General features: G+C 41.4%; 1 protein-coding gene across 3 annotated transcripts; it reads left to right on the top strand.

The window, feature by feature from the left end:
- Positions 1–4,117: 4,117 nt before the first annotated feature.
- Positions 4,118–58,070, top strand: EMCN (endomucin). 3 transcript variants are annotated; one of them, XM_021531439.2, is made up of 12 exons: positions 4,118–4,291; positions 20,266–20,325; positions 22,597–22,707; positions 23,102–23,209; positions 31,009–31,131; positions 37,020–37,052; positions 39,718–39,789; positions 41,281–41,376; positions 43,032–43,056; positions 44,037–44,098; positions 54,990–55,052; positions 56,301–58,070. In XM_021531439.2, exons 1-11 carry the CDS (start codon positions 4,231–4,233, stop codon positions 55,046–55,048), a joined length of 810 nt encoding a protein of 269 aa, XP_021387114.1. In that variant the 5' UTR covers positions 4,118–4,230; the 3' UTR covers positions 55,049–55,052; positions 56,301–58,070. The 3 variants fall into 3 exon arrangements, with proteins under 3 accessions (XP_021387114.1, XP_031360562.1, XP_021387111.1); XM_031504702.2 differs by lacking the exon at positions 4,118–4,291 and adding an exon at positions 19,825–20,175; XM_021531436.3 differs by lacking the exon at positions 4,118–4,291 and having other exon boundaries at positions 19,825–20,325.
- Positions 58,071–72,089: the final 14,019 nt, after the last annotated feature.

Consider the following 72,089-nt stretch of genomic DNA (forward strand, 5'->3'; position numbering starts at 1 on the left):
CCTGGTCTTTAATATTTTTAACATTATTTTGTGCAGCAGGATTTGGATAATGACATTTCTAGTCCATGAAATATTCCAATGTTTCCATTAAAAAATTCAGAACAAAATATCTGCATTTTAATATGTCCCACAGCATGAATTTTTAGAGAAACTTATACACATAGCCATTAAAAGATCTTGGTTTTCTTCTGCTAAATTCAAGTTCTTTGAAGTTCTACTTTTATATAAAAAATTTAATATATGTAATAGGCTAAAACCCAAGTACTTTTAAAAACAATTTTTAAAAGGACAGAAAGCATAACTAAACAAAATATTCCTGCTCTGTTACAACTGCATTTTTCAACTCTGTTTATGGCAGTAAGTATAATGAAATGTACAGGTAAGTCATAGGTAATTTCTGGTGCAATATGGCAATATTAGGTGTGTTTGCTAAAATATAGATGGAGCAAAACAATAGAGCTTGAGGTTGGTTTGCTCTTGTTTTTATCATTCTGCTATAAGAGTTAAAATAACCATCAATGGAAAGGATAGCAAGCATCAGTGGGAAAGGCTGAAAAACTTAGTGTGATTGTTTCTTCACTTCAGTAAATCACTGAAGACTGTGTATTTCTTGTAACTTTTTATTTTTGCTTTTGTAAAGACTTTGACAAATTGACTCTTCACACCCACACTGGAAATTGTCAGCAGCCCACAGCAAGGTAGCACTCTGCTGTCCACATTATTACCTGTTTTATGCAGTGGTGCTTCATGGATATTGAACAATATGTGAAATTTTTACATTCTCTAAATCTGAAGGGGATTATTTGAACCTCATAGGAAAACTGTGCATGAAAAGGCAATGTTATGCTCCAAGCAATGTGAACTAAGAAAGAATATATAAATACAGCCAGAGACCAATAAAGCTGTAACTGCAAATCCACTGTGGCTGTAAATGGTTTTCCTTTAATAATGAAATACCACACTGGCAAAAATGAATATATAACTCATGCTAACCCAACCCTTATTGGACTACAAAATAATGGTATTTTAAAACAGAGAGTCCTTTCATTCTCTAGAGTGCTCTTTGGTCATGCTTCAAGTTTTCTTCTGCAACTAGGAGGGCTAAAATCTTACATGAAAAGATGTAGAAACTGAGTCATACAGCCACTTGTTCTGAGGCTTGAAGTGAAACTGCAGCTATCCCAACACTGGCAGTAACACCACAGTTGTCAGGAATACTGATGACCAAATTTCTCTGTGAAACAAAGCACACGTTGGCACTGAAGCTAAGTTTCACAGTTTGAAGAAAGAAAAAAAACATTTATTTAATAAAGGAAAACTTATTTGCTGATAGGAAGGGGGGAAAAAAGAATTATTTTCAGTGAACACATAGAAGAATAATCTTTTGCTGCAAAGATCTCTAGAAGCTTTCGAAACCTTAAATTATTTCTTTTTGACAAAAAAAACCTGTTTCCATTTACAAGAGTTGTGAGAATCTCTTCTGCAGCTCAGCTAGTCCAAGTCAGAATCTGCAACTCATATTTAACCAGAATTTTTCTTTCAGTGAGTTATTTGAGCTGTCCCTCTTCTGTTCCTATTTTTTGTTACGTGCATGCTCCTGCTGCTGCCCAAGTTTGATCTAGCAGAAGTTAGCTGCCTTTGAAATGAGCATGAGTATCTGAGAGGGACATTGTTCTCTTGGTGTTCCAGGAAGCAGAAAGTTGTGTGACGGCTCTCTGATGTAGAATCTGAGTTGCATGACACAGTGTAAGGCAAAGACACTTGGCTCTTTCTTTTTCTCCCAACCCCTTGTGTGAGGCTGGGGAGGTTTTTCAACACTTCTACCTTTTAATATGGGTGCCTACTGCAGGGCTGCAACACTCTGTGCCCTTTCTACCTTCAGTGAGTGACAAAGAACCATCAGTCACCATCTTAAGCTGCAACAACTCCTTGGGGTGCTGCTGTTCAGATGAACAGCAAACCATTACTCATTTGGGTATTCTGACAGTTTCTCTGGGCCTCAAAACCCAAGGAAGGGATTCTGTCCTCATACCTTCATGCCTCTTACATCTTGCAGAGATTTCATTTCAGTCAATAAAATAATATCCTTTTCTGTATCCTTCTTCAGCATTAACATTTCAGGTGGTAGCAATAAAAGGTTAGAGTCCCTCTTATTACATTAGGAACAGTACTAACCTGGGATGAATTCACTCTCTGTGTTCAGATTTGTCATCTTTATTGAAGGCTCTGTGCTGCAGCAGTTATTGCTTTCCTAGCCCATTCTAACTTCCAGTCCTGCATCAGCAAAAAATGAGCATAAAAACAGAAAAGCTCTGATGAACTTGGCACAAATGTCATTTTGTGGCCCACCACTTTGTGAGTCAAGGTTTTATTTCTGTGAGAACACAGTCCAGCTATGGAGAACTTACATGTTTGCATCTCTCATGGGTGCAAATACCCAAGTTTGTCCAAATGAAGTGCCAGAAATTCATTGTCTAGCATCAGATTTCTGTTGAGCGCCAGCTTCTGTCACCTGCAGAGGATGTGTCAGAGTTCTAAGATGTAGCAATGTAATTCCTTTAAACAAAAGTTCTGTCAATCTTCTCCCAGTTAACAAGCAATAGGACAAGAGGAAGTGGCCTGAAGTTGTATTGGGGAGGTTCAGGTTGGATATAAGAAAGCTTTCTTCACAGAAAGGGTTGTCAAGCATTGGAAAAGGCTGTCCAGGGAAGCAGTTGATTCATCATCCCTGCAGATATTTAAAAGATATGCAGATGTGGCACTTTGGGACAGGGTTTAGTTGTGGACTTGGCAGTGTTGGGTTAGTAATCAGTCATAATGATCTTAAAGGTCTATTCCAATTCTATGATTCCACACATAATGCCAAGCTGCTACCATTTTCCTCATCCCATGGATAAAACAGCACTGGGGCTGGAAGCAGTGTGGGTTAGGTCTTGGAAGTTCCTGCATGTGAAGCCATTCCAAAATTTCCCCTTACAACTAGAACCTGTCATGAAGAAAAAACATGTTAATTACTGAAATAAGTAAAGTTGACTATTTAATTAGTCAGGTTGTTTATGAGGTCAATTTTTCCACAGTTTTTCCTGTGAGCTGACAAAGAGGGAGAAGAGCAAACATACTGCACTTCATTCTCATTGTGGTTGAAGGTTTGTGATTAATTGCCATCAGCTGGATTGAATCTCTAAGGGGCAGAGCACAGGACTATTACAAGATTGTGTTTTGATAGCCTTTAACTCTAGTGCTCTGCTGAGATTTCTTCCACAGAAGTTGGTGAAATTGCTGTAAGAAGGAGGGATAACAAAATTTTGCAGCGTGTCCTGAGGAGGAGAAGAGAGTCTGTGCTGGTTGATTACACAGCTCAGATAAGAGGCTTGCTTTGGGGGTCTGTGCTCCCATCCCACAGCACAGTAAGTACCTAAAGAAAAGAATAAAACAGCCTTTCCATTACTAATGGAGCAGATACAGTCAAGGCTAGTTGCAACTTATCAAATTAAAAAAAAAAAAAAAAAAAAAAAAAAAAAAAAAAAAAAGAGGACACATTTTTATGTAAAGGAAAACCACCTACCCCAGCTCTAACTCTGCACAGCCCAGAGCCTCTCACTGCTGGGGCACCATGTTGGAGCCACTTCCTCTCCCTGTTCTGGTGGGCCTTGCATCCTCTTGGTTGCAGGATGGCAGCTCTCTCAGGGACATTCTCTCACATGAAGCAGCTGTGATTTTCAGCAGGGCCACTTTACACAGCCCAGAAAAGAGCCAGATGAGAGCTCTTGTTGCTTGTTTTGCTCCTCTGTTCCTGGCTGTGTTGTTCCCCTCTACCTGGGCTCACTCACTGCTCACAAATATGTGCTTTAAAAGTAGCCTAAGCTCCAGTATGAAAGCTGGTGATGTACAGCATATCCTAAGGAAAGATTTAACTCTGCTCAGAAACCTTCCTGACCTCACGACTGAAGAAGAACAAAATAATGTATTAACAAAAACATGGTTCACTGCCAAAGAAAAGGAGTTCCTGTAAGGACTGAAACAATAAATCTCCTCTGTACTGAACTCCCAGAGGGAGTATGTTGTGTTTCCTCCTGTTCTTTATCAAAGTCCCCAAAATAAGCAGGAATGGGCAGTGACCAGGCACAGTCACCACACACCTTTTTCCATGGAGTAATTAAGGCCTGCCTCGGAGTGAGAGAGCACTCCCTGCCCAGCTGCACAAGGGAGAGCTGACTGCTACCACCAGGCATGAAGCTCCTGGGGACTGCCTTCTTTTTCCTTGCTGTACTCTCTGTTTGCACTGTAGGAGGTAAGTTCTTTGGCTTTTTTGGATAGACTTGTCACATCTCTCAAGTGGTTTGTGAACAAAAGCTGAGCTGTCAGTCGCTGGGTGCTTTTTCTTCATTTCTACTGCAGTGATTGAAAGACTGTGTGGTGGAGGAGAAGGCACTAACTGGCAGTTGAGTTATAGGTGTTCCGTGAAAAACTTTCCTGCCATTGTATTTTTGTGACAGCTTTCTTTCTAGGTGTCATGAAGCTCCTAAATATGAGAGGATTCAAAAGCAGTGATGTATTTACAAAAGTTTTCAGTTCTGTTTTTCTTCTACGTGTTAAAGCATTTTTTGCAAAGATGGCTTTAAGGGACAATTGAAATGCCTGAAAAATTTTGCAATTTTTGCTCTTGCAAATTAGATACATCCTGATAGATTTCCCTGAGACTATGCCAGCAATAGGTTTGGCCAAGAGTGTCTCTAAGAAATTATTTTAGTTTCGGTCTCAAAGACAGAGGGACTTACAACATTTCTCAAGTGTCAGATAATGAGGGGTGCAAGCCTAGGGGTCATATTGGTTACTGGGTGCAGTATCTTTTAGATATGGTTCTTAAATGCACAGATTTAATACAACTTTTGGTATTCAGGTGGTCACTGAACTGATGTTTTTGTTACTCTTCAGCTTGAAAGATCATGCTTTTAAAATGGAATTAACTAGTAAAACCAGAAAGGGTGAAAGAAACTGCAACAAGGGCCAGTGTCTATCATCACCTTTGCCAAAAGATGCATTTGAAGTAAAATATGGTTTTTATCTGTGCTTTCATTTCCTGTCTCTGGGCTACAACTTCTACAAATGCCTATAGATTGCCTGAAGAGGATCTATTAACCAGAACTTAAAAATTTAATAATACTAGATTACCTGATCTAAATGAAATTAATCAACTTTTGCTCAGGTTATGTGTTGAAATCGAGTCTTTTGTGGTGTATCTTATGCTATTGCTTGGGCTTGTTGCTGTTAGGAAAACAGATCAATAAAAGAGATGGAAAATAAGCCTGTGCCACAGAAAGAAGTGCTTTTAATGTTATGTTAAGTAAGTACAAGCCCCAAATGTCTGTGTTGAAGTACTATTTATTCCCTGTCTGCTACTCCTAGCAAAAATAGTCTTCCTGTCATTGTCAAAGCTTTAATTTCACAATTTCTGAAAAGCAAAGTGGAGTTGCATCAAAAAGAGCATATTTAACACAACAGTCCATAAAGCTTACCAGAAAGCTATATGCAAAGGTGGGAGGAATCCTGCTAATTTTGTACAGTCCTTTCTTAAAAAAGCATGATATGAACATGGCAGAACTGATGACAGTGAATAAGCAGATTTTAGATATGATACATTTGTTCTGAACAACTTTGATTATGTAAAAACAGAAAAAAAATATTTTTAACACTTAATTGCAAGGTAGACGCGGTAGTGAAATTCTGTTGGTAAATTCACATTAGAAAATTAAGAAAATTTATGGGGTAATTTGGAGTACATCTTTTTCTACTTTGTGAAACCTAAAGTTATATATTCTGGTCAAGCTTGCTTCAGGTAGCCCCATGCACCAACCTGTTAAGAGAGAAGTAATTTTATTGTCTGTTGTGCAAAGCTGGACCAAAGTATTTGGATTTCCACTTTTTGTGGTCTCTAAAGTGCTCTAGTCATCTGGGTTGTAACAGCAGAATCTTGTAGTCTGAAGCTGGGAAGTGATGGTGAGGACACTCACACTAGTCTCATTTTTTTTTTATCATTGGAGACAGCAACAAGTTTTTTCTCCAGCTGTTTGTAATATTTTAAAATTATAAATAGTAATAAAATTATTATATAGAATATAATTTTTAGCAAAGACCACCAAATCCCACCCTGGTGTTTTAATACTCCCCCCTGGGTTTTGGAGTAGTTTGCCTTCAAAGCTCACCAAGACCAATGTGTGGGCTTCCAACTTTTTCATGCCACACACAGGGTACTTGCCTGTGTATCTTTTGTATATCATACAGAACTGAACTAGGACATTTCCACTGTGGTTAGTAAAGAACATACCATGTCTCCTGTGAGGCTTCCAAATTTCATCCTTTGTCTTCAGCTGTATGCTCATAGTGCTTTTCTATGTGATTTTCTTACTTGTCTTGGGATCTTTCACCCTCAAAAGCCTGTAATGTTTCACTGGAGTCTGCCCTCTGTCAGCACATTACTAGAGGCTCAGTTATGTACAGATGTGGGGGCTGATAGCCCCCTGACAACTTGTTCCTCCTACCTAGACTTTTCTCAATCTTCTGGGAGTTAAATTACATGCTAAAACAGGAGTTCCTTCATGCTCATCTCAAGGTGTTCAGTTCTCCTAGCATATTGCCCTTTATTCTTACCTGTTCCAAAATGTAGCTCAAATAAAAATGCTTTCTAGGTTGGTTCATAGCATTTTCAGCTTTAAACAGGCAGCACTGGAATGTGTCAAAAAATACAATGTCAAATTATAGTAATCAAATATGAATGCTCTTGAGTCTGCCTTAAGATGTAATTACACTAAAAATGTGTAAATGTGAACTTTTTTCCTTCTAAAAGATGAGAGGAGAAGCCTTGGCATGTGCTTATAATGTAAGTGCTTAGATGTTGCGTGTTCTTGTGCCTTGGTCTTGGAATACTGCGCGGCTGCACAGCACAGCAAAGATCCTCCCCACAGTGCTGGTAGCACAGCGCTGCATCCTTCCCACTGAGACACCCAGGCAGGCTTCTTGCAGAAGTGGTGGCAGGGGACAGTGAGCTGTGCTCCTCTGCCATCGGGCTGGATGTGCCCAGGCTGTGCACCTGAGCAGAGGGGCTGGAATGAATCCCCTTGTGTTGGACACGGCCAGGGCTGGGGTGTTAACACCCGACTGCTCGCCCCTGGTGACAGCCAGAAGTAGCTTTATCTGTCAAAGTTAATGGCACTACAAAAAACAAGGCTGTTTTTCTTTTTTTGAAAGGTAGGAGCAAATCTTGGCATTGAGAGTTTGGACCAAATGCCCCTGAAGTAATTTGGAGCTGCTCCATTTCACTGTGGATCAGCCCTAAAATACGAGTTTCCCAGTGCCTTTCCTCATTACGGGGATGCTGTGTAGCATCCCAAACCTACAGCACAGCTGATTAATCCCAACTCCCAGGGCTCTTATAGTTACTACACACATTTGCTGCTGTCTGAATGCTGCTGTTGTTGATGTAAATTAGAGGAGATGGATAGCCTTTTCTTTTCCAGCTTCTGTGCTCTCTGCTCACAAGCCCTCAAGTATTTTAAAAATTAATTTTTAAAATTAAATACTAACAAAACTGTTTTGAGCAGTGAAATATTTTGAAAATGCTCTTACCTCACTCTGGGTGATTATTCATGTTTATTCTCTGGACAACCAGCAAGGCACAGTCAAAGTGGATCATTGTCTCCTTTCTGAAAATTTGAGAAATGTGAATAAGCTTTAAACATGACTTTCATGCACATTTAACTTGCTTGAGCCAAAACTTTGGATGTCTTGAGAATTTTCCTGTTGTGGAAAAAAAAATTATTTGGTGCTTTCATTGTTTCTGGCAGTTTGCCAAGATTGGCTTTGTGAAAAATAAAATTATAGTGCTGGAGATTATGATAGCCTTTAATGGAATATTGAATTTTTATTCCTGTGCAGATTTTTTTGGTTTATTTTTTTTCCCCCACATTCCTTTCATTCATTAAATCCCTTGAATATTGGGGCAGCTTTTGACTAATGAAGTTTAAAGGTGTATTTATTACTGGACAGGAGAAAACTGCATGTTGTATCCCCAAAACTGAAAGCAAGTTTACTGCATTTACTGAGGATAGAAGCAGATGGCTTGATACCTGCTTGGTTATGATTTACAGCCAAAATAAATGGAAACTGAGTATGAAGGGCAAGTTGCCTACAGCATCCAGCTCCAAACCTGGGACTACATAACACTGTATAACATGCCCAAAAATTCGTTGTCTTCTCTGAAAATTTACCAGAATGTTTTCTCTTTTCTTTAGCTGACTCTTTTCATCTGTGTTCAAACCTAGAATTTTTACTAATCTTCACTAGTTTATAAATTAGGAAAGAAGATTTGCTGAGTTTTGGTATGGTTTGGTTTTGTGGGGTTTTTTTCCTAATTAGGAAAGTACCTCGAATTTGGACTCAGATTGTTTATGCATCTGAGTCCTGTGTGGAAAAACCTGCTAAAGTACTTGAACTTCTGTTTTTTTGTATTGTTATTTGTACTGCCAAAGTAAAAATTGAAAATAATCTTTAAGAAACTCTTAACCTTGGGATGGGAGTACTTTTAACTGCTACTATTTTATAGCCAGACCAAGTTCAACATGTAAAATTAGTAAAATCTCATGGAAAACCATAATTTTTATTTATGGCCCTTATGAAGCGAGGGGGAAGAGGGTGGTGTTATTTGTCATTTTTGCTGCAGTGGCTCAAGGAAGACTCATTAATGGGTTTATTTTGTAATTCTGTAAACAGAGAGACAAAGCTGGATTTGTGTGTATCAGGTGTTATTTTCAAATACAAATCAAGAATTAAATACCTGGCTCCTTTGGAAGACAACCAACCACTTTTGGTTTCAACTAGCACTCTAAAAATGGGTTCCTCTATTAAAATAGGTCTCCCTTTAAAACAGAAGGGTCAAACCCCTGATTTGCACCACATCCTGCCCTGCAAGTCACTGTCATTGTTCCAGCAGCTGACATATCAGGTAGCAATACCTTGGCACTCCTCTTGTGAAAATGGATCCTTGGATGCCCTAACAGTGGCATGTGGTATCAGCCAGACCTACCTGCCACAGGAAATGGGGTTTGACACAATTGAATATGATGTTATCTCCACACTGTGCCTTCTGGCCCTACCTCCCCATGGAAGAAGTCTGAGCTGATGACCACTTGCTAATATGATGACTTGGAATAAAATTCAGCAAGGTGATCTGCTGGGGTGTTGTAGGAAGGAGTAGAAAGCCCTCTGCTGCCACCCACACGTGTACTAGAGGCTGGTCTGGAAGGGTCCAAATTAATTTCAAAATATTTTTTTTCTCAGCAGTCAGAGTAGCCAACAACCCCTTTCAGGCCAGAGTAACTAGTTGGTGCTCCAAAGGTTATGTTTCCAACTAAGAACAGGACAAGGAATTTCTGACTGCTTTTATGTGGAAAGTGGATACTTGCCTTTGGTACAAGTGCAGATTCTATCCCGTTTATCAGATCAGTAGAGTAGTTTTACAACAGTTTTGAGTACTTCCTTTTTTTTTTTTTTTCTTTCAATGGCAGTAGTGTGCTTCTAGGTGTTAGCTGCATGTTGTAGGTAGCAATGCATCTCAGGTTTCTGAAACCACACAGCAAGTGGCACATAATTTTGTATCACAATTATCTGCTGTAACCTTTCTACCTTGTCTTATCACTCTGACAAAATTGTGTTTTGCTGGGATGGGAACACTACACCAGCCTTGCTGTCTGAAGATTTCTACAAGATAAGTAACCATTCTAAAAATTATTAAAAGTTCAGTTTTTCTTAATGGTCTGATTTCTTAGTGTGGTACTTGGTTTGAGGTGTGTCAGTGTAACTTTAGGGTTAAATCAATTAACATGATGATATTAATGAGATGTTTAGTCTTCCTGCAGATTTCTTCTTTCGTACTCTTTAACAGGAGATTAATGTTGGGTTTGGGCTTGAGAAATTTGGCTATTGAAGCAATTTATAAGAATGGCAAAAGCTTTGGCTTTTAGTTGGTCTGAGGAAAACAATGCCAGGAGATTTTCTAACCTTCCTGGCCGATTTGCATTATTTTCCTTTATAAAATACTTATTTATTGAGGTGTCTTTCCACAGCATATTAATTACTTGAGGTGATCAGGACCCCATATATTCCTTTTCCTACTTTTTCCCATGTTCAACATTGAGTCTAAGGTTTCAGTTGAAATACAGTGTTGATAACCTTCTAAACATTATTATGTGGATTCTATCTATCCCATTGTGAGGATAGCCTTAAATCATCTTTCCTAGACAGATGAATAACTCCTCATCTCAGCATGGGTTATCTATCACAACAATATAGATGATGTAAATATAGGTGTTTGCAAAATCATTCAGAGGTTATAGAAGCAAAAATATCACCAAATATTTCTAGACAAAATGGCAAAAAATAGGTGATGGTTACTCTGCAAAGAAATATGTAATTCAAATGCTTTCCACCCAAATTCCTGGTCACGTGTCCAGTAGAGAGGGGCAGCTTTTGGCACGATACATGGCTAATGCTTCCATGGCCATTCAATGTCCACAAAAGCAATAATTTGGGGTTTTTTTTACCCAGGAATTCTAGACACTCTGAAATTCTGCCAAGCTGTCAAACCTCATCTACCCCTAACTCCTACAGATGCTCATGAAGTCAGAAATTTGTAGTGTATTGAAGAAAGTGGGATCAGTGTGCAATTCCACTGTTGTTACTCATTCAGCATAGGACTGCTAAAACCTCTTTCTGCAAACTACTGAATTATTTGAATTATGGAGCTTTCTGGACATCCTATAGAGTCCAGATGGAGTCTGGACATCCTGTTTTGATTCAGATCACATAACCCTTGGAAGCTGTAGTTACATCAAAGGCTATCTGCCCAGAAAGGCTCTTCCAGCAGCACAATTTTAGGTTCTCTTTAGAAAGGTTTTTTTTCTTATAAGAGTAGTTTATAAATATATTTCCTGTTATTCAGAAGATAGCAAATGTATAAGTATTTAAGAAACTATTGGGCTTGCAACAACTCACTAATTTCCAACAGGCCAACAACAAAAAAAGGGACTTACTAATAACCCAGTCTCTGAGATGTGCAAGGGAAGGACACAGCACACATACTAGAGGCAAAAAAATCTTCCCAGTGCACAGCAGTTTTTTGGTTCTCTGCACATTTTATCCTGTCTAGTCCAAATGGCTCCAGAGGACTCCACTACTTTTGCAAGCCATTCCTAGTGCTAATGGAGTTATGTGGCTGACATGTCTTAATGCTCTTGAATTTAGGTGAACTAGTGCACAATTTATCTTACTGACTTAGAGATGCTTTCTTGTAGTGCACTGTCTGCTTCTTCCCTAATTGCTTTCCCCTTGCATTTCCAAGAGCTGGCAGAAACCGTTTCCAGATGCAAAATGGAAAGTGGGGATTGATCATTCATGGGAGGAAAGGTTGAAAAAGAGCAGAAAGGTTTGTGTAGGAATGGAACAACTTATTCACAATGTTATAGTTGTAATTGTCATGGGAATACAATTGCTCTAATTGCCAATAAAAATACAAGGGGTGTCTATAGCTGTTCACCAGCATGATGGGATAAGCTCCCAGCTCACCATGGCTTCCCAATGAACTGACTGGGAGCTGGAATTTTAACAGGCCTGAGCATCCTGAATGTGGGCCACTCTGTTCCCTTAGGAAGCTGTTTTTCAGAGCGGGAGCAGTGGGAGCCAGCGTGGCTAATGCAGCAGTTCCCACTGCTCTTTGATAGGATAAGTCCTCAGTGCTGACACTTTGTTTCAAGTGCTCTTTGTAGTAACTTTTTTTTTAAATGGGAATACTTCATTACATAAAGCTTGTAAGAAGAGTTTTATTTTGCATCTGACCTTAGCAATTGTATCAGATTGGTAGAAGTTCAGAATAACTTGAGTATTCCATCAGCTTGGCAAAATAGAGACCTCCTCCTTGGCAAGAGGAGGTCTTCATCAGCTGTATGTGCCAGTTAGAGAAATGAGATATTTTTGAAGTGTACCCTTCATCCTTGCATATAAAGTAACTCCAGGGAGACTGTACTGCACTCAGGGCTTGCAAAGCCCATTTGGGGCCTTCCCTTTGGGATATTCTGTACCATTTAACCTTCATTCTAGGCAGTGTGGAAAAGATGAAGAGAGTCTCAATGGACCATTGAGTACAGAATTACATTAATTATAGAAGCAATTTACAGTGTTTCCACAGAGTTTTCTGACAGGAACTGCTTTTTGATGTTCCAGAGGCTTTCAGAGCTTTGTCAGGAACAGAGTGGCATGGGCGGGTGTGGCTAAAATGGGTGTCTAGGCTGATCCCGGATGTTCTAAAAATAAATACATCATAGCAGACATTGCAGTGACCCTTTCCTGAATTATACAATTAGTCATGCTGGTGGAGATGCACTTGGGTCACAAACATAGCACAGAGCTATATGACTTTCCTAACTTCTGCAGCACATTGAAAAGGAGAGCTGCTGATTGACCTGGGCTCAGCTTCCGCTCTGGCTGTTTTGTATCTCCCTAACCAAACGTGCTCTTTCATGGGAAACAAAAATAGGCTTGCCAATAGCATGTTAAGGAAAAAGCATTGTAAGCATTACAATTTTCCCTCTGCCTTCTGGATGGGGGTGACTTGCACCAACACTTATTTTTTCCTGTTGCAAGGAAAGGGGCTCTCCTTTATTTCTTTTTCTTCTGCTGCTCAGCAATGCACAATATGTATAAAGCTTTCTATATGAAATTGCACCCTCTATGGATATTTTTCATTTGACTAACACAAGACGGGAGGGTGGTGGAAGCTCATTTTCTGTACTATAATGTAGTCCTTAGAAACTCCTACCTTTTATCTTATACATGGATAAACAAATATATCACAATCAAAGGGTGGCAATCTGGTGGTTTAAATAGCTTTAAAGGGTTTAATTAAAACCTATTAAATACTTTTAACAGGTTTAAATAAAGAGAAGTGCAGAGCTTGGAGCTTTCGTTCAAGGAAGGCTGGAGTGCTGATGAGCATGCTGAGCACATTTATTGTTCTGTGGAGTGCAAACAATGTACTCATCCCTCTGTAGTGCACAGTAATAGAGATATTCACCAACCTTCACGTGAGCAGAAGGCACACTGAGAAAACTTGTGATTAAAAGCCTTTCATAGGGAGTTTGCATTTCTTCTAAGGCAATAAAAAAAACCTAAAAACTGGCTATTTAAGTGCCCAGATTGCTGTGTCCACACATGCAGAGAGGCAAATCATGCTGTGCTTGGGTTGTTTCAAATATTCAGTAACAGGGGCATTCGGCCAACATTTCTCATTAATGTTTTGAGGAGGGGAGTCCTCACCAGCCCACGTGGGCTGAGGCTGGTCCTTGTCAATATTTCTCTGTGCAGCGGGTCCCTAAGCAGGAGCTGTTTGCTGGGTGCTGTGAGCAGCCTTTGTGGGAGCCTTTTGCCTGGGGGTTGGTAATTCCCAGGAGCTCTCTGCTGGTGCTTAGTGTTGGATCACGCTAGCCCCACGCCTGGGTGAGCAGGAGGAGCTCTGGGCAGTGCTGGCACCAAAGCTGCATTTCCTGCCTTCTCTCTGTTCCCTGCTGGAAAAATTGTGGCAGCTACCTCCCTTTCCTTCCTGCCCTCAGCTCTTGCTGCCAGCTGCCTCCAGACCACCCAGTTTATGTTTCCTCTCTAGAAACCAAATCCCACATTGCCCCAATTGCTCTGCGCAGTCCCATGCAATGCAGGAGGAACCCTGCTCCTGTCTCCTTTTCTAGCTATGAGGCATTATATTTATGCATTCCATTCCCTAATATCCACCTCTTTCAGCTGTTTTCAGGTGCTTTTGCCCTTTGTGGGGAGAGTGTTATGTGTCTCTCTCTGATCCAAGAGCTTATTCTCCTTGCCTTTGTGTCTTCCCCTATGCTCATGCCTAAGTTTTCCCCACTTTCCTGCAGCAGGCTGTCTCTGTCGTGTGACACCAGCCTGCAAAGCAGGACCAGCAGCTACAGAGAAGAAGTAGAAATTTGACCTTAAATGTAAGATCTCCCCACGTAGGATTTGTGTAGTATGTTTTTGGTTTGTTACTGAAGAGAGACGTGACTGGAAGGAAGGTAACAGCTTGGCAAACCGGAGGTGGTTTCCCACCTCCCTAGGCAGCAGGAATCACATGCTTCCAGCTGGTTGGCATCAGGCAGCAAAGTACGTGGCCTTTCTCCCTGCCTTATGGTTTTAGCATTGCCTGTAGTGTCTAAATACACCTCACAGGTGTTCACCTTAAACATGGCCAGTGTAACTTTGTTCAGGCTCTGCACTCTCCTTGCAGCTGCCAATGTGAGAATTTCACAGCGGAGAAAATCCTGAAGTGGAAAATGGCTTATGTTGCAGAAGGCTACATTAAGAGCTTTTGCAGCAGTGCAAAGCCATTGTGAGACCAGGCTGGAAAAACACTGCAATTCTGGCTTTTGGTGAAGTTGCAGCATGGGGCTGTTAGTGGGGACACAGCTTTCCTTTCACCACGGGCTGTCACAGCCTGAGTGGTTATGTGCAGGTCCTGTCACAGGCACATCTGAATGTGTGTGTGAGGCATGCCACACTTTGGGTATTGCTTTGCATACTAAAGAAATATGAGAACATGAAGTTTGTGTGATTTTTTGAGTTTGCTTCAAATTCATGAAGTTTGCAAATGGCTTTGTTTAATATAATATTCTTCTACACACTTAATCTGCTGTGTCAGCTGTTGTCAGCTTCAGCCATTCATTCACAGGATTACACCAGAACCTTGGTTCCCATTTAAAATCTTGTTTATGTGACTATAGAAGGAAAATCTTAAGTGTGAGTCCTTAAGGATTAAATGCCAGAAACTATTAAATACTAGAAACAGTATTACTTCTATAAGATTAATTCTGTCAGAAAAAATATCTGGGGGTGTTTTATCCCCTTTTTTCTGAAAATTTATTTCTGGAGTGTTTCATTAACAGATTTTTTTAATTTTTGATCTTTGAATAGCAAGAAAGGAGTTGATGGTTTGAAACAGCACTGTTAAAATTGCACTTAAACTTCTTCTATCAGTACATCTGTATTTTTGTTCTTTGGGTAATATGTGAACCTTTACACAAAATGCACTACAAAAGAAAAAATAAATTTATCTCAAGGTTTAGGATAAATTATCATACACTGGGAAGAAAGACAAATGAGTAATTAAAACAAAAATGGGAGAAGTGCAAGGACTGTACTGGGCCTGGGGAAAGACCAGATAAGAGCATGTAGAGATGAAGCAGCATGAAAGGAAAGAGAAAATGTAACAGAAAACAGAGCTCCAAGGTAAGAGTAAACAAGTTGTGTACGGTGTCAGGCAGCAGCTACTTTTTGGGACCTCTGAGTTCCCAGATTAGAACTAGATTTTCTTACAAGGACAGCTATCACTTTCTCAAAAAAATGAATTTTTTTTTTAATGAGCTATACATTGTTTACATGGGTACTACTGGAACAGTGGTTACAGGAGGCTCTTTCACAGTCATGAGAACTGGTAGAATTATCATGGGCTAGAAAGAGATCACAATTTATTCCTGATGGTGTGGAAAAACAGAAATCAAGAAAGCAACTTTGACTTCTCTGTGACTTGTGTGTAGTTGCAAAAGCTCAGGGTCACACAAAAAAACATAACATCCTGAGAGTGTAGGTTTAGATCAGAGAGTAGGTTTAGGAACATTAGATCAGATATTAGGAAGAAATTTTTTACTGGAATTAAAGTAGAATTAGTTAGGTGAGGTACTGGTAAAGGTTGTCCAGGTATGCTGTGAATGCTTATTCCCTGGAAGTGTTCAAGACCAGACTGGATGAGCTCTGAGCAAACTGGTCTAGTGGAAGATGTCCCTGCCAACAGCAGGGAGATTGGACCTAGATGATCTTTAAGATCCCTTCCAACTCAAACCATTCTGTGATTCTATAATACATAATAGACAAACATAATATAAACACCTGTTTAAGATTCTGCTTTATAACCTTGGAGCAAGGAATTATTGTGTGAAGGTTTCCTCAGGACACCTCTTTGGTAATTGTTTCCAGGTAGAGCCTACAGAGCATTGGTCAGGTTTTGAGTGGGAACATATTACATCCTCATCAGAAAAATGGTGAAAGCACCAGTTGCTGGCTCTTATGCCAACAGTTTGACACAGGCACTGAAATACCTGCAGAGTTTATAGTTCAAATTTCCCTTGTCCATTACCTCTCATTCAAACTTCAGTGGACATCAGTATATTCCTTTGTTTTGGCTGCAACTCCTCACCTACTGACTGCTGTTGTTGTGCCTTCCATTAATCCTTCCCTCTTTAGGCTGAGCAAATGCAATTTTTGCAATCCTTCCTTGAGAGGTCATTTTTCTCTAGACTCCTGATGATTTTTATGGTTCTCTGCTAACTCCCCACCTCCAGGAATTCACATCCTTTTTCACATGTTTCTGAAGCTGGACCAAGTACTTCATCTGAATGAAACAATTTTAGCCATGAGATTTTCTCTATTTAGTGCAATATCAAGTGAAAGAAATGTCAAACAGGCCATTCCAATTGTTACCTGTAACAAGAGTGACTTTTCCATAAAAGTAATTTCTTTTCAAAGTTAGGTATTGATGCCAAACCAGACAGCACTTAAATTCAGTAATTTATGTAATGAATATAATCAATATATATTTTGAACTGTCTATTAATATTTTAAAATGTTTTTGATTTGGCATTCACTTTGTATTATATGTTTCATGTGGTGTTTTAAACTTTGTGGTTTGTAACCTGTAGTATCCTGTAGGGTACAAACAGAAGTACTGATATAATAATATGCAATCATTCCCTTTTTTTTCTGTCCTGATTATAGCAATAACAGGCACCCAATTAACATGAGATCAGAACCTGTCTATCTTTCCAGTGTAAAGGTAAAAATAATAAAAAAGAGAGAGAAAAGGTTATGAGAACTCCAAGCTCTGATCTTAAAGACTGAAGCCTACATCAAAAGCTGCAGTCTGAGGACAACTGTAGTTATCAGTTAGTCCTGTCTAAATTTAAGGACTCCTTCTGAATTTAAAAGAAGAAAGTAAGTTCAGTGTTTCGGTTCATCCTTTTCAAAATCTGAAAACCAATGCTTTCATTTTAGAACAAATATATAATTTAAATCCAACCTAGAAAAGACAATAAATGGAAATTTTGTGAACCTGAAAAAAAACCCCAAACAAGCCAGTTACTCTCTTTTCAGTTTGGTCTTGTGACCATGTGACACATATTCTTGGATTGCTTCTTAATTCCTTTGTATTTTTCCCTGTGACCCTGTCTTATTGTCTCTGGACCTTTCTGCCCTTCTCTTCTTTCTCTCTTGTTCTGTTTCTCCCAGTCTGGATTTCTTTTTGCCTTATTGTCTACTTTGAAACATGTTGGGTTTTCTTTTTAGATCTTACCACCACTAGCATCCCCCCTTTTACTCAGTGCAGTGTTGTGTCTGAGAGCCTTTTAGCTCCCTGTGGGTTCTCCAGACACAAGGGTGCTGCATCATGGGTTGCCCATGCTCCTTCAGCTGGGTTTATTGCCAGCAAACACAGCAAATGGCAATGGTTTCTGGGTGGAAACAGTGGCTCAGTAGATTTTGGCTACTCCTATGTCAAAGTACATCCATGTGTTCTCATATCAAAGGGATCACTGCATTCAAATTTGCTAAAAAAACAGGCAATTGTAACTTAGTTGTCCATCATCTGAGCCTGTAGCCAACCTGACATGGGCAGGAAAATTAAGATTTCCATCCCTTTATTTGTCTATCAGCCATCTCTAATAGTGAAAATTATTTTCTCTATCATTTTTTTGATCTCTTGCTTTTATCTCCCATAGGATTCTCCTTAGTTACAATTTAACATTGCAAATAAGAGCATATCTTATTCCTGATGGTGTGGAAAAACATGCTATCAGTTCTATCATATCTTTTAATCAAACAGTTCCCCCCACAATCCTGTCAAGTTTTAAACATTTTTGCATTATGTTTTCAACTTATTTTTAAAGTGTTGTTAATTATTCACCATTTTAAGAAAACAATTAATTCATAAAACTCTTTTGTACTCTGTTAATTGAATTTATTTTAGTTTATCTCTAACCTGTGATAAAATCAACAAATAACGAGTCATAATAAAACTGTAACTTATATTCACTTTTTTTTAGTTTTGAGGAAACCTTGGCCCATAAACATGGTTATTAAATGGAACAGCTTTAAAGGATGAATAATCTAAGTATTGCAATGAGCTTCCTACAAAGTCATGCTGAGTTAGAGGAAGAGTTTTGGAAGAGTGAGGTTGGGAATGAGCTGATTGGCCAGCTAGTACATTTAGCTGGCATTACAGACATGGTAGATATTGAGATATGTTAAAACAAAACCATATGAAATGTAGGCACTGTTGAAAAAACATTATGTTCTAGTGCTGTGGCCTTGTGGTGTGGGGGATTACAGGAGCTTTGTCAGCAGCACATAATGAAAAGGAAGAGATGGAAAAATGCTTGCAATTTGGGGAAACAAGATTGCCTTTAGGTCTTTCTGGATAAAATTTGTTTTCCAAGTTTTTCAAGTGTGGGATATGAAGCATTAGTCTGACTCGGTAACCACATGGCAAGAAAACCTGTATTTTTGATGCAGTGTGCACGAGTCTGTGCATGGTGTGACTGTGTCCACGTGTTCTGGGGAGTAGCACTGGAGCAGAATATAAGGCCCATAAGAGACTCATTTAATTTAATTTTATATAAGATATGCCCATGGCAAGCTAGGACAGCATGTGCTATGAAAAGGCATTATGGAGGCAACAGCATACCTAGAAAAGATGCCCAAGAAAGTGGGGCTCCCTGGGAAGGGGCTGAGACCCGTTAGAAAACATGCAGGTGTCAAGAGGGCTGATAACACACTGCTTGGAGAGGAGTTGTAAGGGCTCATCTGGTTAGACCTTAATACACTTTTGCAGAGCCCCTGCAGTTGTATTACATTGTTTGGTTGGGTTTTTTCCCAGGTTAGATCTGTGGCTCTTGCAGGCTTTGGGGGATGCTCGTAAAATTTTAATCGGAGCGCAGTACACTGAGCAAAGGGAACAAAACTGACTGTTCTGCCCTGTAGCCAAAAAAAGAGAGAATGCCAGCAGATATTACCATGAATGGAGTCACACAAGAATACTGACATGCTGTCCTGACTCAGTTTAGCATGTCTGTATTACAGCATGCTAATGCAGCCTGACAGGATGTCACGCTTCAAACCTGACAGCACATGGGGATTAGCCTGTGCCATTTTCCTCTCCCATTCAGTTACAGAGTTGATCTATTCCTCCTCAAATGTACCCATACTTGTCTCACAGAAGTCTAAAATGCCTGGTTAAGAAATGCCTGTTTCTGTGTCAGTGCAGCTTTTTCACCCCTTTCAACACCCCCTATCTTCTTTTAGTAGAAAAACACGAACACCGCAGCAGTAAGACTGAAAATCTTGTTTGAAGCCAAAACACTTTTTGAGTTATGATGTTACAACCTTGCAGCACAGTAAGAAGAGACAGATTATGCTGCTTTTTGTTTGTTGAAGTTTCTTTTTTTGGATTATTTATTTGTTTTGTAGTATTGAAGAGCCGCCTTCTAATGACCTTTTAAGAATGGCATCATTCATGGCAATAAAACCCCAATAGCTGGAGCACTGCATTGAGGGCAATAGGGAAAGTCAGTCTTTCAATGTGGTGGCTCTCGAGCCACGTTCTGGGAGTTCTCCTCTTCCTCACACATTTAGGGATCAGGGTGATGCTGAAAAGCCCTCCTGACGTGCTTGTACTAGCCAGGGAGCTAGTACAATTTTGTTACTTCAAGGCAGGAGAAAGGCTGCTTACTCTTGTGGCCAGTTATTTTAGTTAATCCTCCACCCTGAAGACTCAGAGCTGTGGTTGTATTCAAGGAAAGGAGGAGATAGCAAAAACCACTTTAATTGCCTCCATTTCCCCCCTCCCAACTAGTCTGGGAAAAGAGCATGCAGTCCAAAGTGGGAGGCAGCAGCAGATGCTTCCCATTACAGCAGTCAGGGAAAAATGAAGAGATTTAGGCTATAGCTTGAAAATGCTGGTAGCAGAGTTATATGATTTGGTTGCTTCTGCTGATAAGCTTCTGAACTTGATTTTCCAGGAAGGTCCAGCTGCTCTCTGCTTTTATGACTGTGTAGTGCTAAATAGATCTGGAAGGTACAGAAGTAATAGAATTCTTTCTGTGTTTCTTTCAGAAGATGATAGTCAAACCACTACTGTCAAGACAACCACTTCTGCAATAACATCAAAAGCTGGTAAGAATTCCAATTTGCTGTTATCTGACATTCTGAAAATCCTGTTGTCCTTCTAGCTTTCAGCTTTTCCAGCTTCTGGGAGAAACCAGGCGAATTATTTCATCCAAGGTGATAATAGAGCAATGTACTTCCCCGAATCTCTTATGAAACTCCATTGCAAAGAAAGGATTGAAATATCTTAGAAGGGAGACAGTTAATTTGAGCAGGTTGCACTTTTTGTTTCAGGTGAAAAAGGTTCTCTGAGTTCCTGTACTCTCAAGGAGTGGTTCAAGTGAGATCAGAGATTAATAAATTACCAAAAACTCCCAGTTCGGGAGGATTTAACAGAGAAAATACATGCTTCAGATATTAAGTCTGTCGTTGTGGTCTACATTTTCAACTGTCAAATTTAGCTATCTTTATTGTGCAGCTTTGTTATGAAAATTTATAAAAAATCAATATTGACCATATTTCAATCATGTGAACTCCTTTATTAGTCTGAATATTGAAGACTCCTGTATTTAATAAGTTATATGTATCAGAGAAGACAACATGGACGCACTATTTTATTTTTTGATAACTGGGGATACTAATGAGTCTGCTGTGGAGCTGAAAGCACTGAGATTATGAAGTATATACTTGAAATGCTAGTAATGGAGGTGGATAAGATGCAACCAGGTGAAATATATGTATATTATATTTTTTACAGCAGAAGATTTAGACCTATTCTAATTGTGTTGCAGCTCTTTTATGCAGTTCTCCAAAACCCTGATGTTTATGTCTGTTTAAAAGATACTTCATAAATGTACCTCACATGAGTTAACTCTTTGGATGTTTCACTGAAATTTTTCTTGAAGCTTTTTTTCATAGAAGAGAAAGCAGTGTTAGTATTTATGCCGCTATGAGGAAAGCATTAGAAATGCAGTATGAGATTAAAATAATTTGTGAGTATGGAACAAGGAGGCCCATTCCTTGAGGCATTGCTATTCTAGGTGAACAGCCAGAAAACTGAGAGCAGAGAAAGAAAGTAAAAATTATATTTCAAAAGTTCCAGTGTGAACATTGCATTTAGAAATACTTAAGTCGTATGAGAGAAAATTACATGTGGTGCAATAGTTTCTTCCCATTTTTCCATGTTTGTTATCCATTAAAAATTCTAGGAGAGGTAGTATATGTAGGTAGAGGTAGTAGTCAGGTGTTTAGTTGAGCTTCTGTAGCTGACTGTAGGACTTCCTGTTTGCATTATATCACAGAACTGAAAGCTGGACTCTTAAATCGATTAGTTATGGGTTTTTTTTGTCCAGATTTCCTGGTTGTAATTTGGTAAATCCATTCCTTTGAGCAAGTGCTGGGAGTACCTGGAACCTGCAATAGACCATCCATGCACAGCAAGACAAGGTGATTTAAACCTTGCTATTGGTTTAGTGATGTTTTGGCAATTCTACACCCATCTCTCCATACCAGCAGTGGCTGGGAAGGGATCCCTGCTGCCTGCAGGAGCCCTTTCCCTTCCCTTCAGCCTCCAAGTCTCATTCCTCTTGAGGACAGAACTAGGAGTCACCTTACAAAGGGTACCGAGTTCACCCCAAGGAATATAATTTACTAGAGAATACTATTCATATCATCCACAATATCCTAAGCTTTACTGTAGTCCAAAGAGGAGGGCCTGCTGGGTGCTCCTTTTCCCCCAGAAGTCTGAATGAAGAGGAAGGAGGTCTGGGAAAGCTGGTCAATGAAGAAGACTCAAACGTGTCTCAAGGTGGGCAAGCACAGGGAAAAATTGCTCAAAGACTAGTGGAGTTTGTTCCCCTTCAGCTCTTTACCTGTAATCTATAAGCTGTGTTCCATGTGTCACTCACACTTCTTTATGGAGATTTTACATCCTTCCTCCTGCTAAAGAGGTATGCAGCAAAGTGCTGCTCAGAGGGATGGTCCACCAGCACACTGAACCCATCCATCCACACCAGGCTCTGCTCCCCTCACTTCTTCGCTTGGAAGTCAAGCCAAGCACCTCTGTATAACCCCCAAAGATCCTGTGCCTCTCTTTTAGGGGCTGGCTGGAAGGTACAATTGCTACCTTTCAGTAGGCAATTGCAGGTTATTCACAGGCCAAACCTCCCCTCTGAAACCAACCATATGTACTTGGAATCCTCTTTAAAAGTCTGTGGATAAAAAGCTCTGTGAGGGCCTGCCTTTAAACAGAAATTCACTGCCTTGGTAAGAGAACACAGCTAGAGCAATGTGATGTTTATTTAGGCATAAATAATGATGTGAATGCCTTTCTTGTGCTAGTGGAACCTGAGACTACAGCAACTTCACAAACAACAACAACAACAACTACAGTGCCAGCACCAGTGCTGACAGCAACTGCCGCCAGAACTACACAAGAAACCAGCACAAACAGTAAGCGACAATCTCCAAAGTAATTGATGCTGTTCTACGGGTCATTGAGGAAATTAGGCAGCAGTGCCTCTTGGTTTGGGAATTTGTTTTACAGGGAGTGTACTCTTTGGCACAACCTTACAGGTGCAGGAACTCCCTTCTGGTCAGGCTTAAAAGAAGCTCCAGGCTACACCTTCCAAATGCATTGTCACAGGCTTGTCTGCAGTGGGGTGACCCACCTGTGGGACAGGGAGTGGCTTTCCCTGCAGTCAGTGGGGCCCTGCCCCTGTTGATCTTGAATTTCAATTCAATATCCTTTTGATAATTTAAAATTAGTCTGCAAGCAGGGCAGTAGGTGTGTTTTATAAGTGTTTACAAAATCAAGGAAATAAATTGAATGTCTTTCCTGTATTAGGCCCCACGCCTTCTTCACCTAATGCGACATCACAAACAACACAAGTTATAACAGAAAAACCAACAACAGTGACTTCAGCAGCAACTACAAGTCTCAGCACAACAAACAGTAAGTGATGATTTCATTGAGCCATTTCTGGGTGATTCTATGCTACATTTCTGTAAAACTCTGCAAAACAATAAAAGGAGGTCAAAAAGAGTAGTTTGGTGGTTTAGGGAAGCAGAGCTATTCATCCTACCATATTGCATATCTTAAATGAAGCTTGCCCTGGAAACCTCCACAAAGAATGTATTATACCTTTAATTTGTCGTGGAGGTGATCTGAAGCCATTACACAGGATATTCATGTCCCTGTAACAGGGAGAAATGTATTTGGAAGGGTTTTAATGTTTTACTTTCTTCTTTGGGTGGTTGGTTTTTTTTTTCAATAAGTATGAAATTAAAAAATAATGGTATCAGAACAACACCCCTTTGTTTCTTATTTTTATATGTGTTACAACATTATGCTTATTATGTTACTATGTGAGCCATAGTACTGAAAGAGAGGTGGTACTAATTACTCTGCATCAATCTAAGGAGATACTTAGGAGATGTATTTCCCATAAATCTTCAGAATAACCTGTGCTGGCCTGGAATATCAGATTGGATTTTAGAAAAAAAAAAAAAAAGAAAATAAAAACACAAAAAAAACCAAACCAAAAACCCCAAACAAACAAAAGACCCCCATGAAACCCCAACCAAACAAAAAATCAAACCCATATATCCAGCAAGTATTTGGGTTAATTTTAAATAGTATAATAACATCCCAAAGGAATTCAGTAAACTTAAGATGAAATTCAGTCTCCCTTGTCTATGATATACACTCTAAATGTTTGCTCCAGTCTTCTGATGAACCAGAGCTTTGGAACACACCATTTTTTTATTTAAAAAAGAAAATTAAATACTCCAGACATTTACCTCAGTAGTCAATGATACACCAACATACTCAGAATTGATGTTTACAATATACTGAACTGTTACAAATCATTAGAATGTGGCTTCTCTTCCCTTGGCTTATTTGTCTGAAAAGGTACTCCTGTGAAGCAGTCTGCATGCTTTTTTTGTGCAAATTTTCCTTTAAAGCCACCCCTCATGGACCCAAGCCTGCCAAGCTTCCTGGAGAACTATTCCCCTTTCACTTCATGGTTTCATTTCCTACTGATGCAGCTTTCCCGCTGTGTGTTGTGTAAGGAGTGGTCTGATTGTCAGCCCAAAATCTTTGGGGTTTTGGCTTGGTTTTTAAATGCCACTGTCAATGAGTCACAGAATGCACACAGCCTGGCCAATGCACAAGCTGCTCAAAGTGATACCAAAGGCCCCAAAAAATCTCTTAAAACTTGCAACTGTGGCACTGCAGGCCTGTCAGAAGCCCACAGCGTGGCATGTTGCATTATGGATGTAACTCCTGCTCCTTTCAATTTGGCAGAGGTTCCTGGCTTGTGGCTACCAGAGCAGCACAGCCACCTGGAACTAAGCCTTGGTGACAGGTAGAGCTCCCGGCGGGGAAGGGAAGCTAATGAGGAAAGGCGTGCTGCCAGTGCAGCTTAGCTCCAGCCGCTGCTCTGTGCTGAAAAACTGCTGCTGGAGGTGTGATGGGCCGGGCCAGGGAGCTTTTTGCTTCCTTCCCATTGCTCTTGCATTCTCTTCCCACCAGCTAGAGTTCAGTCCCTAGCTGCTTGTGTCATGGTTTGGTTTTAAAGCTCCTCATTTTAGCTAAGCCCGCCTCCCCCGTCAAACTTGTGGTACAAAAATGCTTGATAAATTAACCTAAAAACAGGGCTTTTCTGCCTCTCAATCGCCCTTGTAAGAAAGAAAACTGGCACAGCGTGTCCAGGACATTGGAAATGTCCCACATTAAAAAATTGTATTGTCTTTTAATGCAGAGGTAGGACTTGGGAATATCTGTATGCAAAAACCAATTTTAATGGCTTTTAAATGGTAAAATTCTGGTTCTGCATTTCAAGAAAATCATAGCCTTGGCTTCAGCAGAAAGGAGTGGGATGGGGCAGAGGTGTTGGTGTTGGGGCAGGGCGTGGCACCAGGGCTCTGCCTGCGTGACCAGCCTTGCAGAAAGCCCTCAGACCCCTGGCCACCCTCCGGCTGCTGGCTGCAGCCACCCCTGCGCTCCCACCCCGCACGGGCACTGCAGGGTGGCCCTGGCTCCGCTCCCTGCATCCTCCCAGCCCCGCAGCAGCGCCGGGCTGCCAGGGCTGCTGCGCTCCCTAAAGGCACAGCAACACTCCTGCTCTCAGAACCGACAGGAGGGGAAAGCTGGCTGCTGTCCCTTTTTCTTTCTCACTAGCACTCATTTCTCCCCGTTTTTTGCACTGGCTGTGTGAGGCAGAAGTTGGTGGTGCCTTCATGCCACTTCAAAATTTACTTTTGTTACACCTGATTTTTAATAAAAAGCAGGCAGCTTTGTCATTTTGTAATGGAAGTCATCCTTTTCTCTGCTTCAATCTCTGCTAAAAGCTTCAGCAAACGATTGCATTCACACAACTGAGATTTGACAGGGCTTCCTGTCACTGCTGCAATTTCTGTGGCTGCTGTCACCTTCTATTATAGATTCAGGAAAAGCCCCCACTTCTCCATACACTGAAATCATGCAAAGATCTTTGTCCTTTATTTTTTTTCCAAGACTTCGGTGTTCTTTTCCTCTGCAGGCCACAAATACAATCTCCCCTGCTTGACTTCCTGCCCTGTTTATTGTATTAGAAGCCAACATCAGACTGGTCTCCTTAGCCTTCTTATTTATCAATATGCAATGTTCAAATGCAAGAGTTCACATTTAGTCAATGACCTCACTTGTGTGGTTCAAGTCCTCAAAACAAGAATTTGTATGGTGTCACACCACAGAAAATTGCATCTGCAATCAGGATTTCATATCCTGGGACATTTGAAGTTATCAAAGAGAATAAGAAATGAAATGCCACCAAAAAAATCTGTTCTTCCTCCCTTGGATATGGAGCAAGCATCTTATGTAAGATCAGTATTCAGACAAAGAAGAGTGGATTTTTAACTGTTGTGCTTCTGAGTTATGCCACTCCCCTGGATGATGATACATTGTGGTGCAGTGGTATATTAAAAAGTGACAAAGGGAATCAGTGGAGGAATTATTTTTTTAAATCAAACTACCAGTAATTTAAAAGTAAGCTTTACCTCAGGAACACTACCAGAAAAGCATTCTTGTAACAGGTATTGCTCAGTTTTCCTCAGTTTGTTAGCACATGTTATAGGTAAACAATGGCTGCTGAGACATGTTATGCAGAGAGAAGTTTTAAAATATATATATTTTAAATATTTTGGGATCTTGCTTACCAGAAAACATAAAGCTGCAGATTTGCAATCAACTATGGATGTAAATATTAAAACTAGTCTGTTTGGTTTCCTTCCTAGCCAATTTTCATTCCTCTGAATGGGCAAAAATGTCATTGGGATTGTTACAATGGGATTTTCCAAAGCTTTTGTGCACTCATTCATGCAAATAGCTTTTCAGGCTACTGATTATGGGGGCAAGACCTGTATGTGTGTTAATGCTAAAAATACAAGCTCAAAAGCAAAGCTTTAGTCTTCCATTTTAAAAACCTTTTGTGCTTGTATTTTAACGTGGTTTGGGTGGAGTTCATTTTGCCCCTTCAAGGTGTTTCCTTGATTGATGTATTGGTCATGGAAGGTTTCACCACACATAGAGATATCTATATTCTATGCAGAGCAGAGAGTATATGCAGGGTATTTGTGGGTAGCATCTTACAATGTCAAAACTAATTAGGTAGCAGCTTACTGTAAAGAAAATTTAAAGTACTGTTGGGAAATGCCAAAATATATGCATGTTATACATAGGTTAAGCAGAAAACCATGCTAAGATCAAGTGAGGATATGTGTCAAATTTCAGCTGGTTAAAGAAAATGAAGGCTTTTCAAAGCCTTACTTAGAAGGAAATTCCTGAAGCTCAGCAAGCTTTGCAAGGCAACTTCACGTTCCCCGTTGTTGATTACCCCTTTGCCAAATACGTGTTAACACACTGCCATTTATCTTATCAAAATATCAGCAGGGAGAGCCGCATCACCACCAGCGAGTTCTGCTGCCGCAGCCATCATCCCCATTTGGACAGCTATTTTACACTCTGTGCCGCTTTACCACTTCTATTCGTAATCAGCTGTTAACAACAAACCCGTGAGCCGATGATGCGAGCCTCCTGCAGCTGCAGCAGCAGCCGCCCTTCTGCGCCGCGCTGCTTTCCTGCAAGGGCAGTGTTCCCCTGGCAGCAGGCGGGGATGGGCGCTGCAGCAGGCGGGGATCGCGGGGATGGGTGCTGCAGCAGGCAGGGATCGCGGGGATGGGCGCTGCAGCAGGCGGGGATCGCGGGGATGGGTGCTGCAGCAGGCAGGGATGGGCGCTGCAGCAGGCAGGGATCGCGGGGATGGGCGCTGCAGCAGGCAGGGATGGGTGCTGCAGCAGGCAGGGATCGCGGGGATGGGCGCTGCAGCAGGCAGGGATGGGCGCTGCAGCAGGCAGGGATGGGTGCTGCAGCAGGCAGGGATCGCGGGGATGGGTGCTGCAGCAGGCGGGGATCGCGGGGATGGGTGCTGCAGCAGGCGGGGATCGCGGGGATGGGCGCTGCAGCAGGCAGGGATCGCGGGGATGGGCGCTGCAGCAGGCAGGGTCGCGGGGATGGGTGCTGCAGCAGGCAGGGATGGGCGCTGCAGCAGGCAGGGATGGGTGCTGCAGCAGGCAGGGATGGGCGCTGCAGCAGGCAGGGTCGCGGGGATGGGCGCTGCAGCAGGCAGGGGTCGCGGGGATGGGCGCTGCAGCAGGCAGGGTCGCGGGGATGGGCGCTGCAGCAGGCAGGGTCGCGGGGATGGGCGCTGCAGCAGGCAGGGTCGCGGGGATGGGCGCTGCAGCAGGCAGGGATGGGCGCTGCAGCAGGCAGGGTCGCAGGGATGGGCGCTGCAGCAGGCAGGGTCGCGGGGATGGGCGCTGCAGCAGGCAGGGGTCGCGGGGATGGGTGCTGCAGCAGGCAGGGATGGGCGCTGCAGCAGGCAGGGATGGGTGCTGCAGCAGGCAGGGTCGCGGGGATGGGCGCTGCAGCAGGCAGGGGTCGCGGGGATGGGTGCTGCAGCAGGCAGGGATGGGCGCTGCAGCAGGCAGGGATCGCGGGGATGGGCGCTGCAGCAGGCAGGGATCGCGGGGATGGGTGCTGCAGCAGGCAGGGGTCGCGGGGATGGGCGCTGCAGCAGGCAGGGATGGGCGCTGCAGCAGGCAGGGTCGCGGGGATGGGCGCTGCAGCGGCGGAGGCGAGGCGCGGTGATGGATGGCTGCAGCAGCAGCGGCGATGTGTCGGCGGGCCGGCAGCGCTGAGTCACCGCGCACAGCCCCCCGCCCGTCCCCGCAGCGAGCGCTGCCGCCGGCTCCTGCCGCCGAGACCAATTACAGCCCGCACGGATAGGAGTTAGGGGATTTAGCGAAAAGGCACATCTTTGCTGAGTACACGAGCAGTGGCTGGGTACGGATGCTCCTGTTCCCTCATGCTTTTGGTGCAGAAGCTGTCTCATCTGCTAAATGTGTTGGTGGTAGAGCCTGTGCTGTGCATTAGGCGTGAGGCTTGGATGCTGCTTAAAAGCTGCTTCAAAGCCACAAATCAGCAGAGAATTGGGTTGCTAGGATTTAATCTTGCCGTGGAATTAAGGAAGCCTTACCCACCAGGTCGCATTTTCCATCTTGGAAGTGGTGAAAAATGGCACACGGCTTTTTGCCCTGTAGTACATCTATTTTACCCCTTGACACAGGGAGCACTGAGCAAATAAAAGTCATACCAGGTGCTACCTGGGTCACTGGGAGAATCTCACCCAGGCTAAATTAAAAAAAAAAAAGATAAATAAATAAAATGGAAATGCCATCATCCCTCCTTTCCCGATCCCCTGCCAAGGCATATCCAGTGCAGAGCCCGTGTTCCTGAGAACAATCTGTTCTCACAGCTCCCAAACACAAGAGGAGTACCCGAGGCTGGGTTGCTGCCAGGACTGATAGGATGCGTGGAATGAATGATCCCCATGGGAAAACAGCCCTCTGTGGGGTTACATGGTAACTGGCTGCCTCCCTCCTCCTCTCCCACACACCTGATTGTTTTGCAGTGTTCACAAAGCATATTTGTTTGAGTGTCTCTGCACTGTTATTCTTACTTACTTTTCATTTTCGCTTACAATCCTTTTCTAACCTATGGCAAGGGAGCCACAACATGGTTGCTGTTACTGCTACAAGCCTGTGCATCTATCTTATAGGGAGAGGGAGGTACCTCAATTTGGGTTTTTTTTTTTTCTATTTTTAAAAATTGACCTCAGAATAAAATTCAACCTATAAAATTTAAGTCTGAAGCCAAGACAATAATAATTAAATGTGGAAAAAGTTTGCTTCTAGAGATTGATTCAAAGTTTCCATAAAGAGAATGTAGGAATTGTTAACATTACCGGATCATTGCATTATACCATAGTATAAAATTAAATAGAGGGGCTTTTTACACTCCTCTCTACTGCAGGTTAGACCTGTATATTGAAGGGGAACTGCTGAATTTCCTGAATGAAGCTGACATGAAATTCTGCTTCTCCTCACTAGAATCCCAGTGAAAGTTTTAGGCACTTAAGTTGTTGTGCATAATTTTCATGCCTCAACCTTGAAAGACACCATCCCTGGCTGCCCAGCTTCTCTCAGTTTCCAAATTATATGAATCCCCTCACTCCGGTGGCTTCAGCTCACTCATTCTTAGCTTATTGATTTTTGAAGCGTGCCTTTCTAAGGTGCTGCACTTGCTGAACAAGAGGGGAAGGGAAAGGCCAAGTTAAAGGTTTGTAGCTATAGAATAAAGAGCTTTGGGTTCTTTGAGGGACCAAACTGGTAATCAGTTTCTAGATAAAGTGTGTGATGAAGCATTCCTCAAGATTTATATATTGCATGTGTGTGATGTTGCTCGCTGACTGAAACATGTCTTAAAGTTGTTTTAGTTCCAGTGTTGAAAATTCATATGAGGAAGCACTGAAAACAGTTTACAGCTCAGTAGCCTCTCTGATTTATATCAGACAGGAAGTAGAAGGTTACTCTTGGGCACCTCTATGTTTTATTCAGTAGGCACTCTCTTGCCTGTTGTTATTCTGAGGCTTGAGTACAGACATAGGAATTATGGGCAGTGCTGGAATATCTTAAATTATTTCTGGTCACTCAGTGACCTTCAGTTCCATGGGCTCAGGTCATGTCCTGCACCATTGTCTTGGCCTCACCTTAGGCTACAAATCTTGTAGCACAATAGTCTTGATCTCCTGTTGACTGAGTGAGAGGAGAAATAAGACTATTTATTTTTCATATATTAATATTCAAGGATATGTTATTTCCTTGGGCTTAACGGCGCAGAATGAAATCATTAATTCTTTGCTTAATTGCAATCCCTAAACTTGATACAGTATTGCAGTGTCACAGTATCACATTATGTGACAGTTGTAACTGAAGCTTGATTGATTGATTTTAAAATGAAGGAAAATATAGAGGGCAGCAAGTTGAGCTTCTCTCTCCTGATCATATTGCTCTTTGTGCAATACTGTCTAATTATTCTAGGGTCCCAATTCAGAGCTCTGGGTTGTCTTCTGGCACAGGTGTGAGGCTGTTTCTCTTGCTACAATGTGCTTTGAAGGTGCCTCAGCTATGCCAGTAGTAATACGTCCATAGGGATGGTTTGCTCCTTGAGAGGCAGTTACCAGAACATGTGGTGCTTTCTTACATTAAGTCTTTTCTGTGATGGCCAGAGCATTTGTCTCAGGGATGGTCCAGGATCTGAGACAATGATTGTGCTGGTGCCTCTTACCTGAACATCTTTCTCATTTTCAGCTACACAAACAAGTGGAGCACAATTGGCACAAAATGAGAGTTTGGATTCTGCATCTACTACAGGACAGTCTTTTTCTTCTACAGTGTCTCCAAAAGGAAACACTTCTGCTTCTGGAACCCCAGGTAAGGCTTGGAAACATGCATTTTCTTTCTCTATACAAGCAGTTAAAAGGATGCAAATAATTTTGAGTGTTTTCTTAATTTGCTGTGCATTGTGATTGAAATGAGGACCACATCACCTTATTCATGCAGGGTACACTGTGTCCATGTCACCTAGCCCTGAAGTTGTGTTGAGTGATGGGTGAACTTCCAAACATTCAGTTGAGATACGTGATGTCATTACAGGAGGATATAAATTACAATAATAGTAATCTTCATATATGCTGTGTGAGGTCATTGTGTAGCATTGACTGTCAGAGGAGGTCATCAAGATAAATTCCCTGGCTGCAGGGCAGACGAGACAAAGAAGAAAACAGCTATAACTTCTGTAGTTGTTAAAAAACATGGAGAGAAATTTAATGCCTATTACCAATTAAATGATGTTGTTTAAAGTACATCATGGTCACATACAAGGTCAAAAATGTATCAATTCTTCCCAACTCAAGTCTGGTCTTACTTTTTTTCTGGGTGTGTTTTGGTCTGTGTATTCACTAAGAAACACTGTGGGGAATGCAGATGCCAGGTCATATGAATGATCATTTTTTATACTTCTAGCTGGCTTAACTTTCCTAGGTTTTGAAGAACCACTTTTTCAGGTTTGCTTAAGGTCTCTTGGGCCTTCAGTTCATTTAGTACTTATTCTTAGCTACATATGTGTAAATCCAACAAGGACATTCTCTTTGTTTGCATATCCCTATTATTAATAGTATTAATATTATTAATAATGTTGAGCATTATTAATAGTAATGCTCAGCATCCCCTAAGGGGTACAAGACTCTTTGTGCAACCTCCAGATTGTGTTTGTGTGGGACATAAGCACATGTGTGTGCTATGATTTTTTCTCATAAAGGATAGGATTGGATATAAAAGTAGAGCAATATGCTCAATGTGCACTGAAATGCTTAGAAGCTTGCAAAGAGATTGCAAGCATTTTAAGAAAGTTAAAGTCAACCCAAGGCAACTGATTCAGAGAGAAGTCTTTGCAATTTTTTCAAAAAGCCCATTCCCCACAATGCATATACTGTGAGCTGTGGTTACTTGACTTCTCTGTTAGGTTTCATGTCTTTTGGCAAACACAGGCATTTTACGGAAACCTCACCATTGCTATACTGCAATAAAACAGTAAGTTACAACATTTTTAATTAAAAGGTTTCTCACTCAGGTAAATTCTCCAGGTTAATATTAAATTGTGCTGCATATCTGACTATGCATCATGTGTATTGAATTACCTATTGTGCTGTGTATACAATTACATTTTACACTTTAAATTTGTCAAGAAAGTTTTACAACCTTCCTGGGGTCTGTTTGCAAAAGCCATCATCTTACTCAGCTTACTCTGCTGTAAAACCAATAAATCTTCCTGAGCTCAGAGACTACCCAAGATGCCAGAACTATAATTGCCTGGCTGAGACAGAAAGAATCCATCCATCCAGGGGCAGTCAGTCTAGGAATCACTGGCATAGCCAGTGCTCCAAGTTCCCATAAAACTGCCATTTCAAAATCACTTCTGCCCACACCAGGATTTCCACGCTATCACCTTTTCTGTCTTCTCACAGCACCAGCCCCTGGCTTGTTTCTTGAAGGCTGTATATGCAAGAAATCCCCTTTCTCACCCTGATGTGTTAGGTAGCTTATCCCAAATGGTTAGACCACCCTTGCTCTCTTTTTCTCTGTATGTGTTAAAAGCTTAAAGAAAAATGTCTTGGTTCCTTCTAAACAGATTTCTTTTTCTCTGTGCTCAGGCCCAGGGAAAGCCATATGCTGTGCCCTAATAAATTTAAGGCAAGTGTGAAGCCAGTTGTTTCATCCTGTGCTGAGACCAGAGGAAATGCCACCTCTCTCACTGCCATTAGATTATTAATTTCTAGGTCTCCAGAATTTTACCTTCAGGGGCTGGGTGCCTTTTGTTCACCAGAGCAGGGGTTGGTGTGTGCCAAGGCTGCAGCCCATGGGGGATAGAATAGCTTGCAAGCTGGAGGTATCTGAGACATGTATTCTGCGAGGGAGCTCAGGGGAAGACAAATTAATGTGAAATGGATCCAAACAAGAACATTTCTATTTGGTATGCCCAACCAAAATAATCCAGCTGGCTAAATATGTTTAGTTTTGAAACCATTTTCCATTTAAAAAAAAAATGCCATTTTGGTGAAAGTTTCCTTTCTTGATGCAGAAAAGAAAGCACATTTTGCAGTGAAATTTCCAATCAGCCATATCAAAAGATCAGGGTGTGGGAGGAGTGCTAGAGAGAGCTGGAGAGCAACTGAGATGAGTGGGGGAGCCTGGGAGAGAACATGTAGGAACTTCAGAGAACAGAATTGCTGTATTAAAGGAGATTGAAAGCACCAGCCACAGAGGAGGTGCTGCGTAGGGCTCACCCAGGCTAGAGGAGGCAATAAGGACTGTTTTAAGCAAAGAGAGCCACCTGCATGCGTGCCATTGACACATGCACTTCTTTAACTTCGGCTGTCATGCAGAATATACCTCCCACTCCTCCTCCACAGAGGATTGCTTGCTAATATTTAATTTTCTCCTTTTGTTTAATTAATGAAAAATTGGAGATTAGAGTCTAAATACATCTGAGAAACTGCAAGTATTAAGGCTTTTTATTCTGTGATCTAAACAACAAAAAAAAATCTATAAAGCAGTACGAGCTTAAGTTCACCCAGCAGGGTGGTAAGATTAAATGATCTATTATAATAAACTGTCAGATGAATCAACCTTCTTCATCTATTGATATCTTTATTGCACTCCTCCAATTATAAATCCTACTCACTTGATTCACAGGAGGCATCTCCCTAAGAAAATTTTTATGAGTAAGACTAGTAGGGTTTGACTCTTTCTGTACACAAACTGCAGGAACTCTTGATACTGATATTAGATAAAAATTACCCACTGTATCTTGAGCTGCTTCACAAAGAGAGAGACACAAAACCAGAAGTTTCTGGGAGATGGAAAGCATAGCAAAGCCTCAGTTGACACTATTACAGATCTATGGTGTGGTCAAGGCAAGAAAGGCTTGTTCAGATTTTTAATTTTGCCTTGATTTATATTGTGGTGCATCCCCTCTGAGTAATCAGCCAAATGTATTCATTTGTTTTGCCAGTGAACACAGTTGGATGTGGCTGCACTCCAAAAAACAGAAGTTGCAAACTGCAGGGTATCCAGGCTGCTTAGGTAGTGGCTGTTGGAGAACAGAGTGGGAGAGTTTAGTTATTGGTCTCTTCCTCCATCTGTCGAGCTTCTCACCAGTGCTGAACTGACTCAGACAGGTAATTTCAAACCAAACCATAGTCATGTGCCAAATTTTTTATCCTTGTCCTCCTTACTGCACAAGGAGGAACCCAGCACAGCCAGTGTTGCACACCTCATCTTTTATGATGAATCTGGAAATCTTCCCAGATTATTTATGCAGAGCATCTTGCTAGCAGCCCCAAAGGAGGCAGCAAGCTCTGTACAGGCAGCTAGAGCAACTACAGTAACTGTTACCAAGTGAAATGCTGCTTTTCCTTCTGTCCTTCTCTTTCTGCAGAACAGCAGCATGTGAGCCCACACCAAAAAGGGCACTGGATGATTATTTAGAGAATGCAAACTGAAAGCACCTGCTGAATCACTTGGATAAGCACAGCTTTGTTTGTGTGGCAGGACTGAGCGATCTCTGAATAGAGGGTGAGCTGGTGCCTTGCTTGTTTACTGGAGACAGGGAGAGAGAGGAAGGCATGAGATTTTTCCCATTTAATTTTTCATGCTCTAGCAAAACCTGGGTGAGATACCTTCCAGAAAGAAGATGGTAGTGTTATTGTGTGTAGGTGTGTGCAGTGGCCAAAAAATAACAGAGGTCTAGAAAGAGAGGGGCAGGTGGATGCTGTCAGGTTTTCCCCTGGGATAATTTCTGCTGTCTGGGTTTATAGAAGAGGCAAGGTCTGGCCAGGACAGCTATATGGCTTTTGGTTGTGCCAGTGGGTACTGAAGCACATGTCCCTCAACTCTTCCTGACTGAAGAAGTTTATGTCACCTGTGCTTCTGTTACCTGCATTCAGGTTCAAAAAACTGTTAACTCTTTGAGATGAACTTGGGTATTGGTCTTGGGCTTAATATGCTTTTTCTATGTACTTATTTGTTTTAATTTGAGTCAAGATGCTTCATCTAGTTTGTAAGAATGAATGTAAGGGAAAATGTTCAATTATGTTATAATGTTGGAGCTCTTGCAAAGAAAAGTTCCACAGACTTGAGTGACAAGGTTCAAAGTGGATTCACAGAGAAGTGACCTATTTGTAAGACTTGACAAAATCCTCTGCCTTTCTTCAAGAATATGCACAACACAGGGCCTTGCAGTTTGCTAGTTTGCCCACATGCTGTGTGATCACATGGTGTTTTTATCATGGCATCCCACACCTTGCAGGCTGAAGGAAAGGAAGTATTCTGGTAATAAGCAATCATATCATATTTGGATGTTTCCTTAATGCCAGGTATGTGTCCTCCTGCATTGTGTACTGTGTGTTGTTCCTTTGACAAGTGATTTATTAACTTCCTAAAGGCTTTTGCTTGGTTTTGTTGGTAATATTGACCAAACATGCTATAAACATAGCGTAATGATTCATCACAGAGATCCTTTTAGAGTACAGTGATATTGGTGTTTGCAGATGGATTGATGAGATGACAAAAAGCTTAGGAAAAGTCTCCTCTGCATTCTAGGAAGCCAGGGTGAGGTAACTGTATACATTCGGGACACTTAGCATTACAAATATTTAATATGTTCAAGAAGAGTTCTTACTGTTGATTTTTAAGTACTTAGCTTTTCAACATAAACATACTTCTCATGAACATTTGTGATTAAAATGCAGTTTTAATTTTGTCACATGTACGATTAGCAAAAGCAGTTATTTGCACCCCAGTGGCTGAAGTGATCCATGATTTTAATTGTGTCTAGAGAGAAAGAAAAACAAGAGCAGCATTCTGGTTTTCAAAGAGTATGTTCACAGCAATAGAACAATGTGTGTTACAGCTCTGTTGGTAGGAGCTGTCTTTATGCACAGCCCAGAAGGTGTAGTGAGGGTCTAAGGGTGGATTTGTGCTCCCTGAGGAAACTGGTTTAGAGGAGCACTGCAACCTGGGCAGTCAGGGGACAGGCTTAATGCCTGCCTGGAGTTACAGCTGCCTTCAGGATGCTGCCTCTGTGATCCCCTACCCTGGCACAGCTGGGACAGAGAGGAGAGGCCACTCTAATTTCCAAGCCTGCTACAGTCTAGACACACAGGAACAGCAACATGCTAAAAACAAACAAACAAAAAAAAAGTTGTGCACCAAAAACTTGTGAAGTAGCTGGGGGAACTGACAGTAGAGCCAGTAAGCATTGCGCTCAGTGCTCTGTAAGGTCAATTTCTTCCTCATTAGCAATGCTTCTTGTTTCTGCTGCTTGGCAGTCTGCTAGCCAGAAGCACCAAGATAATAAACAAAGATTTCTTTTTAAAGGGTCTTGAAGATGTGTCTCAATTAGTTTCTTTTATTAAAACACTTACTTGTCAGTTAAATGTCAGCTATTCACTCCTAGGCACTTTTTTGATTTTGGAAGGAGGAGTTTTTAAGGAATGTATCAATTAATTCAGGATTTTCTTCTCTTGAGCAGAATAACAACCTAGCATAGACTGTATTCTGCTCCCATCTGTAAGGGATGGCTGGAGACTTTTACAACTCAGATTTCTGGCTTGGGAACAGTGTTAGCATGTCACTTCTGGGGCAGCATTTGTTGTGGGTGTTACCAAGCATGTTCCTAAAGTCTGCCCGTTTCCATGATGTGAAGACTCTGGACATCTAAACCAGATTCTAACAAGCCTATTCTTTCTGTTTTATTGCAGGTCTTCACATGATCTCGCCAACAACTTCAACAAGTAAGAGCAATACAAGGCTGGTGTGGGGTGGGAGAAAGACAGCTTGAGGAAAGGGAACGTTCAGGGAGCAAGAAGGGTCTAAGGGAATAACGTACCTGAAGTACAGAGCAGAGGAAGAATGATGTTCAGCTTGTAGCATTGAGTCATTTGCTGTGATTTCAGCTGAGTACCATGTTGGACTGGCAGATACTGGAAAGAAAACAGGGTGGGACCAGGAAAAAGGGAAAAAATCAGGCCTGGTATATTACATGATGCAATGGGAAGCTGTTATAAATAGAGTGTTTACCAAGGAGCTTGTTCTTGTTAGTGGCTCTTGTTCCCCGTCCTGTAGTGAGAAGCAGCAAATCCCAGAGTAAGGCAAGTTTCCTGTGCTAATGAACCTGTATTGTCCTATTTTCCTTTCTCTGGGTTTATCAGGAAACGGTCTCTTCTGTACTGGTCCCTGAAGTTCTTGTTGCTGCTGCCTGCAAAATCTTGGCCATCCTGTTCCATGATGGATGTATTTCTCCAATTCATTTTTATTCTGATCCCAGATTATTCCATAACTGGAAAATATCTTCCAGATCCAGACAAACTAGACAGGAGGGGCTGACTTGTGAGACACTTCAATGAAAGAAGTGGAGAAATGACCTTAAGGTTTTAGTTCCTTACTCTGTTTTATTCAGTAATGTTTCTTTTCAGCTGTCATATTTCTTATTGATGGTCACAAGCAGTTTAAATGCTAACCTATGGATTTTTCTTTCCTTCATTACTCACATCTTGGTCAATTAACAGATAACCAGGAAAAAAAACCAAACAAACAAACAAACAAAAAACAGTGGTTTTCAGTCCTCAGTTTTGCCCCTGAGGAGAGGTACACATCTCCTGCACAAATGTGGGAATACACATTCCTGTTTTTCAGTGCAGTTTGTTTCTGTTGACATTTCCAGTAAGTATCCAGGGTAACTCATTGCCGTGATAGTTGCTTGCTTGCTCTGGCAATTGGTAGTATACCAGATAAAGTAACAAAAAGGCAGTGGTATTTCCTTGGGAAATTTGAAGCAATCACATGGAATTAAGAATGCATAGGAATTCTTTTAGTCACTTGGTGATAGCTCAGTTTCCAGCTTTACATTATCACCCCTCAGCAGACAGGCACCAAGGGAAAGAGAACTTCTGCTTTAAAGAAACAGTGATTTTTCAGAGATAAAGTCTTGGACAATGATTGTTTCCTGCACTATAGCATCAGAAAGTCTCAGCTGTGACTGTATTGTTCAAGCACCACACAAACACTTTGTAAGTGATCATTTTCCCCAGGAGGCTTCTGTCTGTGTCTAGACAAATGAGGGTAGAAGAGTGGGGAAGGGGGAAAGTAAACAACCACCAAAACATTTTTTAATATTGAGTGTGAGTTTAAAATCAGTTTTGCAAGAAGAAGAATGCCTACATGATTGGGACAAACAAATCTTATTTGTTACTGTAACTTCATGGATTACAGTTACAAGTACTGTCTGCATAAAAATTTCTGTAAAAATAAGGACATGTCTTCCAGACAGTAGAACAGAATTGTATTATATACCTCAAAATGGCCATAGGATATTTGTTTTAATGATTTAATTAATTTCATAGCTTCCACCCTACAACTTGAGCCCCATTCTGTTCTTGGGAAGAGAAACCATGCAATCCCACAGGTGTGGATTGTGAGTAGGTACCTGACCAACAACACCTCAGTGGTTGTCTCCATGTTCTCACTATATATAACCTCTGCTAGGACCCTTTTTTAAAGATCATCTTCCCCAGACACCTTTGTTTGAGAGCCACTTCTGATATTTAGCCAGGCAATGGAAATGCTTGACCTTGCCTCACATCTGTCCAGCCAGTTGGCTCCTTCAGAGGCAGTGAGCCCTTGTTTGCTCGAGCTCCATCCAATATGAAATGCAATCCCATGTGCTATATAATGTACCTAGGGAAATGCCAATGTTTGCATTTTCTGTTCTCTCTCTGGAAGTTCAGTGATTGTTTTTTCATAGGTTGTATGCAGCAAGGTCATAAATATTTGCATTGTTGATACCTGACTCAAATTCAGATTAGCATCTGAAGGTAGAAATGTATTCCTTTAAACCTAGTCCTAAAAAATGTCTAAGAGGCTCACAACATTGCTCTCTCCAAATGGGGCAGAGAGCAGACACATTCCTCTATAACAACAGTCAAGAAAACTTGCTATCTACTAATATTGCACCTCAGACATCTTCATCTACTATAAGCACTTTTTTTTTTTTAATTAGCAGTGAAATATTTTGGTCTTCTATTGGAGACAGGTTTAATTTTCACCCTCTTTCTTGTTTATTTATTTGTTAAAAATTCTCTTGTAATGTAGAATAGTACTCTAACCTCCTAAAGTGAAAAAGTTTGTAGCTCATAACCTGTAAGTGGATAAGCAGAGGATCTTAGGGAAATCTGTACCCATAAAAAGTGTGTGTTTCTTTAGGCCATGCTAGATAAACTTTTCCACCCCTCTTGGCAAGTTATCCAAGTATTATTGAGAAGAAATATAGATGTGAAGCACCAAGTGAAGCTCCAGAACTGGAGACACAGAAGTTGTTTTGTGAGGGCAGTTTTGCAGAGGGAGCTGTCAGGGAAATTCTGGCAATTCATGTCTACCTGAAAGGCATTATTTCTTTTGCAGAGCCAACTTCTGAAAGTCCTAAAAGCAGTTCTGGAAACCAGACTCATACAGGGAGTAATATCAGCTATTCTAGTGAGTATTCTTACCTAATTGTTACACTTTTGAACTTTCAGTTTATCTGTTTTGCTTTTGATGAGTGGTTGGAGTAGTAGACAAATGAAGCTGGAAGTTTTATTTCTAGCCTTACCAGACTTAGACCCTATTAGAAACCAAATTTAAATGCTGGTTATAAAACTCCTCTCAGAGAGAGCTCAATAAGTTGACACCTCTCACTGTAGAGCAGCACAGTTACTCCCAAGGACCGATTCAAAGTGGTGAAATGGAAAAAAAATACAAACCAAAAAATAGTCATCCCCTGTGAGAGAAGACACAAGGGAACATATGATATGAAAAAGTTGCTCATATACATGTTGTACATATTATATGAATGTATTGTTGTGAATATATTATATGAATATATTATTCATATTGTCATGGGGAGAAGGTCTAGGAGGCAGCCTTCTGCAAACCCTTTTAGCACTTGATATTTGCATGATGCATGGTACTTAATCTTTCATTTTAATATTGTGCATATTGTGTTGTTGCAGCTTTGCTATTTCCAACCCAGAGTACTGACTAAGCAAAATATGTTTGATGTTTTCCCACTGTAGACTGTCTCCCTCTAGTTCCACAGATGCACTCTGTATGAATATTAAATATTAATTGCGTCAAGAGCCATTGAATGCAGCCTCCCCCTGACACAGGGCTTAGGCCAGCAGGCAAGAGAGTGCCTGCTGAATTTGAATGTGGCCAGTTGCTGCCAGAGAAATTATAAAAAGGGAGAAGCTGGGCTTATATATTTCCCAGGGAAAGCTTCTCTTCATTACATAATTCTTTCCTTTTTTTGCTTCTTGGCTGGGAAACACCTGTCAGGAAATGACAGATGGTGGGAAATAATAAAAGGAAAGAAATGTCTTCATTTTAAAAGGAGATCTTGTATTTTCTATCCCTGGTTTTAAGTGCTGTAGGGAATGTTACTGAATTATGTAATTCCTTGGTGTCTTTCTGGGTGCACAATGTTAAAAGCAAAATAATCACTTCAGTTGCTGAATTTCAGACTGCTCTTTTATTTTTCAAAAAAAGAGGAAAAAATAAATTGCACTTTTAAAAAAATATTTCTTGAACACAACTTACTCACAAAACCTTTGGAGACCATCAGCACTGGGTTGAATGATGAGTGTTTTCATCGAAATTAAGGTGTGCCCAGTGGAGCAGGTGCTGAAACCTTTTTCTTTTGCTGAAAAATGGGTGAAACCAGTTCCACAGGGCAGCATGAGTGTCTGCAGAGGAGTAAGGGTGGGAGAAGGAACAAGCCTGTCTTCCATCCACAGAGCATCCAAACCTGAGGCTCAGTGGCTGCAGGAAGAATATCAGGAGCAGGAGGTTATCATCTCCAGAGAAATGGGTCATTTTTGGTGAAGTGGAGCTGGAGGTGCCTCTCACTTTAGTGTGTGCAAGTACCTATACACAGAGGCAAAGTAAGTCAGAGGCAGCAGCCAAAATTATGTTCCCCCTCTTTTACAGATGTTATCTTGCCAATTGTCATCACCCTGATAGTCATTACCCTCTCTGTCTTCTCACTGGTGGCTTTGTACAAAATGTGCCAGAAGAAAACTCCAGGTATTTGGTTTGCTTTCTCTGCAAGGGGGGCAATCAATGTGCTTTTTATTATTAAAAGATCTCTTTTGGATTACCTTAACCATCACTGTTGTGGTAGTCTGATGGGAAAGCTTTTTGTACTTTGTGTTTTGCCTGAAGTGGGAAACTAACACTTAATTTTCAAAATCAGTAGGAAGACCAGAGTGAGCCAAAATGATTTTTGGAGAATAAATAATGCTGTAAAGCTTTTTGCTCATGCTTTTGCAGCTACAAAGAGCTAACAAACACCTGTGCTAACACAATCAATCAGAGAGAAATAGACAATGAAAAAGAAATTTGAAGATAATCAACAAAATCACTTTATTTATTTTATCTTTCTTCTAGATACAGGTAAAGAAATATCAATGTTTTCCTTTAGGATATATCTGATACATACATACATACTCATAGGCACATTATGCACAAGTAACATTTTCCAGTTACAGTAAAAATGTGCATGGAGCAAAATGCCTGAACAAACAGCATTTTCAGAAATAGTAATTTTGACAAAGCAGCTAAAGACAGTATTTGTTTATCTGCTGCCCATTAAATACTTAAGATAATGGGTTATATTTCCATCAAAGTCCATTTGCCAAATGTTTCAGGGTTGCCCAAGTAGGCCACAGGTAAATGTAAATTTCCATTAAGTGAAAACGCAGATCTGATCCTGACTGTGGTTTTTCTGTCCCTGTGAGCTGGCATGAGTTAGGAGACCTGTGCAGAACTGTGAAATCACAGAGCCTTGGAAATACAAAATCACAACAGGGTGTTGAAGCTGTAAACCAAGACAAACAGTGTGTCACAACCAATTTAGCCAATGACATGGAAAAACAGACCCAGATAAACAGAGGAAGGTGTGATCCTTACTTAGGAAATTATGGAATATTCAGTCAAGAGATAAGAAGTGAGATGAAGAACATTTCCTTACCAGCCTCCCCTATGCACGAATGTCATCAGTCACTCTATTAGCAAACTCATTTGGAAGATAGAAGAGATATCTGTAGTGCTTCCTGTAGGATTTGCCCAGGTTTATCCAGTGCATTTCCCCTGTGCTTGGTGCCATGGAGTTGGTTCCATGTCTCTGATGTAACCCCCTGGCCCCTTCCATCTGCCCACACTTGCACATAAGCATAAAATGTATTCAGCATATGATTCATTTTGGAGACAAACCTGTTCCTCATCGATGGGGATGACAAACTGTTCCCAGACATCATGCCAGGCTGTACCCCCAGGGGGTACAGTCTCAGGAACACCCTTGTTCCCTCAGTACCCTTACCCTGTATTTTTTAGCTCAGCTGTTGTGTGCTTGAGAACCATTGCATCTCACATCCTCTGTGCCAGCTACCCAGGGATTTGGGAGCTGCAGGGAAAAACTTGCTTCTCTTGTGCTCCTGGACAAGCCAAATGTCATTCTCCCTGGTTTCCAGAAGTGTCCCTACAAGCAACATCAGTTCACTCCCATGGGTGACCAGAAAAATAACAATTGCTATTCAAGCTGGTTGATTGTGTTTATGAACTTAACGCAATACTGCAAAATTACAGCTGAGCCTTCTGCCAGCAACTGCAATAGCTCTGTCTAAATGTTTGGGGTTTGAGTTCCAGCAATCAAAATTATATTAATTTTTTTCTTCTTCCAGAGAGACAAGAGAATGGCGCTGAACAGTAGGTTGAATCCTTTTTATTGCTTTGAGATCTATCACAGGGCACTTGTAAATGCAGCAGATTTTGCATAGGATTTTCTTTGATCTTTCTCTGTTTAAATATTGTAATCAGTTGCCATCCCAAAGAGAAATATCCTGTTGAAAGTGCTGCACTTGCAGTTATTGTAGACCTGTATACATGATAAGCAGCTGTTTCAGCATGGATAGAAATGTGGTGACTCAACTGTTTTGCAATCGATCCTTTTGAGATGGATTAAAAGCTTATGCTGTACCACATTGGCCCAGTCTTTTTTTTTTTTTTTTTTTGCTTTTTGCCCCATTGATCCCTCTCCTTTACCCCTGCATATTTTCCCACCCCCTTCTTTTGCTCATGTTTTCTCTCTTTTTAATGTGTTTCCTTTTTATTCTGGATCATTTATATATATTTCACTTGTTCCCCATTATATCATGTTCTTCTGTCCCATCTTGTTTCCACTAGACTATTTGCATAGGCTCAGTTGAAATAGTGGCTTAAGGAGTGTGAGGAGAGGGAAACTGAGAAAGATCCATTAGAAGACACAAATTAAAGGCCATGGAGCCTGGGAGTGGCTGCTTGCATGACCAAAAGCAACATTTAAGCTGCTGGTTTACTTGGTAGCCCTGACTCCCTGGACCTCTGAAGTGGTCCTTCTTTGTAACTATACATGGCTAAAAGGTTTTCATTGACAGAAAAAATTATAACCCCTTTTCCTCCAGATGTACCTCTTCTGGGAAGTCCTAGGCTAAACCTGGAGTAATGGAACCTAATTTATCACATATTTTAAGAGGAAGGTATTTTCAGGGATGTTGTCATTTTCCCCCACATGACCCCATGCAAAGCCCAGTTTAATCCTGCCAGTTTAGACTGGAGTAGATGCTGCCTCCTCAGGACCAAAATCTTAGAGTTTTGTTTGGACATGACAAACGTGTGCTGACTGCCTAAATGTTTTCTGACTTCAACAGGGCCCAGTCAGATAAAGACGGAGTCAAACTTCTTTCTGTGAAGACAACTTCTTCTGAGACTGGTGAGGGTTTCATTTGTGTGTATATCTGTTTCCCTGTCTGAGCTCAGTGAAAAACCATTTTTGGGATGTCATTCCCAATAGCAAACCCATCTTTCCTGTCATGTCAAAGTCACTGCAAACAATTCTTCTACAGAGTGAATCCCCAGACTGTGATTCTGTAGAGCTGCTGTTCAGCTGTACTGTGTGCGCTGTCAGTATTTGGGAGTATGACTGGTATGAGAAGTATGACTGGTTTAGGAAAATATTTTATTTAAATCGCTGATGGTAAGTGATCCAGCTAGGGATACTCAGGAATAACAGTGATCCTGGTATTTATCAGCTAGATCTGGCTGTACAAGGAAGTTTGAAGACTGATAATATCATAAGCACAGCATGTTCTGACTTGGAAGGGACCCTCAGGTGAACTTAAGTGAATGGCCTATGTGAAGATCAAACTCACAACCTTAGTGTTATTATTACTGTGCTCCAAACAACTGAGCTAATATCCCAAGGATCAAAAGGTTTGGGAGCCAGTGCTGTATGTAATCAGGGTTCTGTTGGAGCTGGTGTCAGCAGTGTTCAGTCAGCCCCATACTCAGTCACCCTTTGCATTCAAAATCCTACTCTCATTGCAAATCCTTCTGTCCTGTGCTTCAGGTTCTTACAAAATCTGTGGTAATAAAGCCTAAAGGAGCAAAGGTTACTGATAACATACACAAAAGAAAGAAAAATCTCAAAGCAAAAAGATTGATGCTGTTATAGATTCTGAAAAAAAATGGAGTGGCACAAAATAAGACTGAGGCAGAACAGAGTTCTGGCTAAATAACCAAAACCCCTGAATCTCTCATGGTAGAGCTAGTCGTGGTAAAACTTCACACCTTCATCCAATCCTTTCTCAGTCATGTAGGTCCCACCTCACCTGCAAAAATCCTTCTAGAAGAACAGTCTCTTACTTTCTACTTTTTAGGTATAATACTCTTCTTTTTGTAATGTTTTGAAGCTTTTCGGCCATCTGGTTCTCCTACTGACATTTCTTAGGATGACCAATAGCTGCTCTCTCCTTTTCTTCCAAATCCTTGGGAAGTCCTCTGAAATACAGCACTTCATCTGAACCATCCTCTGCTGGCTGGAGAGGCACAGTTCAGTCACTCCAGCCTTCTCTGCGACTCCCAGAAGCACTTGTGCAATCCAAAACACCCACAGGGCATCTCTGTCAGCCCTTGCAGCAAACCAGAGTTGTGCAAGGTCCCCATCCTCTTGACACAGAGCTAGGGGCTACAGGGGGACAGGACGCATCAGTTCCGTCCCACTGCTGCTGGGTAAAGGCAAACTACACTTAGGCACTTTAGAGGCCGCACTTCACAGCTTCATTATTTGGGATTTTTTTTTTTTTTTTGAGAATATCTTTGGGAATGGACTTTTAGCTTTATTTGGAGTATGGAATTGTGTGTATGTTTTCTTAAAATCATACTTTTTTTGTTTATTTGTTTTGAAAGCTGAATTAAGTTAGAAACTAATTAATGGGCTTTTTTTATTGATTCTGCCTTCATGCTGTTTCAAAAACAAAGTGACTTCATTGACAGTAGCAGAATTGTTTGTGGTTTAAAGCAGGGTAAATGGGAAAAGACACAGGCTCAGTTTTTGGGATTTTTTTCCCCCTTTTCCACAGTGTGAGCTCTGTCACCTGTTAATCAGCTACTGTTCACCAAATATTGGAGCATCTTCCATCCAGAGGATGCTTGATATTCTTTTTTACTGAACTATGATGTATACATGCTATAATTAGAAGGTTTAAGTCATAACCACTTAGAAGATTCTTGCCCTCTTCTCATTAATACAATTCATATTTAAACTAGCTGCCATTTTCTCTTGAATTCTTACATCATTATGTGTTTAAAGTTAAACCTGCTTTCACAGGAATTGAAGTCCTGCTTTTGCCTAGGTTTTTAGAGTCACTTCTTAAATTAACAGCACTCTGGCAGAAGGGTCTGTTTCTTCCAGAAATATTTGTCTCTCATACAGGAATTTAAAATATGTTAGCATGCCTCCCCATTTGACTCAGGTTTACTTGCTTTATTAAAAGCTCAGGCATAAATGCAGATGCTTTTCATGGTACACAAGAACTGCCTGACTCATGGGCCTTCTCACAGCTACTGACAACAACTGCCCTGCATAAAACTTCTTTACAGGTGTTATTCTTTTTCTTTCATCCAGCTGTTTAGAAAGTGTATGTTGTGGCTGTCTCTGTACATACCGACAAAACTACAAAAAGTAGTGAATAGAAAGGCTGAAATCAGAAAGATCTAAAGAACAGCCTTAATTTCACAGGCAGGGCTACATCATTCTCTCACTGTCAATAGGCAGCTCGTCCCTAAGGTCAAGCATATCTACAATTAAGTTCTGCTTTGATATGTATTCAAATTAAGCTTTATTACAAGTATACATTCTAATTTTTTTTTCTTAATTTTTGCTTTTCATTCCAAACAGAAGACTTTGAGATTGTAAAATTGTGTAAGATATATGCAGGACAACTAAGGACCTACAAAATGTTCAAGCAAGCAACCTAGAAAGACCCTGTGTCATTGTTGTGCATAGATCTTGATCAAAGGTTATGATGAGTTTAATCTTGCCTTATTTATCTGTCTAAAAACCATGCTAGCTGCACATAGTTGAAAGAGATGTTTGTGTCCAGAGGGCTGTTTATCCCATCTGCCTTGGACATCTATCTTGAGCTGGAATGGGCTGACCTGTGGCAGTCCATTGACTCCTGAAGGATCCTATTTTAGGACTTCTGAAATTGGGTTGTGAATATGAAATTAAAGAAAAGACTCCTTTTTCAGAGGCACAGCTGAATTAAATTTAATCAAGAATATTATTTCAAATACCTACAATTAATGTGAAAGACTGCAGGAAAAGAATAGTTTTCAATTAAGCCTGGACTAAAGTAATGTTTTTAATGGAGTAGTATCATCAGGAGAACTAGGTAAAATAGAGCTTTAATATTGTCTGCATTTTTATAACTCTTCTTAGAAAAATGGAATTGCTAATGGCCTTGAGCTCTAAGGCACAACTGGTGTAGAATGGATGTAAAGTATAAAACCAGAGAAAACTAAACTAGACTCAGAAGATTTTTCATGCATGTTTATCAGTGAACTGCAACACCTGATGCAAGATAAATGCCTGTTCTTGCATCTTACTTGAAAACTCACCTAGGATAAAAATAGTCTCAAAAGTTTTAGACTAATGTACAAATGCAGGACTTTATGGCAGCCATTTCATGTTGATGGTACAGGCAAATTTAGGTGGCTCTCCCTGGGGAGAATAAATGGTCTTTTACAATACAGTTTTCAAGAAAATCTACCTGCAAAAATATTTCTCTGTGATTCAACATGGCCCACAGAACTGCACACTTAGCTTGTCGGTGATAGTTATATTTCCTGAGAATATAAGCTGAAGGGTTTTAACTGGTTACTAAGAGATCAATACCATCACCCATGAGGTTAAAGTATTGCCTGTCTTGAAAACAGACCTAACTTCTTCTGCAAGGGTTCTTGTTTATTACGCTGAAAAACAGCAAAGTTATTGATCACTTTTTTAGGACTCATGAAGAATGTTGAGGGATGAAAATTTTTCAGTTACAAGAAGGTTGGTGAATAGAAACTTGGGTAAGACTACTACATGTGATAGATGTGTGATAGAAGAATTTATACCTGACTTCAGAATTTTCTTGTATGGTCCTAGCCTGGAATAACTGTTCTGGAGCAGGTAAAATGTGTCAAAGGCCTTTTTAGTAGAAACCCACCATTTCAATATTCAGTGTAAAGTCTCATAGGGATGTGCAGGTGACATAATATCTCAGACATGTTAGGTATTATCCTGGCACCTAAGTATAAACTGATCCAATAAAGCATGACTTATAACCAGACTGAGCTGTTTTGAGGTGAAAGGGTAGGATATGACTTACTTGCCTGTTCTCCACTAATTTGCTGAAAGGCTGTTAAATGTGTCAGATCTGAGGTAGCTCAGATTTTGGTGAGGCCCCTGAAATGGAAGGTGGCTGGCGGAGGATTTGTGGCACAGGTCTGCATTAGGGCTGCCCGAGATACCCACTGTGACCAAAAAAAAAAAAAGAAAATTTAAGCGTTATTAAACAGAAATGGGAAAATGTATCAGGCAAAGATGGATATTTGAGAGACACCTAACCTGTTCCAGTTGAAGCCCCTTTAACTGATGGCAATCACACTGGAGAAAGAGATCACTTAATACCTAGAGGTGCTCTCTGATGGTAGTGCAGTGCAAAGATAGCTTGAGCCAAGGAAGCAGGAAAACTTCTGTTCTCCACATCTCTTCCAAAAGCTGCTGCTGTTCAACAGTAATGGTGGCCTTAGAGCTGCTACCTGCTGCTTCAGCTGAGTGTACCTCAAGACAACCCACTGCAGTGCTAGGGCTTGGACATGGAAAATCCTGTGGTGCTCTGAAACAGTGTGGTCGGATGGCGATGTCTCCATTGCTGCTTTCCATAACCCTTCAAGTGCTGAGACTAATTGTTCTGCCTCACTCATCAAACCATAAATGTGGTTTTGATACAATGGGACAAATCAGGAGCTGGTGCAGACCTTGTTCCCTGTTATGCTGAGTACTGCTGAGCATGGGCCATGGAATTTAAAAAGGTAAGAAATATTTGGGGTTTACCTCATTAGGGACCCAACCCAGGGAAATTTACCCTTGTGAGGGGGCATGACTCCACAGCAGGCCATGAGGTATCTTAACATGGACTGGGACTTTGACCTCTTTCTCATTATGTCTGGGATCTGTATGGATCTAGGAGTAGGTGAAGAATCTGAGTCACTAGATGAGTCACTGTCAATGGGAATTCCCTTCCCTCTTCCACTCCTTGCAGGATAAGCAGTGTAGGTCAATGAAGAGCAGTCTGCTGGCATGGTGTGTGCTTAGGAGTGGTAAGAGCAAGTGCTCCTGCTAATGTAGGATATGATATTGATTATTTCTGTTTCCTAGTCTGAGATGTAGTTTCAGGGTCTTCTGTTTTTCCCCTGCACGCAGAACACCTAGAAGCTGCTTTATAAAAAAGAGTTCCCTTGCAACATTGGAAGATACCAAGTACCTCCTTCCCTCTCCTTTTCTTTCTCATTTGCTGATACTCTATTTTTTTTAGCCTTGTGTTTTATAACAGCCTGAAGTTCTGTTTTTTTTCTTCACAGGAACTGTAGAATAAACTTTCTTAGCTTGTGGTTGGACTCTGTGTTTACTCACGCCACAAAGTTCTGACTGCACACACTTCCAGCTGAAACTTTTAGACAAAACTCTTGTCAAAAACATAGTCAAATTGCAGTCAAAATAGTATATGTTTCTTTCTGTATTTCTAATTCGATTTGTGAGCTGTGCCTATTTTCAAGGGGTTTTAGAGAGTCTCTTAAATTCAGCCTGCTGAGGCTGAATGTGATGTTTTATTTTCCCTTGTGATGTATTTTCTGACTTTCCAGCCTGCAGTTTTCCTCATGAGGGAGCCACCTCCTGCCCTTTGCTCCCTGTTGATCAGGAATTATCTTCCTGTCCTTCACCTGAACGTTTCCACACACCCTCTGTCTGCCATGGTGGATTGTTCAGATCCTTCTGTCATGCTGGCAGTGGTGAGGAGCAGTTTGCAGGGAAATGTGAAGTGTGTGCCAGGCAAGCTGCAGCATGTTGCAGGTGCTGGACTCACTGGCCGACACCAAACCCAGCCATTGGTTCTTCAGCATCTTTCTTTTAGTTCACATAGAGATTTTGATTCCTCTATCTGCAGAGGTAGTTCTATACTTTTATAAAAGATAGGCTTCTGCAATCAGATTTTATTAAAAGCTTACTTTAATTTTTTGCTCCAAATCTGATTGCCACTTACAAGCAATTTCTCAGCAGCAGATATTACAGTGAAATAACAGGACAACTAATTTCTTCTTACAGACAATGTAATCTGAGATGCAGTACAACCTATTTTTTTAAAAAAAGCTGTTTTTACATCCTTCTTCTTCCAGCTTTCCTGATAATGTCAGAGGGCTTTACCCAGGTCAAAGACTTTGTGTATTCATAGTACTCAGTCTGTACTCTCTTTTATGTCATGACGTTCTGCAGTGTATGTGTATTCTGAATAATATATTCAGACTCTGAATCAAATGTGGAGGGGCAGGAGGGGAGGGAAAACTGCAGTGAGAGTATTACAATATCCTTCCACAGCAGTGAGACAAAGTAATGTTTGTTTCAGAGCTTCAAAACTGATCTTATTGCAATCTGTAATTTCAGCTGATTGTACCCATTACTTATTCACACACATTGGCATCAGAATGCAACATTAATGCTTAGAAATGAGTATGTTTGTGAGTGAAAAATAAAAACAAATACTGCACAAGTGAAATTTTAATTAGGAAGAAAACACAGCATTTTCACTGCAGCACTCTTCTGGTTACCTTTCAGCTTAGAAGAGCCCTCAGTAGCTGGGTACTAAGTGTACTTTCCATGCACTTAAAACCAATATGTTGAAGGATGAGGATTTATGAGTACAATTTTTTTTTCTTGTACATCTTCCTTGTCTTTATCCTTTTGAACCACGACCACATTTTAGAGGAGGAAGTGTGCAGGGCATATTGGATCAGACCCAGTACCTACACTGCCAGTTTCTTTGGGTGGATCAGTGACCGAGGCTCTGGCAAAATTGTTCAAAGGGTGCCACGTGGAGGCTGTGAATGCAAGACTGGTGCTGAATTGTGCAAGTTGTTAGTGCACTGTCCCCTTTAGTACTGAGGCTAAGGAACCATCAGCTGAGCCAGCTGCTCCTGTTGGAGCCCTGGATCTCTGTAGCCGCAAATCCAGTCAGAGAAGATATGTTAGAAGGTGGATCACAAGAGGTAAAAGGAAGTGTGACAAACAGGAAAGGAGTCCATGAATATTTCCTACACCATAGTCTTCCAGCAGCGTGTGGCTAGGAGACATCCTTAATCAGGCTAGCTATCCTTGGTGTTTCATAATTTTCAGTGGCTTTTAATTCCACAAATTTGTCTTGTTTACTGTAGTATGTGCAGCTTCCTGCAGCAATAAATCTGACAGTTTAACTACAGATATGTCTGTTATATGACAGTAACAGAGACTTAATGATGCTTATGTCTTGGTTTTTGCAATCCAATTTCAGACAAAAATCAACAAAGAGACGCAACACTGGAAGATTGCAGAGAATATAGAATGTAAAGGCAGGCTTGGCATGTCAACTTAAGTTTCCATGTCAGTATCTCATTTATTCACATTTCCTTTTCACGAAAGGGAATGAAATCTTGCTATTTCAATGAGGATCAATTGGGCAAGCTTCAGGCCATATTCCTTCACTTCAGGTCTTCCCATTGGCTTTTCTTGTTTTCATGTCTGATAAGATTTTTTCTTCTTCTTCTTTTGAAATTTCAATTCTTCTGTTTCTCTTCTGTCTCTGTGTTTCCCTTTCTTCCCTGATTTTAGGGATTTCAGAGGGAATCATTTGGGCAACTTTTGGTCCTTTTCCCTGCACCACATTTCATCTCAGTGTAATTGCTTGTAGTCACTCCATTCCAAATTATCTGGAATTTTCAATTTAATTTTTGATTGACCATATCTCCTTTCTGGAGTGTTTGTTCAACTCTGTCCTCCAATTTCAAGATTTCATTTGTATTTCCTGAAAGAACAAAATTCCTTTCAGAACTGGCAATGAAATCTTGTGATTTCAATTGGGCAAACTTTGGGCCATATTTCTGTGCTTCAGGTCACCCCACTGGCTTTCCTTGTTTTCATGTCGTATCAGGGTTGGTTGTTTTTTTTTTTTTCCTTTTGAAATTTCAATTCTTCTATTTCTCTTCAATTTCATTATTGATTGACCATATCTTCTTTCTGGAGTGTTGTTCAACTCTGTCTTCCAATTTCAAGATTTCATTCCCTTTTGGAAATATATTGCCATTGCAGCCATCAGATTGGATCAACAACTACCTTATGCAAAATACTGAATACCTATATCATGAAAAGCTGATGGTTCAAGTTTCTCCTGATATCTCCCATCTCCTGGTGCATAACACTAGAGTTTGTGTGTCATCCTTCTTTAAATGCACAATTCAGAATAAATAAAATCCCAATTTTTTATTGATGATGTTGTACAGCAATTTTGCTCTTGTTGGTTTATTTTGTGGAACTATAGCCTTTCTCTTTCAATGATAGCCTCAGGTTGTGCCAAGGGAGTTTAGATTGGATATTGGGGAATATTTCTTCACAAAAAGGGTTGTTAAGCATTGGAACAGCATGTCTGGGACAGTGGTAAAATCATCATTGCTGGAAGAGTTTGAAAAATGTGTGGATATGGCACTTGAGGACATGCTTTAATGGTGAACATGAAGATGTTGCTGGGTTGACAGTTGGACTTGATGATCTTAAAGGTCTTTTCCAAACTCAACAAATCTATGATCCTGTGACAGCCTTCAAGGCCTTGTAATGTATCTGGACTGGTTGAGCACCTCCACTGCACTGTATTTTCTCAATTAACAAAAAAAAATCAGTGTGAAATGATTTTTTCAATCTATTAAAATGTCATCTGTTCTAACAAACAACTAAACACAAGTATTTGTTTTTGACTTCCCTTATGGGAAGCAAGGTTTAGTCCATTTGTTTTGGTGGGTGATAGTTTGGGGACAAGTTTGAGTTTGAGTCTTGGAATCTACTTATGTCAGTTAAGGCTGTTTTGAGATCAATACAAATGTCTTCTTACTTGCAGCTAACCTGAATGTTCTTCTTGGTTTGCCCTTTGAGTTGCAACAGATGTTTAGCAGAATATCAGACTGCTGAGTGTTGCACTCCAAAGTTGCTCTGGACACCTCTCTGTGCAGTCACCAGGTGTACTGCAGCCCTGTATCTAAACCCATCCACTACCCTTTTATCTCTTGAACAGAGAGCATCTGTGACCACTCCTTTCCAGTGTATAATCATTCTCTTATCACCACTGAATTGTTGGCTGGCACTAACAATTGCAGACCTTACAATGCAAATATGTTCAGGCACTTTAGCAGCCATGCAGTAGCCATAACTTGCTTTTGTTTCCCAAGGCTTGCAGGCTCCTGCCCTCTTGGAAGTGCAGCAGCAAAGCAATGTAGGACATCCCTGCCTGCATCCATCCCTCACCAGACACTGCTACTGTAGGGGGACACTGCCCCAGGCAATAGCTGGGGGCAGTTCACTGTTCCAGGGATAAGGGGTGTAGCACCAGGACATCTGGACAGGGCGTGTGAGTGTCTGTGTGCTGTGGTCTCAGGGTCTGCAGAGAGGCAGAGTCACCCTCTGCCCGGCCACCACTGTTGGCAGGTACCTCTCAAGCACTCTGCCTTCTGCTGCTCCCCCACTCCATCCTCTGATCCACGGCCTGTTGGCACACATGGAATGTTATCCAGGGAGCTGCGTTACTCTGGAGCCTGCCCTTAGACATGTTATTTTCCTGGGGTGCTTCCATGTAAACCTGTCTGCAGAACAGCCAGCTGAGAGTGGAATTGATAACAAAGTACTGATATATATTACTACTATTGGATACTATCTTTTGCATGGTAATATATTTCACAATTAATTTCTCCAACACCTTCTTTTTTAAACAGTTTTGCCAGTTTCTCTCTTCTATTCCTTATTTGATCTTCCATTTCTTTATATTAAAGAAGGAAAGTTTCTGTTTATTAAAGAAAGAAAGAAACATGCAGAAGGAAAAATAAAAAAAAAATAAATAAATGAGAGTTCTTGAAAGTCTTATTCCTTTGCTAGTATAAAACTGTGCAATATTTGAACTGGTTCACTTTAGCTTTTCAATGCAAGATTTTTATCAAGCAAAAACATTTCACCTACCAAAAATATGTCTTGTTAAGCTGTTCCAGGGTTTTTCCTAGCAGAAACTTGTGCTTTCTTTTGCCCTACCTGAAATTTGCAATCATAAGAGCTTCTGAAACTCCATTTTAGCAACACTTCAAAATTACTTAAAAATATTTTTTTTCCAAAATTGAACACTTGGGAAGTGAACACCATTCCACCACACTATTATTGAACAGTTTTCAGCAGATACCAAGTCTTCTACTCATCTCCAAAAAGCTGCACTAAATTAAAGAACCTTTATTTGCTGTGAAGCAAAGCTGTATGAAAATTATTGATAAGTCTTTTCCATTCTCTTCAGGAGTGCAACTATTTAATTTGGCTGCTAATTATTTAAATGGCTAATCAGTGAATTTTTTCATAATCCTAATTTGTTTTACAATTTGGAACCCTAGGCCATTGATCATTTGTAGGTTTTGAATACATATTCACTTCTCCTGGAATGTAATACATAATTTCCTTGCCTCTCATGTGGGTATGAGGAATTAAATTGTCTCCTGCAGGTGTGCAAGGAGGCAGAAGGAGGTATTTGGGTTTTCCTACCCTCATACCTATTTCTATGTGGCTCTGGCTTCTCCAGGGAAGGAATATTGAGAGCTGTGTCAGGTTCTTAAATGTTCATCCTTCTGCTTTGTAGGAACTGAGCTGATGTCAGTGTTACTGGCAAAAATTAATTTCATAGTTCTATCTTATTTTTATAATTCAATGTTCTAATCATAGCTATAAATGAATTAAAACTTTACTCCTCTTCAATCCCCTTGAGAACTGTCTTGGAAAATACTTTGTGGTAGCAACCCAGCATTAATAAGCAAATCACAGGGGAAATAATATATTAAATAGGAAGAGTGGTAAAAATTTATGTTGTGGACAGTTTCTGCTGTGAAGTTAAATCTTCCAAGGAGACTGGCTAGTTTGTACAGTGGTCAGAGATGTGTTCCTGCTAGACTCATTTCCATGTTTATCTGCCTTTCCATGTTTATCTGATGCAAATGTATTTTCTGTTTCTTAGGAGAGCACTCATCTCACGGGAAGAATAAAACTCGGCAACTCTTCACATCTCAGCAATAAATATGTGAGTTTATAGCCTTTGTTTTCCATCCTGTAACATTAGTGTTTATTAATCCCTTTAACGATTTTTAGTCTCAGTACTGTGCCATGTAACTTTAAAAAAAGGGTTAAAAATGCAAGCCAAAAAGAGAAATTACTTTAGTTGGCAGCAGCCTCAAGGAAAAATGGCTTAAACAAAGCTCAGCAGGAGCACCCCATGGTGACCAGATTCACAGGCAAACTGAGGGGCTGAAGAAGCTGCCAGGTCAGAGAGACAGATCTTTATAGGGAAGAGCATGTGACTTTAACTGTTCAGCATTTCCTGGATGTAAACCCCTGGGTGAATTTTCTTTCTGTTTATGTGATAAATAATATATTTTTAAGGTCAGATACCTACTTTTAAAAAATAAATTTGTACCCAGAAGTTTTTTACTCCTTTCTTTTTTCCATGAAAAATCGGAATCTTTTTCACTTCATGCAAAAGCCAGGAGTTTTATTGAGGTGGTTTATTATGGCTTGAAATCCTAGGTGGTTGAATTATAGCAAGTGCTGAATGGTATTTTTATGTATGAGAGGGCAGAGACCATCACAGCACTCTGAAACACAGTTTTTGATGTGGGTGCTGAATTTTCCTTCATATATGAAGCTTTCTCAGGCATCAGAATATCCACTTCCCATGAAGCTGCTTTTCTCATTTATGGAGAACTGTGGAGAGCTGTGGTCCTTTGCTGAGGGTGGGAGAAGGAAGCAGCTGTGGAAGGGCCCTGTGTGACCAGGGTAGAGCAGGAGGCAGGGAACAATGATGTCCTGAGGAATTGGGTGCCACAGCACACGTGGGGTGGACCCAACAGAGGCTCTGGTGAAGCCCAGACTCCCCCCAGCACTGTAGAATGAAGCCCCTCTAGAATGGGTCCCATCAGTCTCCACTGAGAAATACATGGTTGACCAGAAATGTGAAGAACATATTTGATGGTTTTGACATTTTCTCATTTCCCCTAGGTAGAGACTGAGCTTTCCTGATGCCAATAGTAAGGACAAAATTACCTCCTTTGTTCCTTGAATTAGAACAGCAGAATACTGTTTTGCCTACAATTCTGAAAACTCAGAGGTGGTTCAATTTGTGTGGATCCAGGACAAGGGCTTGGACAATAAATTTAATCCTTATTGTCTATTACAAACTGGATTTATTCTGTGTCTTCCATTTTAGTTTTCTCTTATGTTCCTGAACAACCTTACCTGGAATAATACTCCTGAGATGCTCTTGTCTTTTCAGATGTGAAGGAGCCTGTTTTGCCATAATATGCAGAACATCTCACCAAAGTTGCATTTCAATGGGAAATGTGGAGAAGCTGAAGCTTTTTACCATCAGGACACTTCTGTTAATGGCTAGGTTTTGTCTTCTAAATCTCAAGCATCTCCTTTCCCTTCTGGGATGACATGTAATTTTTTTGATGGCTTAATAACTGGTATACCATGTATATTTATTATTTTCACATATAGTAAAAGCAGGGAAACAAGGTTGAGGAGAATGTAAAAACAAGATGAGTGAAGATGATATAGAAATTTGGTGATGTTTGCATAGTAGCTACTAAAAATATTTTCTGCACACACAGGAAGGAATATGTCAGCATATTTTGTTGAACTTATGGTGGCTAGGGATATTTTAGTTGTATGTAGCAGAATACAAACAGGACCTGACCCTTGGAACAGGACTGGGCAAACAGCCACTATGAAAATTAATTCAGTGATTTGCATGAGACTCCTCACTGTAGCACATGCTTTGCTTGTCATAAATGTTTACAGGGTGGGATGCCAGGCTGAGATGCTGAAGTGTATGCTTCTTTTCTGTGAAGGGAGGAATATACCTTGCACTGAGGCTCTTTGAAATTCTGTAAATTACTGAATATAATCTTTGCAACGTAGCAGGCAATAGTTGGTTTTCACCTGTTCCTTGGCTAATTGCATTATGCGAGCTGCAGATATGGCTCCCATATAGCCTGGGGCACACAGTGGGAAATCAGCAAGGTAAGCAATTTCCCAGATGAACCTTCCTTGTGTTCTGAGTAATGTATGGAATTCCTGCGGGTTATTGAATAACTCTGGAAGTTCAAAGAGCGTTTCAAGTGCTAATTACAGACACTCTTAATTTGTACAGAGCTGACAGTTCCAAAATATCAAGTAGTGCTTCTGCCTGCATGTACCCTACCTTTCTAGAACTATAAATGTTTGAAAGTTATATTACTGTGAGCATCTGCTCAGTCTCAATCCACTGACTGTAGCATTCCAAGGATTATGGTTTTTTTAATTGGGAAATGGAAAGAAGACAACTTTTGGGACAATCATCTAAGTTTTGATACCTATTGATACAATGCTTTTGAGGAACTTTTCTCTCCAATTTCCTTCTCTGAAATACTAAAACCTGCCTATCATTATGGTGAGAGATTGGGCAGATTTATTACTTCATGTCTATAGACAAATCTGAAAAGTGTTTATTTCCCTGTGCTTGGCCACTGCTCTTACTTCTGCTTTGGTGGGTCTGATAATCTTCTTTCTTAGTGGCACCATGAGAGACTTTTGGTGAAGCTCAATAAAAGATGGGAAACTAGCAAGTGTCCATGCTGCAACTGAACTTACGTGGTTCATTCAGGTATTCCTGGATCACTTGTTTTCCTCAGGAGCAGAGAAGTCTTGGATGCCTGCTTTGGAAAGGTTGGGCCATCTAAAATATGCAAGTTGGTATCTGCAACTATTCTGGTTCCTGGCTGAAGAGGTTTCCTTCCAAAAAAAACCAGTCATGGTGGATTTTCACGTTGATTAAAAACCCAAAGTATTTTGTAGTGTATTGTATCATAGTGAAAGGACAGTAGAGAAAAGAAGAGAAATATTGTGAAATATCTGTTTGTGGTTTTGTGCAAAATCTGTTCAGAAACTACCATGTTGTGTCAAGAAAAAATTTTACTGCCTATTAAAATTTATTATCTTTATTAAGTAGCTATCCTTTTCTGTTTTCAGAAATACAATCCATTGCACATGTCTAGCACAACTATTGTCCATTACTCCTCATTCCTGTTTCACAGAATAAGGTGGACCCTTTATGGCAAGTCTGGAGAGCAGACATTAGGTATTCTGGGCATGGTGGTGGCAGGGGCTCTGTGAAACCTTGCAGAAGGCATGCTGGAGGTGGCAAGTGGAAACTCCTCCTCATTGCAATCTGTGATGGGGAGAGGACAGACCTCTCTGCAAATCCTGGAAAAGTGAAAAAAACCAAAACAGGGAAGGTGTTTGGGCTCTTAATGATAAGGGGCATGGCAGACAACAAAACGCTCATTGGAAGGCTGGCAAATATCTCACAAAGAGACTGGCTTGTGCTGAGTGTGTAAGAAGTAAAAGAGGTGGGTTCAGTGGACAGCAGAAATAACAGCCTGAGATCCTCCTAACCCCTGAAATGACAAAACTTGTGGTAAAGGGAGACAATATAAACATCTGTTCTTGTTAAGAATCACAAGGGAACTTATGTTTGTATGAAGGAGAGAAGACAGATTTACTTGAAGGATATATGTAAAGCACAGAAAGGATTTGGAAGAATATTTGGGGTGCTTTTCTTCTGCAACGTTGGAGGTGCTGGAATTGCCTCTAATGGGAGGTGATGAACTGTCTGCAAAGATAATTTAGTATTTAAAGAAGTTATATGCAATGGCTTAGGTAGATGAAAAAGAAATGAAAAATCCATTCAGGTTGTCTGGATCAACAGATCCACTGTAATATGTGTCTAAAAGAGCCACTAGAGTTTTTCTAATCACTAGTATGTCAAAAAAAAAAAAAAACAACAAACAAAAAAAAAACCCCCCAAAAAAAAAACACCACAGAAGTTAAAATTGATCCTTCACTGTGAGGTTTGTCTATATGAGAATATTAGAAAAATGGATCTACATTTGTAAAAGTCTTTTCACCAAAGTTTGACTAAATCTTCTGTGCATAGTCCCATCTAAATTTAATGTTCTTTAGCTTCTGTGTCCTAATTTGCTAAAGAAATGAATGACATCCACTTCACTGTGGAATGAACATGCCCACAGAAATGTAATTAAACTGGATCTGCTTACAAATTAGTTCAGCTCATGAGTTACTTGTTAAACAAGTTTGTATGTCAAGTATATGATTTTGATCTACATGTTACAATCCAAGACTACAGATAATCACTGCCAGCAAAGTGTGCAGGGCTCAGGTTTGCCAGGAGAAAGTGTTTTCAGCACTGCTCATCTCAGGCTTAACTTGAGAAGGCAAGTCACTCTCTTCAAGCACAGAAAATTTCCCTGAGTTCTTCCTAGAGTCTAACCCTGCTCAGTACAAAATTTTCAATATTTTGGGAGCGACTATTTGCAGTATGCTGGGATTTTGGACACAGTCCCAAACAAGACAAGTGGGCACAGAAAAAAAAGAGCCAATGAAGCACAAAAAAAAAGATGTGACACAGTCCATTGACAATTGGCTTTCTACTCTAAGATGCTGTATCAAGTTACTTGACTCACAGAAAGAAAACGTTCATCACTATTTACAGGGAAAAGGTCTAGAAATGAGAAGAACAACACAGAAAAGTTGAAAATAATTATTTCTAAAAGGCAGATGCTGAAAAGGTGCTCTTCAATCAGAAGCAGCTTATTAGTATGTACATATTCTTGCATGTTTGGCTGAGGGCCTCATGATGGCTGCTCATGAATGGGCCAATATTTTGGGGTTTATTTGCTTATTGGATCACAGGAATCATTCTAGCCCTTGACACTCCATTGTCTGTGGACAGAATTGTTTTACAAGCACTGCTTAGAAAGCTGTTTAAATGAAAAATATTCCTTGGTCTGTTTGTTGTGGGAAAGTTGTACAGACTGCCAGTGAGGCTGTTGCAAGGCAGAGCAGTAGCACTGTCAGGATACTTCACCTTCCAATACTGCCAGAGGCATCAGCAATGACTCCACCCCACTGAAGAGGAGTGAACCATTTCACTGCATACCAGTGCACAGTAGACTTAGAGAAAGACATAAAGCACATCAGTCTCTCTGGCTGAGGACAGCGAGGCCATTGGCAGTATCTGTGAGACTTCTTGGCTGCCAGCAGCCCAGGATTTGGCTTTTCTGCTGTGCCCTGTGGTGGCAGCACTGCCTTCACAGCCCTCCCTTCACTTTTTGGGTAGAGTGCAGTTGTATTTCTGCAGTGCTCCTGGAAGCTCGCTCACCAGAGCATTCTCCAGCCTCAGTGGTGTTCCCTGACATGCTGGGCACCTCTAGCACATGCCTACAGCAAAGCATTCTCCCCAGGAAGCTTTAAGCATATATCTCAGGACCTCTCTGGCACCATTAATTATGGCTCCTCGATTTCTTCAAATTAGAACCCTATATCTAATAAAATAAAAAAGCTTAAAGATTACTCTATTGATTTCCAATTGAGGCAGCCTTTCTGCTTATGGCCGAGGGCAAACCATAAAACACAGACTTTAATTAACCCTGGTGAATGCAGCTGACATGAAATGTCAATACCCTCAAAATTTTCAGCATAAACAGCTGAAGGATCTTCTCAGCTCCCTTGTATCCACTTTGCACATTCCCTGGGTGGAGATCCACAGCAGAGGCCCTTCCCTGTTGGTCTGCACTGGGACAGGGGCAGAAACCTCTCTGCTGCCACAACCATCTTTATTGCTGGCATCGCTGGCTGTGCCTGTTGATGTGCCTCTCTCTTTGCCTTCATCTTGAGGGTTGGACTAGACCTTAAAGCTCATTGCCAACACAAATTATTCTGTGATCTTCTCCTCCCATGGCCTTGCAGGTAGGCAGGACAAAGACCCATGAGCAGCCTGCTGGTGGCCTACAAGGGACACCCAGCAGGTCCTGCTGCATCCTGGGGACCCTGTGCCGTGGTGGGCAGCTCTGAGTCTGTTCTTCAGGCATCCACAGGTAACCTGTGTCTGTAGCACTGCAGCCTTTGCACTGTGCTGGGCCTGTTCCCTGCAACAGTGTCCTGCAATTTCAGGGTGTTCAGCTGCACAGAGCTTAGTCAGTTCTTCGAGGTCAAAGCTACTGGGGTGCCTCAGCAGAGCAGACCCATCAAGAGCTCTGTTACATTTCAGGACCCTCACAGGTGGCAAAGTTGCAAAGAGAGGAGCAGCACTCAGGACCTCTGGCTGGCCAAGGGTGAAACATTAACCTGCCTGTGGGAAAGTGTTTCACTGCCTCACATGGTGGGGCTTCTGTAGCAGCAATGCCAGCTTTTGGGGCCACATCACGCCACTCAAGGGAGTAGCACTAAACAGAGTAGCTACAGAACTCAATACCACTCAAAAACCCCACTAAATAAAACTGGGAAGAAATAAAGGACTATGTGGGCAAGGAGCATTTCATTGGTTTTCATCTCTGCTTTCCACAGAGCATTTATTTTCTCCAGATTTGGTGCTTTCTGATAGAAAAGCAACTGTGTTACTGTGTTCTTTATTATTATTAACAACTTTCACCTTTCTCATTACATCAGTAGGACGCTTCCCTGGTCGGGGCGGCTGTTTTTCTAATGAATGTGGCTCATTTGTCTGTTTCCCTCCCTCCCTGCTCTGCTTTTTGTCTGCTTGCTCTTTGGGTAGTAATTTGATGTATTGAGCTCTCACCACCTCCGCTGCCCCTGGGGCTGAAGTTCTGACGATGCTAAACAGTTAAAATGCAATGCAATTACAGGCAGTACAGAACAGCAGAGAATAAGCCAGCAAAAATTCAGTCATGCATAACTCTGTGGAGACTGTGTGGTTGTCAGTCTCCAACTCCAGGAGATAATTTGGGCTTTATAAGAAGCAATAATTGAGCCTTTTGCATATGCTGCGGTTATGAACTAGTCAAAAGCCTGTTTGCTCTGCACCCTGGAGCACCAGATGGATTGGATAGTCCCTGCAGGTCTTTCAGGGCTGCCAGCTTTACACTTCAAGACTTTTCTAGCTCCTGTACTTGTAAGTTATTCTTTTGACAGCTCTTATGCAAATAGGCACCTTGTCTGAATTTAGCTGGCAAAGTGAGGAAGAAAGGGTGAAGAAGAGCATGAAATCCACATAGCTTGGAGGAGTTCAGAGCCAGAGGTGAACTCTGCTGCTCACCTCAACCCAAGAAAAAACCATTTGAGGGAGAAAACCATAACAGACCTTCAGCCCTTAGAGTATGGTAAGTGCTGTGTGCTGCAGGTCAGGCTGTGGCCTCAGGTGTCCCGTGCCAGCCAGTCTGATCACACTCACTTTCAGTCCTATCTTCACAAAAATCCCACGTGCATATTTCCAAAGAAGACTCAGTACTAGGAAGCTCAACAAAGAGCTGCTACTAGGAAAAAAAAAAGTGAGATGTCTTTTCCCTGGGATTTAGCAGCTGACCGCATTGAAGCACACACCTGATGGAAAGGGCAGAGAGGAGGTGATTGCAGTACCTGCAGCTGCTCTGCTGACCGTCAGGTCTTTGCCTTGGACTTGCAGGTCAAATTTCAAAGGTGAGCTACAGAAATGTCTAAACACTCCCCCCTCCCAGTCAGAGCCCCTGCTGATGGAAGGGGGAGCAAGAGGTAGGATGGGAGGGAAAGCATCTACTGGGTACAAACCCCTCATCTGCCCAATGCTTGTTGGGCTTGCTTACCACACTCTCCCTGCGTCCCTCCCTCACATCCCCAAATCTGTGGGCATTCTTTGAAGACAGGGACAGAAAAGACTTCATTCTACTGCACTACAGTTAAAGCTCTGCTAAGTGCTCTGCATGAAAGGCCTGACCTACACCTCTGGGAGGTGGAGATAAATGGGGCCAGGATGTGAACCAGACTGCACTTTTGTGCTGCTTAAACCAGGTGTTTTAGGAGCCATGGCAAGCTGTCACTCACCTGTGCCAGACTGTGTATGGCTGAGCAGCTGGGGGAGATTCAGGGTGCCCACCCCACAGGAAAGCTGGCCCTGAGGCACTTGTGTTCCCCATCACCCCAGCAATTTCTTTCAGGTGCTACTACTGTGTAATCACCAAGGAGATTTTGCCTCGTGTACCACCCTTCCTCTCTCCCAGGTAGGTTTTTTATTGTTGGGGCTGCTTTGCATCCTCCTAAATGCTTCTCTTTGCAAAGGATGGAGGCTTTGGGGCATCTTCTATCCTCCAAAAACCTGGAATATATTTGGGTCACCTTCAGTTGGCCAAGCTTTGATGCCCACTTAAGAGCAGGAAGGCTGAGCACTGGAAGGAGTTTACCAGGGATCTGTGCAGTAGTTCACTACATTTCAGTTCCTGGTCCTTGGCATGGAATGATGATGGGTCTCACTGAGGGAGGAAAATTGTTATTGTCCTGTAGCCCTGTTCCTACCCTTTTGAGATGTGCTGCTTTCATCTGCTCCCTCAGGCAGTCTGCTTTTGCCTTTTCTAAAAAAACAAGGGGGAAAACACCCACCTCTCTCCAGGCTGTGTCTGCTGCCCTCACACAGCCATGAAGCTGTCTGAGTGCTGACAAGAGCCCTTTGTGCTAGGCACCACCTGGCTCCCTCCACATAGCCAGCACTGAACTCTGTATATAAAAACATACTGTTCAAAACTCCATTTTAAGCTGTGTTCAAGATTAGTGCCCAAATCCCTGTTCCCAGTGCCCAGCCTCAAAACCTCCAGATACAATCTGGAGTGATGCTTGCCCTTTCAAATAGTTCCTCACAGCTCATAATTTTTAGACTTCTTTTAAACAGCATTTTAGCTGTTTAGAACTTTGCTGGTCTGAAGCTGTAGCATGCAAAGACCACGACAGAGTGAAGGTGATGGAATTCTCATGCCTGGATGGAAAAATGTGGAATGAACACAAACAGAAGCTAGGCAGATAGGAAGGGGTCAATCTGCTCTGTCATGCAGTGTCTTGGGAGCAAAAGTAAGGGATGGATTTTGATAAATGAAGAGTGCCAATATGCTGCATCTCTGCTTTCTGGGCTTTCAAAGCTTTTTTTCCCTGTGTCTACCAATCAGTGATGGAATGAGCTCTTTGGGGATTGTCCTCTTGGTGGGGTGTGCACCACATATTCCTAGGAGTAATTTGCACAGGAATCATCCCTGCGCCATCTGTAGCCTGGAAAACACATCCCTGCTTTTCTCCACAAGGCTTTGTTAAAAACTGCCCTCTTCAACACAGCAGGACTGGGTCAGTTGTGGTAGTGCTTTGTGCACACACTCAGTTTTCTACCTCCACACAGGTCTTAAATAAAATCCAAAATATAAGGAGGAGAATCCTGCCACTGAAAATGTCAGTGGGGTTCCTGCATCCCTGGGGAAGCAGGTGTGAATTTATGTACCTGTGCATCCTCTGGAAGAATAAAATTAAAGCATGTCACCCTCTATTTTCCTGAACTGCACCGGGTGATCTGACAATATTGTAGCTGGCAGAGGTGTGGGTCAAAAGAGGAAAGAATGAGCCTTGTTTTCTTGCACTTGGGAAAAAAACTTCTCTGAAAAAACTGCAGTTTTCTGAGCCTTGCCATAGATTGCAGAATGGAGGTGACTTCTAGATCCAGAAATGTTTGGTTGAAAATATTCCAGACTTTTTTTTATTTCCCTCCTCATTAAATGAGGACACCTAACGTGCTGGTTTAGTGTGCCAGTTTAAGGAACAGAATCGTTAGGATTCAGCTGCAGTGCAAAGACAATGCACTAACTTTAGCTGAGCCTCAGTCATTAGGCACACACAGTTTTTATTTTCCATAGCTGTGTCTGACATATTAAATTAGTTGTTTTGCCCCTGTGTTTTGGAAGCAGCAGAAATTAGTGTAGAGCATAAACAACATACCTGGTAGAGCAAAATAAGGAAAAGTTAATGACCATAAGTACTGGCGAAAGAATTTTAGATATTCAAGGTGGTGTTCAGGGAAGAAGAAATCCTAATTATTATGGATCAAAAAAATCTCACAACTTTTAGACAGCTCTTTCCAATGGAGCACATGAATACTTAGAGCTTGTGTTTTCCAAGAGAAAATGAGTGACACTATTCCCACATTACCAGGGGGGAAAAGCAAGGGTGAAAGGGCTTCACATAGCCAAGGCATGGCACATTCCTGTGCTGGGGACAGGGACAGCAGCCATCCAAGGCTCACTCCTGTTTTGCTCTGTAGGTTTCATGCCCAGGAAAACACATTTCAGGCCTGAAGTCCTGCAGTTAAAACAGAAACCAAGGGAAGTCGCAAGGGCAAATCATCCTTTTAGAGGCTAATATTGGGATAATATTAACTCATCCTGATTTATTTTTTTGTTTTTATTTAAATTTAACTTTTTAATTGTTCAGCCTTCCATGGTTTTGTGGCTTACCTAAAGCTATGTGGCAGCAGGTGCCTTACCAGAAATATTTAGCAGGCAAACTTGTTATATCAGCCTCCAAAATGGTCTCTGGCCACCTCAGAGCATCAATGCCTCATCAGTCACTCCTTTTGCTTGCCATTTGCTTTCATCTCCCATATTAATCCAAACTGGTCTGCTTTTAACTAAGCTGATTTGCAACTTCCAGCACAACATAGCAAATTGCTAGAGAAATACTGAAAACTTCTGAAGCAGCTGTAAAACATACAAACAAATCAAAGCAGTGGTTTGGATCTGTTGGAAGAAGTAAAAGCACAGCTTCCCAAATATACAACCTATGAAATCCATAAACTGCAATAGAGAACTACAGAATTCCTATCCTAAAAATACCTGTTAAAAAGTTGCTTTACAAAAGGAAGCAGTGATTTTTGTACTGGACAACTTGCAGCAAACTTTAATCTTTTAATCCAGAGAGACTAGAAATATCAGTGTAACAAAATCACCAACTTTATTTTTCTTTTTTTTCTCCTCAAGCAGCAAGAAATTTGGCATTCTGATTGCAAATGCTTTTAAATGAACCCTGGGTTCACCACATGCAGTGGTGGTGGGTAGGTGGCAAAGTCCATAATGGTTTCTTTTTCCTTGGGTTTTCCATCCCCAGCAAGTGCAAACTCCACTGATGAAACAGAATTCTTCAAGGGGAAATGCGTGACAAGCCCTTGTGCAGGGCTCCCATGCAGGCAAGGATATTTCAGCAGCCCTTGAGCTGTGAAGTACCACAGCCAGGTGGCAGATGAAAGTGTTCACCAGCCCTGAAACCAGAGCTTGAGAAGTGCAGGTCTCGCTTAGCCCTGCAGGTGGTTAAAGATTCATGCCTTCAGCACAAGTATTCTCCCAAATACATGGACAGGTACATGCCATTGGCACCCACTGGCCACATCCCATGTAATTCCCTGTGATGGATGGGGCCACTTGCTGCCAGCCCATGACAGCACCCTAAGAGCTGATACTAGCTCCCCATCCTCCCTGGACACAATTTGCTTTTGCAGTGGGAAAGGTAAATGGTGATGGTGACGGTGATAATGATGGTGATGCTCATGGAAGTTGCTTTGTTTCTTTACCTGACTACTTACTTCTGTCTTCTGTTTTGCGGGCTAAGTGTTGAACACAGCAGTCTACACATCTATATTATTGTGATTGTCCTTAAGCTTACAGGCTTTTTAGAAAGGTGAAGAGCTTCAGAGAAGCTGGCAGCACTCCTGTCATCAGCTGTCAGTCATAAATGCAATGCTTTAACCACAACATAATGGAGCAGCTTGGACCATAAACAAGCTGTCTGGGTACCTACAAGTTTTTCAAAGGAAACTGTTTTCTTTGCATCTGTGGACAACCTGCTGTTCTTCTAATCTTCAGAGCAACAAAATCATGACATTTTCACCAAAACATTCACCAGAATCTGGCTTGAGAAATACAAGGCCTTGCCCCACAAGGAAGGCCTGTTTCTTTTTCCTGGTACAACACACACTGGCCACAAGAACTGCAAAGCTTATGGCTTTAGCACATTGCCCCCAAACCAATTACTACAGGGAGATGAACGAGCTTCTTACTGCTCCAAAAAAGAGCCTTATTTCCACCTGTTAAACAATATCTCTACCAGGATAGTGCAGACAGAAGAGCAGACAGACTATATTTAAATCAATCAAAACTTTATTTAAATTGAATTCAGCAAAAATGAAACTATATAGAGGAAGAACTATATACATAAAGAAACAAGTCTCTACACTGCCTATTGTCCAAGATCTATCTCAGTCTGTCCTGAGAAGCAGAAGCACTCATAAATAAATGGTATGGTATAGTTCTGGAGTAAGTTCCATTCTGCAGGTTGGGCACATGTGAGCGGCCTCCAGGGCAATCGGGAGGCATCTACTGCAGAAGACATGGCCACACAGGGTTGCCACAAGCTGTCGTCCACGTTGAGTAAACTGGAAGAAAGAAAATCACAACATTTATTGCGAGGAAAGAATTTGAGTCTGCTGCCCTATTGGCACCAGGCAAATGAGACTTTGAACATCTGGAATCAGTTAGAATTACAAGGGACCCACAGATCTGCCAGTGCCATCTTGGCAAGGGCTTCTGCCTCTACATTCACCAAGAAGTGACTTGTGGAGCTTCACAGCAAGGGCTGTGCTTCCAGCCAGCTGCCCACAGCATCCCACATCATCCAACTGACTTGTGCAGCTCCCCACTTCTGGCTTTCTCCTCCCACAAAGCAGAAAGGACAACAACGGGTGGATCCTTACCTCCGAGTAAAATTCCATGCAAATCGGACACCTAACAACAACTCCTTGCTGTGCACTAGAGGAAACAGAACTAGAAAGAACATGCAGCTGTTAATATGACCACACTTCAGTGGTTATTGATATATAAAAGCTCACATATTCATACAACTGCACTGACTAGCCATGACACATTTCCTTTGAAGAACCCTGCTGTCTTTAAGGCTCTGTTTGCTGCATTTAATGAGGATTTCGGGTCTCCCATCTCCCCTGCCCTGAGGGAAAGGATGTCCTGGTTTTCACTGGGAGAATGGTGCAGTCAGTCACCCTGCTCTGGGCTTTGAAATAGCAGCAGTCTCTAGCACTGGCCAGTTTGTGTATGGCAACCTTGACTTCCAGCAGGTCTATTCACCCCAGAATATTCATTCCAGGACCCAGTTTTAAACTACAGAGTAATACAGCTCTGGCAAGATCCAGCCCTGGGAAGGAGCCTTTGGTCAATTTTAAATGCTGCAGCACTGAGCTATTTCGGCCTTAACTAAACAGAACAGTTACATTCAGTAACTGAGAAGATTGAGACTGGAGGGACAAAGTATTCCTGTTTTATATTAACCAGGGGTTGGGATTTGTTCACCTACAGACTTAACATTCAAAACTTAAGCATCTACAAATTCATTGGCAAAATGCCAAATTAAGGTTTAGAATCGTAGAAGCCCTTTAGGTGGCATGTTTAAGACCTGACACCTAAAAGTTCCATACTCAAGTTATGTCCTACATTGCCTTTCCTAAAGCCTCAAAGCTGTGTCTTTCCCCCACCCCAAAAAAAACACTTTGAAAACCTTATACCATAATTATAATATTCTTTGTCCTCCCTAGTGACACAGACACTTGGTTAAAATTAATCAGTGTAATGAACTGTATCTTTCTTATCCTGATGGAGTGCTCCTACAGCAGGACTTTCCTGTTCCTCTGCAGAATGGGAATTTTACTGTGCAGGCACCCAACTTGAACTGCAAGATTTCCATCACAGAAGCAAGTAAATCAGGGCCTGTGACATCCAGCATTGGCCATAAAAGCACGACCTCCAAAACTGCCTGTGTGCAAGTCTACCTTGGGAAGAAGGGCTCCAGCTCCAGGAGAAAGGCAACCAGCTGGCACCGTTCCAGCAGGGAATTTTTGTTGGAATTTGCCCAGCTGCTGCCTGCTGGCCCCCTGATGCCAAGCCCCAGTGATTACAATGGAAGCATTTCCATATCTAACATCACTACTACAGCTTGTCAGAAAAAGCAAATGCAATACTGAGCTTTGGCCTGTGACCAATCCCCATTCCTTGCCATACCCCCACACTCATCTCTAAGGCTCTATGCAAAGATGCACATCTGTTTTGGGCTGCTTTTTTCTCCCAAAATTCAAATAGTATCATGTGATCATCCTGCAACATGGCAGAAGGAGGGAAATAAGTAGAGTAGGGAAGGCGTCAAAGATAAATCAGGCATAGCAGTATTACTAAGTCCTACACAGAAAAGAAAGGGAGGCACAGAATTCTGTGTGTGGTGGGGCATGAGGCATACATACTCTGAACTCTGAGTGTCCTCCTCCTCTGCTCCCTGTTCTGCAGGGGCTGAGTCAGCCACAGGTGCATCATTAGCTCCTGTTCCATTACCAGAGCCATCCACCTGTTCCTGGCTGTTCAGCGTAACATTTCTCCTTTCCTGTCCATACACTGTAATTTAATTTTCAGAAGTTAGATCTATTGTTCTTTCTGTCCCTGGAGCTACCCTTGAAATAAGTTATATAAATAGTCAGTAATGGTTCCTATTTTAAATGGACTCTGTTCAGCCAAGTTAAAAACAATCCTAAACAAACTACTTTCCCAAATAGTAAGGATGAACCCTTCCAGACATTGTGACTACTCTGCTACAAACCAACACACTTGGTCTATTAAAGCACAGTCCTTTGTTTTTTGCTAAAGGCAGTTTCAATCCCTGCTTCTTGAGTTTCTTGAAAACAAAAAAAACCAAAAGCAAACAAATTAGAAAAAAAAGAATCCCAAAAATAACAGTTATGTTTAAGACAACTCCATTATCAACTGTGAAACATCAACTCACCTTCAAGAAGCTTCCATCGATGCACATGGGAAGGGAGAGAAAAGAAGATACAATTAGATTTGGTGAGCCCCCCTGGTGCTGCACACAAACCCCAGCTCAGAAAGCAGTTACAGCAGAGGAGGGGAGCAAGGGTAAGGCATCACCCTCTAACTTTGCCTAAGAGCATTCAAAGCAATAGCACAAAGAGCCTCTGCCCTGAAAAGCAAAGAAGTGGGTGCTGCTGATTCTGCTCTCATTGCTGCAACAGGGTACAAACAGGGGCAGCTTAGGAGCCCCTGAACACCCTCCTCCCCTGTTCCTGTTCCCTAGTTGGATTTGACCTGGCGCTCTTTATTTCCCTCTTTCTCCCTCAAAAGGGAAAATTCAAATGTGATATCCATAAACAATCAGTATAAGGTGAACCACTGCTGAAGAAAGGAAGCCACAACAGAAATCTGGGAGCAAAGAATTCCAGTTTGCTCTTCTATTGGCACCAGGAAAACTGGACTTGGACTATGTGCAGTCTGTCACTCAATGCTATAAAATTATAAGGAACACACAGAGCTGCCAGTGCCATTCTGGCAAGGGCTTCTCCCTCTGCGGACACCACCAAGGAGGGACTTGGAGGGATGGGCAAGTTGGAGCTTCCCAGCAAGGGCTGTCCTTTCAGCCAGCTGCCTGTGTCACCCACCTAAAACAACTGAGTTGTGCAGCTTCCCCTCCATTCCCTCCCCTCCCACAAAGTAGAAATTATGAGAACATGTGGATCCCCACCTCTGAGTCCTCATCCTCACTAGCTGGCGGACTGGCAGGACCTGCTTGCTGTGCCCTAGAGGGAAAAGGACCAGAAAGAACATGCAGCCATTAATTCCACTGTCCATCAAGGGTTATTGATACATAAACTGTAAGAGATTGAAACATCCCATAATCTGATTTAGCAACATCCCAGCCCACACAATCATTCCAAAAACTTTTATGTACTGCAGTGCAACTCAGGCCATTTCCTCAGAAGTATTCAATATTGTTGAAGAGAGAAGTAAGATTTCCTCTTGACTTTGGTGTTTGCTTTTCTCAAATTAGTTGGTTCTCTTCCAGACAGGCTACTATATGCCAAGTCAAATTTTTTCCCTCAGAATCAAACAGACCCCAAAAGCTTGGAAAAAAATGTTTCTACTATATAGTCAAAATTAGGCTGTGAAGAGATATTTTCTGGTACGTACTCATCATTATCACTTTGTTCCTCTTCATAGCTCCCCATCACTAGCACAACTGAATTATCTTCTGCTCTGAAGAATTGTGGCCGTAGCTGCAAATTCCACCACTGTTGTAATGGAGTAGAAATTGAGGCAATTTAGGAACCACCTGAACACCCTCCTCCACGCTCCCCTGTTTCAGTTCCCTAACTGGACTTGGACTAGAGGTTTGGGTCCTTACCACTGGGTAATAAGGCATCCAAACTCGAGCAACATATACACTGTCTAGCCATCTGCTAAAGAGAACAGAACCAGAAGTACATGCAACATTAACTTCATTGGGCACCAAGGATTACGGAAACACATACGCTGTCAGAAATTGAAACATTCCCTATTCTGATTTAGCAACATCCCAGCCCAACAACACAATCATTCCCAGAGCTTTTATGTACTGCAAGCATTTCAGTATATCTCAAGCCTTATTTAACATATTTAACATTTAATAATTTCTTCATGCACAAAGAAGAATGGCTTCTACTGGATTTTGCTGCTTGGTTTTTACATTACTTCTCTGCAGGACACTGTATTCCAGGTCTGATGTTTTGCCACAGAATCAAGCAGAACCCAAAAGCTTAGCAAAACATTAGGTTTACCATATATCAGAAATCAGAGAAACAGTTTCTTTCTCCCATACCCTTGATTATCTCTTGGTTCCTCTCCAGCATCACTTGCAGGTAGCTCAGCTGAATTCTCTGCTGTTCTGAAAAAATATGGGCGCTCCCAGTCCTGCAGTGAGATAGAAATGGAGGCATCTAGGAACCACCTGAACACCTTTCTCCCTGCTCCCTTGTTTCAGTTCCCTAATTTAATTCGGCCTGGAGCTGTTTCTTTCCCTCATTTGCCCCCAAAAGAGCAAATTCTGCTGACACAGCCCTAAATACTTCATGCTGGATGAATAAATCAACATGTGGATCCTCACCTCTGAGTCCTCATTCTCCTCAGCCAGAGGATTAGCAGGTCCTGCTGGCCATGCACTAGAGACAACAGAACCAAAAAGAACATGCAGCCATTAATTTCACTGCAAACCAAGAGCTACCAGTACACAAACTGTCAGTTTTTGAAACATTCCTTATTCTGATTTTGCAATATCCATCCCAGCAACACAGTCATCCCAAGAACTTTTATGTACTGCAAGAATTTCA

Source organism: Lonchura striata, chromosome 4, assembly GCF_046129695.1.
Source record: "Lonchura striata isolate bLonStr1 chromosome 4, bLonStr1.mat, whole genome shotgun sequence".
NCBI lineage: Eukaryota > Metazoa > Chordata > Aves > Passeriformes > Estrildidae > Lonchura > Lonchura striata.

Coding starts and splice junctions, on each gene's coding strand:
- EMCN (XM_021531436.3), top strand. CDS start 20,106: ATGCTGGTAGCAGAGTTATATGATTTGGTTGCTTCTGCTGATAAGCTT. Junction 23,210..31,008: donor AAGTCTCAGCACAACAAACA/GTAAGTGATGAT, acceptor TCTCATTTTCAG/CTACACAAACAAGTGGAGCA. Junction 41,377..43,031: donor GTGCCAGAAGAAAACTCCAG/GTATTTGGTTTG, acceptor TTCTTCTTCCAG/AGAGACAAGAGAATGGCGCT.